Below are 72,089 nucleotides of genomic sequence, written 5' to 3'. Positions count from 1 at the left end.
CCTAAGTCTTGTCTGACTCTTTGTGACCCCGCAGATTGTAGCGTGCCTCACTCCTCTGTCCTCCACTATCTCCTGGAACTTGCTCAAATTCATGTCCCTTAATTTAAATGGTTTAAATTCAGAGACATTCACATATCCCTTGATTTCTTCTTGACTAACCAAGAGAGGGTTTATGCCAGAACAAATATACCATGATGCACATACATAAATGCTACAATAGACCCAACGAGATTTTTAAGCACATTTTTGAGACTTGGGTTTAGTCATCTAGACCCTTTGATGAATAGTCTATAACAAACTGATTGAAAAAATTTCTGATAATTGCCTGAATTGCAGTTGATCAGTGTATCCTGTCTAGTCTTAAATGAAACTATATAGCACTTTAATATCAGACGATTCAAAAATTCATTCTACAACAGAAGATCAGGAGGGACCAACCCTTGTCCAACTTAAAGGTAACATTCCCCAAGCAATCTAACCAGAAGAATTCTGACAGTGTGGAAAGTTCTGAATGTCAAAGATTAACATTCCATGAAAGCCTGGCGTGCTGCCATTCATGGGGTCACAAAGACTCAGACACGACTGAGCAACTGAACAACAGCAGCAGCAGCCTGACTTTGTTGGTCTTTGTCCAAAAGTAGGGAATGAAAAAAGAAAAAAACAAAAACCAGCCCTCTACCTATCAGTTGCGAGCTGGCCTTATTTCTACTGCTAGGCAATACTGCTCTCCTACTAAGTCTAAATGATTTCAGATTATCAAAATCAAATAAGGACTCTTCATGGAATAAGAAGAAACTAAGTTCATCACATGATTGTGCCTGAGAAGAGACGCTAGAGCTGAATGCTGAAGAATTGATTCTTTCCCACTGTGGTGTTAGAGAAGACTCTTGAGTCCTTTGTACTGCAAGGAGATCAAACCAGTCAGTCCTCAAGGGAATCAACCCTGAATATTCATTGGAAGAACTGATACTGAAGCTGAAGTTCCAATCCTTTGGCCACCTGATGCAAAGAACTGACTCATTGGAAAAGAACATGAGGCTGGGGAAGATTGAGGGAAGGGGGCAAAAGAGGATGAGATGGTTGGATGGCATCAGCAACTCAATGGTCATGAGTTTGAGCAAACTCCTAGAGATAATGAAGGAAGGGAAGCCTGTCATGCTGTAGTCCATGGGGTCACGAAGTTGAACATGACTTAGCAACCAAACAATAACAAGAGTCATTAGGCAATCACAAAATCTACCAAATATCCCACCTTCAGCTAGTGAGCAACTCCTACTTTTTTCCCAGTGGCAGCTTTAGCCACATTCTGTTCCTTCTGCTTCCTAGATAAAAATTGTTAAAGTACCCAGTCACTATACTGCCTTTATGAAGGTGCACGCACGCTCGCATGCACATACACACCTGCATCCTCAAGCCTGCCCCCCCAAATTACCTAGCAGATGCCCAGTTCCTACAATGAGCCCTTTCTAATATACCCTGTGCTTCGCCGCAGATTGCAAGTCTTGCCACAGGAAGCTTATGATGCTGACTTCATTTGTCTACAGATATTTTCCTAGTGATCCTTGACCAATAGCACCACTAAATAATTAGTACATGGGACCATGTAAAGCACTGACTGACTTTCGCTGGGCTTCCCTGGTGGCTCAGCTGGTAAAGAATCCGCCTGCAATGCAGGAGACCTGGGTTCAGTCCCTGGGTTGGGAAGATCCCTCAGAGAAGGGAACGGCTAGCCACTTCAGAATTCTGGCCTGGAGAATTCCATGGATGGTATAGTCCACAGGGTCGCAAAGAGTCAGACCCAACTGAGCTACTTTCAAAGCACCTGACATATCATATACACAAGATATTTTTATTACCGTTTTTGTTGTAAAAATGATTATTGATATTAGCTATCCAGGAAACAGATAAACTTTTATCTTTGATCTGATCAAATGCAAGGATTTTTCTATAACAGACTACAATGATAATAATAGTTTCTAGTTCACATTATAAGCATCATATATACATATATATATATATATATATATATATATATATATGAAGGTCTGAATTTATTTTCATTTAATTAAGACTTGTTTGAGATAGTCATTTCCCAGGTATATTTAAAATACTTCTTTGTGGCTGATTGATTTTAACTGATGAATTTGATTGAATTAGTCATTCAGTTCAGTTTAGTCCCTCTGTCCTGTCTGACTCTCTTCGACCCAATGGACTGCAGCACACTAGGCTTCACTGTTCATCACCAACCCCCAGAGCTTGTTCAAATTCATATCCATTAAGTTGGTGATGCCATCCAAACATATAATCCTCTCATACCCTTATCCTCCTGCCTTCAATATTTCCTAGCATCAGGGTCTTTTCCAATGAGTCAGTTCTTTGCATCAGGTGGCCAAAGGATTGGAGTTTCAGCTTCAGCATTGGTTCTTCCAATTAATACTCATGACTGATTTCATTTAGGATGGACTGGTTGGATATCCTTGCTGTCCAAGGGACTCTCAAGAATCCTTTCCAACACCACAGTTCAAAAGCCTCACTTCTTCGGCACTCGGCTTTCTTTATAGTCCAACTCTCACATCCATATATGACTACTGGAAAAACCATAGCTTTGACTAGATGGACCTTTGTTGGCAAAGTAATGTCTCTGCTTTTTAATATGCTGTCTAGATTGGTCATAACTTTTTTTCCAAGGAGCAAGCATCATTTAATTTCATGGCTGTAGTCACCATATGCATTGATTTTGGAGCCCAAGAAAATAAAGTCTGTCACTGTTTCCATTGTTTCCCCATATATTTGCCATGAAGTGATGGGACAAGATACCATGTTTGAGTGTTTGAATGTTGAGTTTTAAGCCAACTTTTTCACTCTCCTCTTTCCCTTTCATCAAGAGGCTCTTTAGTTCCTCTTCACTTTCTGCCATAAGAGTGGTGTTATCTGCATATCTGAGGTTATTGATATTTCTCCTGGCAATCTTGGTTCCAGCTTGTGCTTCATCCAGCCCAGCATTTCGCATGATGTACTCGATATACAAGTTAAATAAGCAGGGTGACAATATACAGCCTTGACATACTCCTTTCCCAATTTGGAACCAGTCTGTTGTTCCATGTCTGGTTCTAACTGTTGCTTCTTGACTCGCATACAGATTTCTCAGGAGGCAGTTAAGGTGCCTCTGGTATTCCCATCTCTTGAAGAATTTTCCACAGTTTGTTGTGATCCACATAGTCAAAAGCTTTAGCATAGTTCATGAAGCAGAAGTTGATTTTTTGGGGGAATTCTCTCACTTTATCTATGATCCTATGGACGTTGGCAGTTTGATCTCTGGTTCCTCTGCCTTTTCTAAATCCAGCTTCAACATCTGGAAGTTCTCAGTTCATGTACTCTTGAAGCCTGACTTACAGAATTTTGAGCATTACTTTGTTAGCATGTGTGATGAGTGCAATTGTGTGGCAGTTTAAACATTCTGTGGTTTTGCCTTTCCTTGGGATTGGGATGAAAACTGACATTTTCCAGTCCTGTGGCCACTGCTGAGTTTTCCAAATTAGCTGGCATACATGAACATAGCACTTTCACAACATCATCTTTTAGGATGAAATAGCTCAACTGAAATTCCATCACCTCCACTAGCTTTATTCATAGTGATGTTTCCCAAGGCTCACCTGACCTCACATTCCAGAATTCCTGGCTTCAGGTGAATGATCACACCATTGTGGCTACCTGGGTCATTGAGACCTTTTTGGTGTAGTTAGTTCTTCTGTGTATTCTTGCCACCTCTTCTTAACATCTTCTGCTTCTGTTAGGTCCTTGCCATTTCTGTCCTTTATTGAGCCTGTCTTTACATGAAATGTTCCCTTGGTATCTCTAATTTTCTGGAAGAGATCTCTAGTCTTTCTCATTCTATTGTTTTCTTCTATTTCTTTGCATTGATCAGTTCTGAAGGCTTTCTTCTCTCTCCTTGCTATTCTTTGGAACTCTGCATGTAGGAGGGTATATCTTTCCTTTTCTCCTTTGCCTTTCACTTCTCTTCTTTTCTCAGCTCTTTGACTGGTTTAATCTCCTTGCAGTCCAAGGGACTCAAGAGTCTTCTCCAACACCACAGTTCAAAAGCATCAATTCTTCAGCATTCAGCTTTCTTTATAGTCCAACTCTCACATCCATACATGACTACCAGAAAAAAACCAAAGCTTTGACTAGATGGACCTTTGTCAGCAAAGTAATGTCTCTGCTTTTTAATATGCTGCCTAAATTTGTCATAGATTTTCTTCTGAGGAGCAAGAATCTTTTAATTTCATGGCTGCAGTCACCACATGCATTGATTTTGGAGTCCAAGAAAATGAAGTCTGTCACTGTTTCCATTCTTTCCCCATCTATTTGCCATGAAGTGATGGGACCCGGATGCCATGATCTTAGTTTTTTTGAATGTTGAGTTTTAGGTCAACTTTTTCACTCTCCTCTTTCCCTTTCATCAAGAGGCTCTTTAGTTCCTCTTCACTTTCTGCCATAAGGGTGGTGTCATCTGCATATCTGAGGTTATTGATATTTCTCCTGATTCCAGCTTGTGCTTCATCCAGCCCAGCATTTCACATGATGTACTCTACATATAAGTTAGATAAGCAGGGTGACAATATACAGCCTTGACATACTCCTTTCCCAATTTGGAACCAGTCTGTTGTTCCATGTCTGGTTCTAACTGTTGCTTCTTGACCCACATACAGATTTCTCAGGAGGCAGTTAAGGTGCCTCTGGTATCCCAATCTCTTGAGGAATTTTCCTCAGTTTGTTGTGATCCACATAGTCAAAAGCTTTAGCATAGCTCATGAAGCAGAAGTGGATTTTTTTTTTTTTTTTTGGAATTCTCTTGCTTTATCTATGATCCTATGGATGTTGGCAGTTTGATCTCTGGTTCCTCTGCCTTTTCTAAATCCAGCTTCAACATCTGGAAGTTCTCAGTTCACGTACTGTTGAAGCCTGGCTTAGAGAATTTTGAGCATTACTTTGCTAGCGTGTGTGAGATGAGTGCAATTGTGTTGCAGTTTAAACATTCTGTGGTATTGCCTTTCTTTGGGATTGGGATGAAAACTGACGTTTTCCAGTCCTGTGGCCACTGCTGAGTTTTCCAAATTAGCTGGCATACATGAACATAGCACTTTCACAACATCATCTTTCAGGATGAAATAGCTCAACTGAAATTCCATCACCTCCACTAGCTTTATTCATAGTGATGTTTCCCAAAGCACACCTAACCTCACACTCCAGGACTCCTGGCTTCAGGTGAATGATCACACCATTGTGGTTACCTGGATCATTAAGAACTTTTTGGTATAGTTCTTCTGTGTATTCTTGCCACCTCTTCTTAACATCTTCTGCTTCTGTTAGGTCCATGCCATTTCTGTCCTTTTTGAGCCCATCTTTGCATGAAATATTCCTTTGGTATCTCTAATTTTCTTGAAGAGATCTCTAGTCTTTCTCATTCTATTGTTTTCTTCTATTTCTTTGCATTGATCAGTTCTGAAGGCTTTCTTCTCTCTCCTTGCTATTCTTTGGAACTCTGCATGTAGGAGAGTATATCTTTCTTTTTCTCCTTCGCCTTTCACTTCTCTTCTTTTCTCAGCTCTTTGTAAGGCCTCCTCAGACAATCATTTTGCCTTTTTGCATTTGTTTTTCTTGGGGATGGTCTTGATTACTCCCTCCTCTACAATGTGACAGACCTTTGTCCATAGTTCTTCAGGCACTCTTTCTGTCAGGTAAGTTAGTCATTAGCACACGGTCTTTAAAAGATCTTCTGAGGCTGATTGATTCTGTCAACAGTACAGTTCCATTAGGGTTACTGGAGGGCATTAGATAAAAGCGTGAGCTCTGGAGTCAGACTGACAATTCTTCCTGTTATTCAGTAGTTTTTGACAAGTAAATCATGTTGATCTCAAGACCCTTCCTATACAAATATCACCAACTGCATTAGTTTCTGTAGGTGGCCATTATAGATTACCACAAACTGAGTAGCTTAAAACAAAATAAATTTATTTGTTGACAATTCTGGAGTCTGAAAGTCCAAAACTAAGATTTCCGCGGGCCTGTACTCCCTCTGAAGGCAGGCTCTAGATAGAAACCCTTTTCTTCTTAATGAAAGTCACTTAGTTGTGTCCAAGTCTTGCGACCCCATGGACTGCAGCCCACCACGCTCCTCTGTCCATGGGATTCTCCAGGCAAGAATACTAGAGTCAGTTGCCATTTCCTTCTCCAGGGGATCTTATCTACCCAAGAATCAAACCCGAGTCTCCTGCATTGCAGGCAGATTCTTAACTGACTGAGCTATGAGGGAGGCTTGCCAACAATCTGTGGTGATCTTTGACTTGTAGATACACACTCCAATCCCTGCCCCATCAATACGCGACATTCTTCCTCAAGTGTCTGCATCTGTTTTCTTATAACTTCAGTCATTGGATTATAGTTCAGTCTAATCCATTATGCCTTTATCTCTCTCTCTTTTTTTTGTTTTACTTTTTAAAAAATTATAGTTAACTTACACTGTTGTGTTAGCTTCAGTATACAGCAAAGTGATTCAGTTTCATATATATATATGGACATATATATTTGATCATAGAATATTATAAGACATTGAATATAGTCCTCTGTGCTATACTGTGCTATACAGCAAGTACTTGTTTTTTATCTATTTTTACACAGAGTAGTGCTGTGTACATTAATCCTCAACTCCTAATTTGTCTCCTCCCATCCCACTATCCCCTCTGGTAACCAGAAGTTTGTTTTGTATATCTGTAAGTCTATACTCTGTATTGTAAATAAAATCTATTTCTATATTCTGTTTTGTAAATTAGTTATTTTATATCATTATGACTAAACTAATTATATCTGCAAAAGTTCTATTTCCAAATAAGATCACACACTGAGGGCTTGGGTGAGCATGAGCTTTTGGGGGATTCTGTACAACTCAGGACATACATCACATAAAACTGTGAAAATTAAATAATGAGAAAACCCATGTAAAGGGCATAGTAAATACTCAAAAATAATCCATTATTGTAATCAATAAAATTATTCATGAATTTATATCAGCAAAGTAATAATTCACAAATAGTTCTTTTACTGAATGAAAATGAGTTATTTTAAATTAGGTCAGTTTATTTTGAAAGTGTTGATATATAAAGAGTAACTTCAGCCATTTCTCACAAGAAAAGCAATCCAATATGTAAATCACATCAATTTAGTCAACACGTGCAATAAATTAAAAATTAATTTTAGGAATAGGTGAGGGTTCTCGCTCTAGGTAAAATGAAGTAAGCATATTCTATCTGACTCTCCCACTGAATACAGCTTTCAAACATGAAATAGTAATGTGAGGAAGTTATTTCAGGTCTCTGAAGAGTAAATAGTAGCAGGTATAAGGCATGACTGAGCGACTGAACTGAAGAAATGAGTTATCAAGCTATGAAAAGACATGGGGCGGGGGTGTGGGGGAGATGTAGAACACTCTTATATGTGTTCAGTTCAGTTCAGTCGCTCAGTTGTGTCTGACTCTTTGTGACCCCATGAATCGCAGCACACCAGGCCTCCCTGTCCATCACCAAGTCCTGGAGTTCACTCAGACTCACGTCCATCAAGTCGGTGATGCCATCCAGCCATCTCATCCTCTGTCGTTCCCTTCTCTTCCTGCCCCCAATCCCTCCCAGCATCAGAGTCTTTTCCAATGAGTCAACTCTTCGCATGAGGTGGCCAAAGTATTGGAGTTTCAGCTTTAGCATCAGTTCTTACAATGAACACCTAGGACTGATCTCCTTTAGAATGGACTGGTTGGATCTCCTTGCAGTCCAAGGGACTCTCAAGAGTCTTCTCCAACACCACAGTTCAAAAGCATCAATTCTTCGGTGCTCAGCTTTCTTCACAGTCCAACTGTCACATCCATACAGGACCACTGGAAAAACCATAGCCTTGACTAGACAGACCTTTGTTGGCAAAGTAATGTCTCTGCTTTTTAATATGCTATCTAGGTTGGTCATAACTTTCCTTCCAAGGAGTAAGCATCTTTTAATTTCATGGCTGCAATCGCCATCTGCAGTGATTTTATTTTGGAGCCCCCAAAAGTAAAGTCTGACACTGTTTTCCATCTATTTGCCATGAAGTGATGGGACCAGATGCCATGATCTTAGTTTTCTAAATGTTGAGCTTTAAGCCATTACTAAATAAAAGAAGCCAAATCTGAAAATCTGTATGATTCCAACTATAAGACATTTTGGAAAAGCAAAAACTTTAGAAACAGTAAAAAGATCAGTGGTGGCCAGGGACTAGGAAGGAGGTCGGGGTGAGTAAGCAAACCACAGGGGATTCCTAGGGCAATGAAACAATTCTGTATGATATTGTAATGATGAGCACATAATATTATATATTTTTCAAAACCCATAGAATGTACAACACCAAGAGTCAACCGTGATGTAAACCATGGACTTCAGTGGATAATGATGTGTCAAAACAGATTCACTGATTGTAACAAAGGCACCACTCTGGCGTGGGGGAAGGGTGTTGATAGAAGGAGAAGCATAAAACTCTTGTACTTTCTGCTCAATTCTGCTGTGAACCTACGACTTCTCTAAAAAAGAAAGTCTACTTAAGAAAAAAAGAACTCAGTGGATGAGTTCAGTGGCAGAATGGAGTAGATGACAGAGGAAAGATAAAGTGAACTTGAAAAACAGAAGTAATCCAATCTCAAACAGATAAATAAAAAAGATTTTTAAAAAATGAATAGACAAAAATACCACAGTAATGCTGTCCCTTTACAAAAAAAAAAAAAAGCTGACGAGCTGGTAAAAGCTGTCAGGATCATTTTTTTTTTTTTTTTTTTGCAGAACTCTGCTGTCTAGTAAAAATTTACAACCAGGGGAAAGCTTGATAAGGAAAGAAGCTGTTGCTTTGCAGTAAGATACAGCTATGGTGAGTCAAATTGCTACCTACCATGCCCTGTACCCCATGTGTGGTGCCAGTTGTGAGGATTGTACCCACATTCCTGGTACAGGATGCTAGTGGCCAGAGGGAGCAATGCAGAATTTCTCAAAGAATTTTCTAGGAATTTTGGCTGTTGAGTTTCAGCCTGTCTAGTGGCTCCCTGAAGGGCTTGTCTTTATTTTGCTTGATTCAAAGCATTTCTAGTGATAAGGTGGCTAATCAGGAGGCTTTTGCTATGTGCATTTCAAGGCAGAAATATTGGCTGTAGCAGCCATGGGCTAGGGATAATAGTAACAAACAATTAACAATTAATGTCTCATCCACAGGGGAAAATAAAGAAATTAATAGACCCTGTCCATGAGGACACCTAGGCATTTAGACTTACTAGGTATAGACATGGAGAAGGCAATGGCAACCCACTCCAGTACTCTTGCCTGGAAAATCCCATGGACAGAGGAGCCTGGTAGGCTGAAGTCCATGGGGTCGAGAAGAGTCGGACACGACTGGGCCACTTCACTTTCACTTTTCACTTTCATGCTTTGGAGAAGGAAATGGCAACCCACTCCAGTATTCTTACCTGGAGAATCCCAGGGACAGGGGAGCCTGGTGGGCTGCTGTCAACGGGGTTGCACAGAGTCGGACACGACTGAAGCGACTTAGCAGCAGCAGCAGCAGCAGCAGGTATAGACATTAAACCAACTCTCTTCAATAGGCTCAAAGAGCTAAAGGGACAAGCAACAAACAAACCAAGAAGCCAAGGAAACAACAGATTGGGAAAAATGATATTTAGGGGTAAGGGAATTTTTAAAGGCTCCTGTGCATACCACGGAATCAGATATACATAGTGTCAATACTCCGTATGTGCTAAAGATAAAAAAGGCCTGAAAAGACTCCAGGCTTTCATCTCTGATTGGCCTTCAGGCTCTGAGCAAGCTTTGAGTGAAGGTTGAGGCAAAATTGTAAGCAACCTGGCTAAGAACTGAAGGAGTGCTGCAACACAGAACTAATCTGCAAAGACTAAGAGAGTATTTTTTTATCTTTTCTTTTTCTTCCAAACATTGAAAGAAACACTGTTAAAACAACAGGTGACCCCAAAGTTAATGGAACACAGATTTCTTCACATAACAAATAATACAAACTTCACCAAAATTGTCTGGGAAGTCACAAAACAAGCAAACAGCAACAGCCAACAAGTAGCAGCAAAAACAAACCCTTGGGAGGAGGAAAATCTCATTTCCAGAGTTGCCACATGTTAATATTAAAAATCTCCAGATCTAAACAAACCAAAAGAATTCAAAACATGTGACTAAACATGGAAGCATGGCTCATCTACAGGGGAGAAAAAAGAAATTAATAGACTGTCCATGAGGACACATAGGTATTTAGATTCACTAGACATAGACATTAAATCAACTCTCTTAAATCTGCTCAAACCAAAGGAAATCATGGAGAAAGAACTATAGGAGCCAGGAGACTGTGTCTCACCAAATACAGAATATTAGTAGAAATTATAGAAATGAAAAAAATAGAAATTTTAAAGATTAAAAGTACAGGTAGATCAATTGACATCCAGTTTAAGAAGTCAAAGTGTTAGTCACCGAGTTGTGTTCAATTCTTTGTGATCCCCATGGACTGTAGCCCGCCAGGCTCCTCTGTCCATGGGATTCTCCAGGCAATAATACTGGAGTGGGTTGCCATTCTGTTCTCTAGTGGATCTTCCCAACTGAGGGATCAAACCCAGGTCTCCTGCACTGCAGGCAGATTCTTTACCATCGGAGCCACCAGGGAGAGTCAAATTGTCAAATCCCCAAGACAAAGAGAGAATCTAGAAAGCAGCAAGATAAAGTGACTCATCACATACAGGAAACATTGTGTGCAATTCATAGCCCATTTTTCTGTGGAAACTGGAAGCCAGAAGGCAGTTGGATGACATATTTACCTTTTTTTTTTTTTTTTTGCCATACCAGGTGGCATGTGGGATCTGAATTCCCAGGCCAGGAATTGAACCTGCAGCCTGCAGTGCCAGGGTGAAATATTTAATGGGCTGAAAGAAAAGAATTTCACCAATAATTCTATGTCTAGCAAAACCATCCTTTAAAAAAAGAAATTAGCACATTGCCAGATAAAGACAGAGGGAGCTTATTACTAGTAGACCTGCACTATAAGTCATGCTGAAGGGAGTCCTCCAGGCTACAAGATAAAGGGATACTCGAAACCATATGAAGAAATAAACAACACAACAGTAAATGTATCTACATAATAAACAGATAAATATAAAAACCAGTAGAATTGCATGTTTTGTTTATAACTTCTCTTTTTTTCTACATGACTGTAAGATAATTAAAACATAATTATATATGCCATGTTAATTGATCCCTGGTGTATAAAGATGTAAAAATAACATCATAAAGGGAGGAGATGGAGTTGTAAAGGATTGGAGTTTTTATATACTATTGAGAGTAGCTTGGTAATAATTCAAACTTGATTCTTACAAGTTGTTTTTTTTTTTTTAACTTAATTCTTACAATTTAAGATACTAACTGTAACCCCAGAATAACTATTATTATGGACTGAATTGTGTGTCCCCAAAATTCATATGTTGAAGCCTTAACTCCCAATGTGATTGGCATTTGGAGATGGGATCTTTGGAAGGTAATTAGATTAGGTCATGGGGCTGAGGTCTTCTTGATGAGGTTTATATCCTTATAAGAAGAGACCAGAGTGTGCTCCTTCTCCCCTCCTCTCTCTCTGTCTCTCTCTTTTTCCCACCATGTGAAGAAAGAACTAGAAGCCGGCCATCTGCAAGCCAGGAACAGAACTCTCATCAGGAACTCATTGCCAGTATCTTCACCTTGACATTGTGCTTTTCAGTCTCTGTAACTGTGAAAAATAAATGGCTGTTGTTTAAGCCACATAGTCTATGAGATTTTGTTACAGCACCTCAATCAGACTAAAAGGTATCAAAAATAAATAAATAAAAACAAACACCTTTTAAAGTATACAGAAAAAGAAACAAGATGGGAATCAGAACAGTAAACTAGGAAAAAAATCACCCACAGAGCAAGGCAGTAGTGAAGTAACTGAGGAATAAAAAGACAATAAGACAGAAAACAAGCAGCAAAATTGCAGAAATAAATATTTTCTTATCAATAATTACATGAACTGTAAATGGATTGAACCCTCCAGGGAAAGAGAAGAGATTAGTGGACTTTCCTCGTGGTCCAGTAGTTATGAATCCATCTGCCAATGCAGGGAATATGGGTTCTATCCCTGATCCATGAAGATTCCACGTGTCTCCAGGCAACTGAGCCTGAGAACCCCAACTACTGAAGGGCCTGCATCCAGGCCTGTGCTCAACAAGAGAAACCGCTGTGTTGCAACTAAGCAGCTGGAGTAGCTGGAGTAGCTTCAGCTTGCAACCACTGGAGAAAGCCCCAATACAGCAGCAAAGACATAGCACAGCCAAAAATAAAGATAAATAAATCAATACATTTAAAAAAGAGAGAGATTGGAAGAATAGGGAGGAGCTAAGATGGCAGAGGAATAGGACAGGGAGACCACTTTCTCCGCCACAAATTCATCAAAAGAACATTTAAACGCCAAGTAAATTCCACAAAACAACTTCTGAAAGCCGGCAGAGGACATCAGGCACCCAGAAAAGCAGCCCATTGTCTTCGAAAGGAGGTAGGAAAAAATATAAAAGACAAAAAATGAGACAAAAGAGGGAGGGACACGGAGCTCCGTCCCGGGAAGGGAGTCTTAAAAAGAGAGAAATTTCCAAACACCAGGAAACACTCTCACTGCCGAGTCTGTGCCGAGCCTTAGAAGCACAGAGGGCAACATAACAGGGAGGAAAAATAAATAAACAATTAAACCCCACAGATTACGAGCCCAGCGGTAACTCCCCCAGCGGAGAAGCAGCGCAGATGCCTGCACCTGCCACTAGCAAGCGGGGGCTGGGCAGAGAGGCGCGGCGCGGGCTGCATCGCTTAGAGTAAGGATCTGGCCTGAATGCCCCGAGAATAGATATTTTAAAATGATCTAAATATATGTTGCTAAAAAGAAGCTCACTTTAAATCCAAGGACACAAGTAGACTGAAAATAGAAGTAAATTCTATGCAATGCAAAAAATGCCAAAAGAAAACTGGGGTGGCTATACTAATATCAGGCAACATAGACTTGAAGACAATAATTGTTACAGGACAAAGAAAGGCATTATCAATACATGTTGACAAAAAGATCAACATGTCAAGATATACTAATTATAAACATATGCCTCTAACAAAAGAACCACAAAATATATGAAGCAAAAACTGATGTAATTGAAAGAAGAAATGGTTTTACAGTAACAGTTGGAAACTTCAATACCCCATTCCAAAGAAGAGATAAAACAACTAGACAGAAGATCAGTTTAAAAACAGAAGATTTGAATGATGCTGTGAACCAACTATGTCTAAAAGACATCTGCTGCTGCTGCTGCTGCTAAGTCGCTTCAGTCGTGTCGGACTCTGTGTGACCCCATAGACAGCAGCCCACCAGGCTCCCCCATCCCGGGATTCTCCAGGCAAGAACACTGGAGTGGGTTGCCAATTCCTTCTCCAATGCTACAGAAGACCAAAACAGCAGATTACATATTTTTCTCAAGTGCATATGGAATATTCTTCATGATAGTATATCAGGCAACAAAAACAAATTCAAGTCTCAATAAACTCAAAATGATTGAACTCGTAAAAATTAATCCTATTTCTATGTATTACCAATGTACAGTTGGAAACAGGATTTTAAAATTCCATGTACAATAGCTCTAAAAAATAAGTATTTATACCTATAGTTAGATATAAATCTAACAAACAAATATAGGATGTGTGTTCAAAATGGTGATGACCAAAAGAAATAGAAAGAAATACTGTCTTCACGGATTCAAAGACTCAGTGTAGTAAATAATAAGAAATTGATCTACAGATTTAACTCAATTAAAAAAAAACTTTAGCAGGACATTTAAAGACAAAGAAAAGCTGATTCTAACATTTATGGTAACATTTATTCTAACATTTATGGTAGGAATTAAATAAATAAGAATAACTAAGGCACTTTTGGAAAAGAATAAGGTTGGAGAAATTACACCATATGATTTTAAGGCCTTTATAAAGTTAAAAGTATCTAGACAATGTAGTGTCAGTGAAGGAAAAGATACATAAATCAATGAAACAAAGTAGAAAGTCCAAAGTAGATTTACCCAAATATGACCCTTGATTTTTAACAGTAGTGCAAAAGAAATTCAGTGGAGAGAGCATAATATTTTCAACTAATGGGATTGGAGCAATAGGATTCCCTTATATAAAACAAAATACTTCCACTTAAATATGCTGAATTATACAACAATTTACTCAAAATGGATTATTGGTCTAAATGGAGAAGATGAAACTAAAACTTTTAGGGATAAAATAGAATAAAACTTTTGTGATCTAGAATTCAAAGAGTTCTTTTATGTGAAATTCAAAATACACTGTAAAAATACTGAACGTTATCAAATTAAAATCTTTTGCTACATGAAAGGCACAGTCAAGAGAATGAAGACAAGCTACATACTGAGAAAAAATATATTTGTAAGCCATGTATTCAGTAAAGAACATGTTTTAAGACTTTACCAAGAAATCTTAAAACTCAAGACTACAAGGACAAACAACTTCATTAAAAAAATGGGCACTGAACCCGCGTTTGAACAGGCACTTCACTACGAGGATATGTAGATGGCAAATAAGTATACAAAAAAAGTGTTCAACATCATTAACAATGAGATACCATGACAAAGCTATCAGTTTTGTCAGGTTAAAGTTTTAAAACACTGACAATCTTAAATGCTATGAAAGATATGGAAAAATAGCAATTCTTATGCATTGCTAATGGGGATGCAAGATGATACAGTTGTTCTGAAAATCAGTTTGGCAGCTTCCTACATAATTAAACATACCACATGACCCAGCAATTCCACTCCTGAGTATTTAGCCAAGAGAAATGAAAACTAGTGTTCATACAAAAGTCTGTACCACTAAGTCAGTCATAGGGGTGGTACAGTGGATAAGAATCGCCTGCCAATGCAGGGGACATGAGTTCGATCCCTGGTCCAGGAAGACTCCACATGCTTCGAAGCAATTAAGCCCATATGCCACCACTACTGAGCCCTGGTACCTAGAGCCTGTGCTCCGCAACAAGAGAAGCCACCACAATGAGAAGATCTTGCACTGCAACAAAGAGTAGCCCCCATTCACTGCAAGTAGAGAAACCCTGCATGCAGCAACGAAGACCCAGCACAACCAAAAATAAAATAAACTATTTTCACAAAAGAAACATATATATAGTCAACATCTCAGCACACAAAGGTGCACCATAAATGTTTGTTGGATTTAATTACAAACAATTATTGAAGACCACTACTCCCCATATTCCACCCTGCCCCAACCTAGTTGAAATTACTGTCTGCTGGCTGATCATGAATCCCATGGATGGAGGAGCCTGGTGGGCTGCAGTCCATGGAGTCGCTAGGAGTCAGACGCGACTGGCCGACTTCACTTTCACTTTCATGCATTGGAGAAGGAAATGGCAACCCACTCCCGTGTTCTTGCCTGGAGAATCCCAGGGACGGGGGAGCCTGGTGGGCTGCCCTCTATGGGGTCGCACAGAGTCGGACACGACTGAAGCGACTTAACAGCAGCAGCAGCAGCAGAGAGAGAGAGACAAGATAGTTAGAGACAAACTTCAAGCTACTTAACTAATATGGACACAGTTATCTTTAAGATCACCAGGTCCAGACTCACACACAGCACAATCCTTTGGAGGAAGACTGTAATAAACTTGTGTTAATTGTTTTGCTAACTGCTACTTCTTCCCATTTTTAACAGTCTTCAGAATCTCCCCAAGTGGGATTAAGCCCAACTCCAAATTTAGAAATGACTTCTATTTATTTAAAGCAATCAGTCTTTTATTTTCTCTGACCTCTATGATTGACTTAGTGGTTGATTCCGTGAACTAAAAGAGTCAACTGAGGCCAACTGGACCCTATTTCTGGATTACCACATGAGCTATGATGTAAAGTCCTTTTTTTCGTTAGGTTTGAACTTGGAATCACATCAAACTAAGGACTGGCTACCATCTTTCAGTGATGAGGGGAAAGTCTGCTGAGAGAATAAGGAGACAGAGATATGAATTGGAGAATGAGAATTTGGTTCCTGGTCAAATCATTTTCTCCTCCAGTCCAGTTTCCCACTTAACTTCCTTCCTTGTATATGTGCTCAGTTATGGCCAACTCTGCGACCCCATGGACTGTAGCCTTCCAGGCTGGCTCCTCTGTCCATGGAATTTCCCAGGCAAGAGTACTGGAGTGGGTTGCCACTTCGAGCTCCAGGGGATCTTCCCTACCCAGGGACAAAACTCATATCTCTTGGGTCTTCCTTACCATTGAGTCACCTGGGAAGCCCTCCTCAACTAGGTAATAAAGTTTCCAAACCCTTTCCCAGTCCTGCCAGCTTGAATCTCTAGGGAAGTCCTAGAAAACTTACTCTAGTCTCACCTGGTGGAGAAGGCAATGGCAACCCACTCCAGTACTCTTGCCTGGAAAATCCCATGGACGGAGGAGCCTGGTAGGTTGCAGTCCATGGGGTCACACAGAGTCGGACATGACTGAGAGACTTCACTTTCACTTTTCACTTTCCTGCATTGGAGAAGGAAATGGCAACCCACTCCAGTGTTCTTGCCTGGAGAATCCCAGGGACAGGGGAGCCCGGTGAGCTGCCGTCTATGGGGTTGCACAGAGTTGGACACGACTGAAGCAACTTAGCACCAGCAGCAGTCTCACCTGAAGCTAGCCTTAAGGCTCATAAATTTTTTAAAAAGAATTTGCGATAGATCTGTTAATTGCCGACAAAAGCATCCTGTCAGACGTCAGATTGCTTCCTTTCATCTTTAAAATCAATTATTTGTAGAGACGTAAGCATAAGATCTCAGTGGGTTATTATCTACATGCCTTGCATAAGTTCAAAGGACAACCTCAGTTAGGATTTCCAGAACAACCTGAAAAAAAAAAAAAAAAAAACTAAACAAGTTGAGAAATCTCTTCCCTCCCACTGCTCCTCCCTCCGGCTCTCCTTTCTTTGATTAAATAGGCATTAGCACACCTTCTCAAGAAGACTGCTCTGTGGTGTTCACTATCATCTCTGCACATTTGAAACCTCAGACTCTCCCAGATGCACCTCAGCGCTGTGTATCACCGCATACCTCTAAGCGATGGGAACAGCATTCCTATCATCGGACTTGGTACCTACTCGGAACCTAAATCGGTAAGCTTGTCTCTCCCTCTTTTTTTTTAAATGAATGCTTTCCTAAAGGATAATCTGTCATTCATTTTGAATGGACTTCACTGATTTAATTTTTGTAGTAATGAATGGAACCTTGAAGGACAGCTATTTGGCTGAATGAGTACTGAGCCAAAGGTTGAATCGGTTTACAATTTAAAAGTATCTTGACTTAACGAATGGGACCTTTCTGCTTCTTTTACTAAAATTCAGCCTGAATACTGATTATTAGATTGAACTGAAGCACATAAAATTTCTGAGTTTCTGGTTTATGATTTTCTTTAAGTTCGTATTTGAGAATTTTAAGTTCCGTCTGACAAAACTTTTAGTGAAAACCTACCATATATGAAGCACTAGGGGCTTCTCAGGTGGCACAGTGGTAAAGAACCCACCTGCCAATACAGGAGACATAAGAGAAGCAGGTTTGATCCCTGGATTGGGAAGGTCCCGTGGAGAAGGAAATAACTACCTATTTCAGTATTCTTGCCTGGAAAATCCCATGGACAGAGGAGCCTGGCAGGCTACAACCCATGGGATCACAAAGAGTTGGACAGGATGAGCAACTGAACAGAACTGAACCAGAATAAAGAGCAGTATGTCTAGGAATGCTACTGAAATTTGAATGATCCTGAGTGAATGAACTCTGTTAAGCTAAGTTAAGCAGAGTTGAGGCAGGACATTGTAGACAGAGAGGGAAGCATAGAAGCACAAAGTTAACAATCTAATTATGTCATGCCTCTGCTTAATTTCTCAATGTCCGTGCGTGTGTGCATGCATGCATGCTCAGTCACTCAGTATGGCTCCCTATCAATTATAGGGTGGAGGACACACTCCTTATTCACACCTTGGACTTTATGATTCAGTCAAGACCTGTCAGTTCAGCAGCACCTACCACCACTCTTCCACCTCTCTCCACGTGTGAAACACAGCTCCTCGAATAACGCACCGAACTCCATGACCTTGAACATGCTGCTTTCCACCTGGAACATCCTTTCTCCTGAGCTGGTTAATTTTTAGTAAACCTGCAAGACTCAGCTGAAGGATTCCTCTCCTTAGAAACCCACCTCCTAGCCACCACAGCTTGCCCCTCCTGTGTGTTCAGGAACCTCTTTGTGCTCAACTCTACTGAAGCAGTTATCACACGACATTGTAACCATTGTTTCTCTGCAATCTTCCCCACAAGGTGTAAAATCCATTAGGAAAGAGACCATTTCTTGTTCAGCTCTATACTCCCAGTATAGTGTTTGGCATGTGCTGGGTGTTCAGCTAATGCTTGTTAAGTGAATGAATTTGTGAAAGGAAATGCATAATACATATATATATAGCTTCCCAGGTGGCACAGTGGTGAAGAATCCGCCTACAATGTAGGAGACTCGAGTTTGATCTCTGAGTCGGGAAGATCCCTTGGAGAAGGAAATGGCAACCCGCTCCAGTATCCTTGCCTGGAAAATTCCATGGACAGAGGAGCCTGGCAGGCTACAAGTCCAAGAGGTTACAGAGTTGGACACAGAGTTGGACACAGCTGAGTACGCATGCACACCTCTGTGTGTGTGTGTGCATCGGAGGCCATGGAGATGTAAAGGCTTACAATAATAATAGCTTAAATTTCCTTAATACCTAACCATGTGCCAGGAACTAGTACTTTATAGTACATGCATTTTCTGACTTAATCCTCACAACATTATGAAATACTATTTTATCCTGTTTTACAGATGAGAAAACAGAGGCATTGAGATATAAAATAAAATCCCCCAAACCTAAAGAAGAGAACTGGAATGTGAGCCTATGTAGTTTGGTCCCAGATTGTACCTTCTGAATCTCTATACTATATTGCCTGTTATAACTATCTGTTATGTCAATAAGGCTGCATATTTTTATGACTTTCTATGTGTATTTCTATATATGAAAGTATATAGGTCTATATATCCAGAAAGTACTTAGGATGAATACATGGATAGATAGATAGTTAGGTAGCTGGGTAGAATGATAGATCTAGGATATGAATCTGATTATTTCGCTCCTCTGTTTAATTATTTCAATGACCCCCTACCAATTATATGACTTCTTACTTGTGCATCTATCATTCTATCTTTCTACCTATCTCCTGAAACTCAGTGGGGCTCCAAGTGTTGCATTTACCAATAAAAATTATTAAGTGCCTACTATGTGTCTAGTAATGCTACAGGTTAGAGACATTCTAACCTGTATGTTATGAATGTTAGAGACATTCGAAAGTAGTTGTGTGTCATCCCAAAAAAGGTTGTAACTCATTTCGGAAGATAAGACATAGTGCAATTAGAGAAGATGGCATTAGTGGCATCCTGCACTGTGGATGCGCCAGCCACATTTGTGATCAGAAATACAGAGCTAAGCCAATGCCTCACAAAATTCATAGGTGAAGAACACAACCCACCACGGAAGATTTGGGGGAGGAGGAGACAGGGAGCAGGGTATCTCTTAGCCAGAGCACTCCTTACATTCTGTTCAAAGCCACACAACTGACAATTCCCTCACCACTGACCCAGGACCGATGAGGCAGACAATAGGGGTACCTGTGCCCAAGTCAGTCGCTGGGAAATCAAAGTATCGTATTAGATTTAATGTCAGACTCTTTGTCTGAGGGCTGCAATCTGAGGCCCAGATTCAGTCTTCTCCCCTTAGTGGGCCTGAGGTTCTTTACACAACCTTTCATCTCTCAAGAGATGGAAGGAGAATGACAGGCTGAAGTAACTGAAATCCTTTACAGTTTGTGTATATATAATCAAGTCAGTCAATATTTGTCCTGGGATCCTGTTCCATTTTGATACAGAAGTTAGAGAGCAGCAGGCGCCAGGGAAAGGTCTAGGCTTATCTTGAGGGAAGGCTGGGTGGGCGCAGAGGTGAAAGGCAGAGATAAATAAGATTTAACAGCAAGCTCTTCTCCAGCATCCACCCAGCTGGGACTCCACTGTTGCACAGGCAGCAGGAACTGTAGCGCGGCAGTCCAGAGGAACGTTACCACGCAGCTGTGTGAGGCCAACCAGCCTTCTGATTTACAAAGACTTTTTTTCTCTCTCTCTTACTATGCCCAACTTTCTTATAAAGATTGTTCATACCTGTAGAGTCAGAGAATTTGAGACAGAACGAACATTTAGTGGCACCAAGCTCTCTGTGCATGTCCTCGGTGGATGATCACTAATGAAAACTGGAATGTACATATCATCTCTGTACCGTTTCCCTAAGACAGCCTCCCAGAATGGTTTCATACACGGATGAGATCAACCATAATAGCCTCCCAAAAGATCACTCTTCTTCCTCTCTCTCTCTCTCTATCTCCGTTGGAGAAAGTCTGATAGGCAAGAGTTTTGAATCCTGTTCTTTTTCCTGCTTTGATAGAAATTAATTTGATTTTCTAATGCATATCAGCCCATGAATTAATAACCAATATTTTTCAAAACTTCAAATAAAACTCAAGAATGTTACAAAGTGTGTAAATGACACAAATCTAGGACCAACTGCAAGTATTTTGGAAAATGGGCAATTCAGTAAATATTTTTGTGTGCCTAACCATGTACGAGTGGGTCCCCAGGTGGCTTAGTGGTGAAGAATCCTCCTGCCAAACAGGAGACACAGGTTTGATCCCTGGGTTGGGAAGATCCCATGGAGAATGAAATGGCAACCCACTCCAGTATTCTTGCCTGGGGAATCCCATGGACAGAGGAGCCTAGTGGGCTACAGTCCATAGGATCACAAACAGTTGGACACAACTTAGTGAAAGTCCCTCAGTCGTGTCTGACTCTTTGTGACCCCATGGACTATACAGCCCATTGAATTCTCCAGGCCAGAATAGTGGAGTGGGTAGACTTTCCCTTCTCCATGGGATCTTCCCAACCCAGGGATCAAACTCAGGTCTCCCACATTAAAGGGAGAGTCTTTATCAGCTGAGCCACAAGGGAAGCCCAAGAATACTGGAGTGGGTAGCCTACCCCTTCTTCAGTGGATCTTCCCAACCCAGGAATCGAACTGGGGTCTCCTGCATTGCAGGTGGATTCTTTATGAACTGACTTAGTGACTAAGCAACAAATGTACGAGGCATTTTTCTAAGTAACACAGGGATGAAAACTATGGGTTAGAAACAGGGATTTAAAATCTGTGGGTGATTTAAGGCAGAAAAAGTAAATACACATAAAAATAAAACATAAGGAAAAGCTGAAGTGCTTTAAGAGAGACAGCACTTGTTTGAAGATGAAAGTAACAACAGTTACAGGATTATAACTGAGGCAGTACCCTTTCCTGGGTGGCCCTGGTTAAGATTTCTATCGCTATCCATAATTTTCACACTCTGAAGAGTGAGTCAAAGGCTTTGTACATGGGGCAGAGACCGGGAAGTCCAAGTCCTTAAGTACCAACCAAGGAGGAGCCTAAAACATCAAGGGGACGCTGTGATGGAATTCTGCAGTGAGGAAGAGAGATTGGTGTCAACGCTGAATACATGGGCAAGTGAGAATTTATAACCAAGGAGTAGGGTCTGGGTCTATGAGTACAAAATTACTAAAAGGAAACTTTGGGAATAAGGGACTGCTGCTGCTGCTGCTGCTAAGTCGCTTCAGTTGTATCCGACTCTGTGCGACTCCATAGACGGCAGCCCACCAGGCTCCGCCATCCCTGGGATTCTCCAGGCAAAAACACTGGAGTGGGTTGCCATTTCCTTCTCCAGGAGATAAGGAACAATTCTTGCTAAAGCAACTTAACAGGATTCTTGCTGAAAAGAGGGAGTGACTAGACATCTCCTGGGACACAGTTCAGTTGAGTTCAGTTCAGTCACTCAGTTGTGTCCGACTCTTTGGAACCCCATGAACTGCAGCACGTCAGGCCTCCCTGTCCATCAACTCCCAGAGTCCACCAAAACCCATGTCCATTGAATCGGTGATGCCATCCAACCATCTCATCCTCTGTCGTCCCCTTTTCCTCCTGCCCTCAATCTTTCCCAGCATCAGGGTCTTTTCAAATGAGTCAGTTCTTTGCATCAGGTGGCCAAAGTATTGGAGCTTCAGCTTCAACATCAGTCCTACTGTAAATGAACCCCCAGGACTGATTTCTTTTAGGATGGACTGGTTGAATCTCTTTGCTGTCCAAGGGACTCTCAAGAGTCTTCTCTAACACCACAGCTCAAAAGCATTCATTCTTTAGCACTCAGCTTTCTTTATAGTCCAACTCTCACATCCATACATGACCACTGGAAAAACCATAACCTTGACTAGATGGACCTTTGTTGGCAAAGTAATGTCTCTGCTTTTTAACATGCTGTCTGGATTGGTCATAACTTTCCTTCCAAGGAGTAAGCAAGCGTCTTTTAATTTCATGGCTGCAGTCACCATCTGCAGTGATTTTGGAGCCCAGAAAAATAAAGTCTGACACTGTTTCCACTGTTTCCCCATCTATTTGCTATGAAGTGATGGGACCGGATGCCATGATCTTAGTTTTCTGAATGTTGAGCTTTAAGTCAACTTTTTCACTCTCCTCTTTCACTTTCATCAAGAGGTTCTTTAGTTTTTCTTCACTTTCTGCCATAAGGGTGGTGTTATCTGAATATCTGAGGTTATTAATATTTCTCCCAGCAATCTTGATTCCAGCTTGTGCTTCCTCCAGCCCAGTGTTTCTGATGATGTACTCTGCATATAAGTTAAATAAGCAGGGTGACAATATACAGCCTTGACGTACTCCTTTTCCTATTTGGAACCAGTCTGTTGTTCCATGTCCAGCTCTAACTGTTGCTTCCTGACCTGCATACAGGTTTCTCAAGAGGCAGATCAGGTGGTCTGCTATTCCCATCTCTTTCAGAATTTTCCACAGTTTATTGTGATCCATACAGTCAAAGGCTTTGGCATAGTCAATAAAGCAGAAATAGATGTTTTTCTGGAACTCTCTTGCTTTTTCTATGATCCAGCGGATGTTGGCAATTTGATCTCTGGTTCCTCTGCCTTTTCTAAAACCAGCTTGAACATCTGGAAGTTCATGGTTCGCGTATTGCTGAAGCCTGGCTTGGAGAATTTTAAGCATTACTTTACTAGCGTGTGAGATGAGTGCAATTGTGTGGTAGTTTGAGCATTCTTTGGCATTACCTTTCTTTGGGATTGGAATGAAAACCGACCTTTTCCAGTCCTGTGGCCATGGCTGAGTGTTCCAAATTTGCTGGCATATTGAGTTCAGCACTTTCACAGCATCATCTTTCAGGATTTGAAATAGCTCAATTGGAATTCCATCACCTCCACTAGCTTTGTTCGTAGTGATGCTTCCTAAGGCCCACTTGACTTCACATTCCAGGATGTCTGGCTCTAGGTGAGTGATCACACCATCGTGATTATCTGGGTTGTGAAGATCTTTTTTGTACAGTTCTTCTGCGTATTCTTGCCAACTCTTCTTAACATATTCTGCTTCTGTTAGGTCCCTATCATTTCTGTCCTTTATTGAGCCCATCTTTGCATGAAATATTCCCTTGGTATCTCTAATTTTCTTGAAGAGATCTCTAGTCTTTCCCATTCTATTGTTTTTCTCTATCTCTTTGCATTGATTGCCGAGGAAGGCTTTCTTATCTCTCCTTGCTATTCTTTGGAACTCTGCATTCAAATGGGTATATCTTTCCTTTTCTCCTTGCTTTTTGCTTCTCTTCTTTTCACAGTTTTTTGTAAGGCCTCCTCAGACAGCCTTTTTGCTTTTTTGCATCTTTTCCTTGGGGATGTTGATTCCTGTCTCCTGTACAATGTCATGAACCTCCGTCCATAGTTTATCCGGCACTCTGTCTATCAGATCTGGTCCCTTAAATCTATTTCTCACTTCCACTGTATAGTCATAAGGGATTTGATTTAGGTCATACCTGAATGGTCTAATGGTTTTCTCCACTTTCTTCAATTTAAGCCTGAATTTGGCAATAAGGAGTTCATGATCTGAGCCACAGTCAGCTCCTGGTCTTGTTTTTGCAGACTGTATAGAGCTTCTTCTACATTGGCTGCAAAGAATATAATCAATCTGATTTTTATGTTGACCATCTTGTGATGTCCATGTGTTGTTGGAAGAGGGTGTTTGCTATGACCAGTGTGTTCTCTTGGCAAAACTCTATTAGCCTTTGCCCTGCTTCATTCTGTATTCCAAGGCCAAATTTGCCTGTTACTCCAGGTGTTTCTTGGGGCACAGTGGAGTATGAGAAACATGATTTCATATCAAAAGTGAACAGATATGGAGGGTGAGAGGGTGTGCTTAAACTGATGTAGCAGAATTCTTGCTATACTTGGACAGAGCAGAAATAAGTATGAAAGTCCATGTTGGAAAAGAGTTCAAAGGAGCCTGATTAGAGGTTGGTCCATGAAAGAATCCTTGGCAGGGTTAAGGCTGTTTTCACAATCTCTGCCTAAAGGGACCAGGGACAAGGCAGGAACCATAAGTCAATGGTCCTGGAGAGCCAAGTCTGCTTCTCAGCCTTGTTGTGCTTGCCCATTTTGATAATAGATATGAGCGCTGCTGCTGCTGCTAAGTCGCTTCAGTTGTGTCTGACTCTGTGTGACTCCATAGACTCAGCCCAGCAGGCTCCTCCGTCCCTGGGATTCTCCAGGCAAGAACACTGGAGTGGGTTGCCATTTCCTTCTCCAATGCCTGAAAGTGAAAAGTGAAAGTGAAGTCGCTCAGTCGTGTCCGACTCTTCACGACCCCATAGACTCAGCCCACCAGGCTCCTCCGTCCATGGGATTTTCCAGGCAAGAGTACTGGAGTCGGGTGCCATCGCCTTCACAGTGGTAAAGAATCTGTTTGCCAACGCAGGAGATGCAGGAGTTAGGAAGCTCCCCTGGAGAAGGACATGGCAACCCACTTCCGTATTCTTGCCTGGAGAATCCCATAGACAAAGGAGCCTGGTGGGCTACAGTCCAGGGTGTTGCAAAGATTCGGACACGATTGCGCATGCACACGTATATGTGTGAGTGCAAGAAATGCTTTCTTCTTCACTACAATACAAAACCAAAACACACAAAAAACTAACAAAAACACATGCATGTAACACTCAGGAGACCACTGCTGGTACAGACACAGTAAAGTCCCAGGGATTTCATGCACTGTTCTAAACGAACATGGCAATTTCTCCACTACAGCCAGTTGTCATTCATAAACAAAAGTTCAGTGTGGCCTGATCTTCTCACATTTTTCAGAGAATTTTGTAAAGTAATTAACATTTTTTAAGTAATGGCAGCTCGTTTATATTACTGTAAAACACTGTGTGGGCTAGTATTTTAAGGGTCAAAGAAAGTAATTCAGCTGGGGTTTGTTTTTACTTTTAGTAGAGTGAATATCCTGAGTTCCATTCAGCACTTGTGACACCTTCACACTCACTCCCATTACAGAAACCCTGGCTCTTAGAAATCAAATACCAAGAACTGACTTGTACATTTTATGTCATTCCTCTCCAGAGGCAATGAATACTGTGCATCAACCTGCAAAAAAAAAAAAAAAAAGCTTGATAGTTGAGGTAGATGGTAATAAAAAAAGAATACCAGGGAGAAAAACGTAGATTCATATTTCAAAGCCATTAACCTGCCAACGTTAAAATGGATTAAAATGAGCAGAGATGAAATATACAGAGATGAAGTGAGATGGCTTCCATAATAAATCAGGCAAAAAGTAATAAGAACTTGAACTTGGTTGGTGGCTGTGAGGAATATAATTTGGCTGGAGCCTAGAAAAGAAATAACCTGGCTGAAGGATACAAATCATGGAGTAGATTCTACAAAGCTCCAGCTACCAACTGGGTCCAAACAAAGGAGAATGGAGAGTAGGTCCAAGGACAAAAATGGATGTTCCATGGCCAGGTTACTACATTCTTTGGATCTAAGGTTTTGAGTTTATCTGAGACTTACCTTTTATTTTTGACCTACTTCCTCATTTTTTTTAACATTTAAAAACCTGAAATATGCAGAGGGGTGAGTATATCTTCATTCTTATTTATTTTTATTGAAGTATAGTTGTTTTACAATGTTGTCAATTTCTGTTGTAAGCAAAGTGATTTGGTTATACATGTATATACATTCTTTTAAATATTTTTTTTTCCATTATGGTGTATCATAGGGTATTTTTAAAATAGGGGAATACTTTTAAAGCCAACATCTGAGTAACCACCACACAGATCCAAAATTAGATATACCCACCCACAGAAACCCTCTGTGTGCCCTTTCCAGTCCAGAGCCCTCCTTTCCTCAAGAGGTAATTGGTCTTATAACTCTAATGGCAACTATTTTTTTGCTTTTTTCTAAAGGTCATTCAACTTTTTTCAGGTAGATTGCCTGGTTCCTCTTCATTTAGTTGTTCTTGTGGGTTGTCATCTTGTTCCTTCACTTGCAACATATTTATTTGTCATCTTGTTTTGTCTAACGTCCTGTGTTTCTGGTCTCCTTTCCATAGGCTGCAGGATCTTAGTTCCTCTTGCTTCTGTCCCACTGCCCACTGGTACAGCAGGTTGGTCTAGGGGCTTGTGCAGGCTTCCTGGTAGAAGGGCCAGGTGCCTGCCCTCTAGTGGTGGAGCTGGGTCTTGTCCTTCTGATGGGCAGAGCCATGTCAATGGGTGTGTTTTGAGGTGGCTCTGAGCTCAGTACTCAAAAGACAGTACAGCCTGTCTTCTAATGGGTGGAGCTGTGTTTCTACCTTGTTGGTTGTTTGGCTTGAGGCTTTCCAGCCCTGGAGCATGCAGGTTGATGGACGGGGCTGTCTTGGTGCTGAAATGTAGACGTTTCAGGAGAGCTCACTCCAATCAGTATTCCCTGAGGCTTCTGTTACCAGTGTCCTTGCCCCAACAGTGAGTTATAGTCTACATTTATCTCCCCAAAAGACCCTCCAAGACCGCTGTGTATGTCTAGCCCAGGTTCTCATGGGGGTGCTCCTTTGTACTGGGTCCCAGTGCACCTGAGACCTTGTGTGTACCCTCCAAGAGTTGCTATTGTTCAGTTACTGACTGTTTGCGACCCCATGGACTGCAGCATGCCAGGCTTCCATGTCCTTCACCACACCCCAGAGCTTGCTCAAACTCATGTCCATCCAGTCGGTGATGCTGTCCAACCATCTCATCCTCTGTCGTCCCCTTCTCTTCCTGCCTTCAATCTTTCCCAGCATCAGGGTCTTTTCAAATGAGTCAAATCTTCGCATCAGGTGGCCAAAGTATTGGAGTTTCAGCCTCAGCACCGGACCTTCCAATTGAATATTCAGGATTGATTTCCTTTAGGATTGATTGGTTTGATCTCCTTGCTGTCCAAGGGACTCTCAAGAGTCTTTTCCAACACCACAGCTCAAAAGCATCAATTCTTTGGCTCTCAGCCTTCCTTATGGGCCAACTTTCACATCCAGACATGACTATTGGAAAAATTATAGCTTTTACTATTTGGACTTAAGTCAATAAAGTAATGTCTCCGATTTTTGATATACTGTCTAGGTTGGTCATAACTTTCTTTCCAAGGAGCAAGCGTCTTTTAATTTCATGGCTGCAGTCACCATCTGCAGTGATTTTGGAGCCCAAGAAAATAAAATCTGTCACTGTTTCTTGCCCTCCAAGAGTGGAGTTTCTGTTTCCCTAGCCCTGTGGAGCTCTTGCATTCAAGTATCACTGGCCTTCACAGCTAAACGCTCTTGGGGTTCTTCCTCCTAATACTAAACTGTCTGACTATCACGGAGGGCCATTTTTATGCAGCAGCATCCCTGTGCAGCCTGCCTGGGTTTAATATTTTTTGGTGCGAGGGTTGTTTTTAGTATAGATATCTGTGTGTGGCTGATGCGGTGGTGACCAGAGCTATACTGGATATTGATCAAGGCCTCCCCTTAGCTCTGTGGTTGTCCCTGCTCTGTCAAGGTGGGGTCTGCTCCCTAGTTGTTGTAGTCGAGGCCGCCCCCCCCGCCCAAATCTGTTTCTTGGTTGTATTTCTGATCTGCGGTGTGAGGGAGGCAGAAGTGGAGCACTCCCACTGGGAGGGAAGCCACTGAGTATTCCTCCTCTGGAGCTGGTCACCTATGGGTGTCCTCTGTTGTGTCACCTTTCAACTGTTGTGCAAGCTCTCAGATTACACACTTCGCACTGCTTTCAGCCCCACCTTAACCATGGGCATGCCAGCAGTTGGCCTTGTGTCTCTCAGATGTTGATTTCACCAGGCCACCAGCCCAGATCCGCTGAAGTCAGTGCCCAGGTTGCAGTAATCATGGATTTGGCCCTCTGTGGGCACTATGGAGGCAGCTCAGACTCTGGCCTGGCCCAACCCCCCTGTTTAAGTGCCCACAAAGTCTACAGCTGCTAAAGCTAGGCCTTTCTTGGACATAGGAGCCCTCGTTGTCTGTTTAGAAGTTCTGCAGACACTGAACGTCCAAAGCTGGTCTCAGGGGTGTCAATTTGCAGTTTTTGCAGTTGTGAGAAGAGATTTCAGCTTTTCTTCCTTAGTTTCATGGCCCTTGGGGCTCAGCTATAGTTTGAGCACCATCCCCACATGTGGACCACCCGAAGGGTCTGCTCCCAAGGCTGTCCTGGTGCACATAAGTCAGCCTTAGTGAGGAGGGGAGTGCGGATGCAGTAGTGGCCAGGGTCACAAGAAGGAAGCCTTTCCTAGTGCCCAGGGAGGCAAGGGCCACGTGTGGGGAGAGAGGCTTCAGTGGTGGTCCCACCTCTTGTGTGTCACTTAACAATGGTGTTTCACTTCTATAGTGGTCTACATTTCCTCCACAAGCATTCTCAGCTGCATTTTTCCCCACTCCCATTCCCTTAGGCTGTCTCCTCATAGCCAAGAGCAGTGCTCTCCCCAGGTCTGCTCACCAAACCCCTTGTTTAGCACCCAGCCCTCATGTGCACTGGCAACACACCTCTCAGGCTGGGGCACGCAGGGTTGTGGCACAGACCATCTGCAGGTCTCAGTCTGTCCTGCCTCAGTCAGTTCAGTCGCTCAGTCGTGTCCGACTCTTTGCAACCCCATGGACAGCAGCATGCCAGGCTTCTCTGTCCATCACTAACTCCCGGAGTTTACTCAAACTCATGTCCATCGTGTTGGTGATGCCATCAACCATATCATCCTCTGTTGGTCCCTTCTCTTCCCGCCTTCAATCTTTCCCAGCATCAGGGTCTTTTCAAATGAGTCAGTTCTTTGCATCAGGTGGCCAAAGTATTGGAGTTTCAGCTTCAGCATCAGACTTTCCAATGAATATTTAGGATTAGTTTCCTTTGGGATGGACTGGTTGGATCTCCTTGCTGTCCAAGGGACTTTCAAGAGTCTTCTTCAACACCACAGTTCAAAAGCATCAATTCTTCAGTGCTCAGCCTTCTTCACAGTCCAACTCTCACATCCATACATGACCACTGGAAAAACCATAGCCTTGACCAGACGGACCTTTGTTGGTAAAGTAATGTCTGCCACAGATCATTTGTGCTGTCCTCTGATAGCCCCCAAAGCTCCCCTTCCATCCCAACTGATCTCCCCACCAGTGAGGGGGCTTCTTTAGATGTGGGAACTTCTCCTCTCCTTCAGCTCCCTCCAGGGGTGCAGCTTCCCATCCCATCTCCTCTCCTTTTCCTTTTCCCTTCTTTCTTTCATCCTACCTGGTTATGCAGGGATCTTTCTTGTCACTTTAGATGTCTGAGGTCCTCTGCTAGTGTTCAGCAGGTGCTCTGTGAGGACTGTTCAATTTGTAGATGTATTCTTGATGCACTTGTAGGGAGAGATGAACTCTACGTCCTCCTACTCCTCTGCCATCTTGACTCTCTCTAAAGGTCATACAAGAGAAAAAAAATTTTTTTTAATTGAAATACAGTTGATTTGGAATGTTGCATTAGTTTCAAGTGTAAAGTTTATGTACAGATATACATTCTTTTTCCCATTCTTTTCTCATATAGCTTATATATAAGATATTGAGTATGGCTTCCTGTGCTATACACCAGGTCCTTTTTGGTTATCTGTTTTATACAGCTACTACTGTACGTTAATCTCAAACTCCTAGTTTATCCCACCTCCCCTTTCCCCTTTGGTAACCATAATTTTGTTTTCTATGTATGTGAGTCTATTTTTGTTTTGTAAATAAGTTCATTTTTTTTTAGATTCTACATCTACATGATATTATTCGATATTTGTCTCTGTCTGACTTACTTCACTTAGTATGTAATCTCTGGATCCACCCATGTTGCTGCAAATGGCATTATTTCATTCCTTGTTTATGACTGAGTAATAGTCCATTGTACATATATATTTCCACATCTTTATCCATTCCTCTGTTGATGGGCACTTAAGTTGTTTCCATATCTTGGCTATTGTAACAAATGCTGTGATGAACATAGGGGTGCATATATCTTTTCAAATTTTGACAGTTGTTGGATGTCTTATAAATGGAAACATACTGAATGCACTATTTTTTGATTTGCCTCTGTTTCCTAATATTATGCTGTAAGAGTCACCGTGTTATTGCTGATCAGCCACTTTTATTGCTGTATAACATTGAATTCAAAGAATATATCAGTATCTGCATTCTATTGGTGGGCATTTGTATCGCTCCCCATTTGGGCTTTCACAGACAGTATTGCTACAAAGAGTCTTACACACATCTTGTTGCACAAGCACATGAGTTTCTCTAAGACATGCACTGTATGAGTATCAGTATCTTCAGTTTTAGTAGATGATATCCATATAGACAATTTCCAAAGTAGTTATGTAGTTTACATTCCCTCTAAGAATTCATGGGTGAACTTCTTGCTCCACACTATCACCAATACTTGGTGTCTTTTTAATTTATGCAACTTTAGTAAGAGTAAAATCATCTTTCATTGTGGTTTTAACTTGCATCTTCTTTACCCTACATAAAAATGGTCAATTTTCATATTTTTTCATATTTTATTAGCCAGTTGTATGTTTTTTGCAAAATGGCTTTGCCTTCTATGCATTATTCTTTATTGGATTTTTCTCTTTTTATTTATATGGTGAATTTTAAAAATATCTGGATATGAGTTCTTTATCAATTATGTCATGTAAAACTACCTCTTTTGAATTGCCTTTTCCAATAGTGTCTTTTGATGATCAGACGTCCATGCAATGCGGGACACCTGGGTTTGATCCCTGGGTCAGGAAGATACCCTGGAGAAGGAAATGACAACCCACTCCAGTACTCTTGCCTGGAAAATTCCATGGACAGATGATCCATGGGATTGCAAAGAGTTGCACACGACTGAGCAACTTCACTTCTGACTTTGATGATCAGGGTTTCTCAATTTTAATACTGTCACATTTACCACTCTTCTAATTTATAATTAGCACTTTCTTTAGCTTGTTTAAGAAATCCTCCTTTACCCAAGTGTCTTAGTTTGGGTACTCTGGGAAACAGCCTCTGGGAGAAGGAAATTTGCATGCAGGAAGCTTACTGGGGCGTAGTCTCAGGAACCAGACCTGCAAGGGGGTGAGAAAAGCAGGTCTGTGAAGAAGGGAGGGTTGAACTGTGATACAGCAGTTCATCAACCCCACAGAGAGCTTGTTGTACTAAGTCAAGGGGACAAGGCTTTTACACACTTGCACCGTCCATAGAGGGAATCAGTATGTATAATTAGCAGCCAGCACTACTGACAGCTGAGGAAATGAGTGCCTCTGTTTTGGGGGCTACCCCATGCCAACTACTAGTCTACCCCTGGTGCCAACTAGACCTACTGGCTTTGTGTGCTAAGTTCTTCCCTGGGAAAAACCCTTCAATAATTATTTGGATTCTTTCCTAGAAAAAGTTTTAAAGAGGTAGGTTATCAGTTGAATACAACTCCTGCCACTAAGGCTGTCTTAAGAACTTGCCTGGTGGTCCAGTGGTTAAGAATCCACCTGCCAATGCAGGGACACGGGTTCAATCTGTGGGTCAGGAAGATCCCACGTGCCATGGGGCAACTAAGCCCGTGCACCACAAAAGACCCAGCGCAGCTAAAAAATAAATAAATATTAAAGCTGTCTTCAAGCTGCAATTGATACTTATTGTCTCCCTCTGAGACTCCCAATTCTAGATTTCTGCACCCTTAGCCTATACCTCTGCTGGTCTGGGTGGCTTATGTGGTATTATGACCCAGATTCTCATCTCTGAACTGTGTGAGTCTCTTGCCAACTTATCCTTCTCAGATCATTTACTCAGGTCATTGTCCATTAACTATCGAAATTGGGAAAGGGTATATCATTGACCTGGGTGCTAAACACTTTCCTCCCTGTCCCACTGGGTAAATATGGAGGAGCTCTACTGCCTTCGATTTTAAAACTCACTCATCCCTGCCAGAATGGCAGCTTTTCACCTTGAATGCTAAACTCTAGAAATAAGGAGCCTGGTTTGCCCCTGGAAACTAGGATCCATGGAGCCCAAAACTCAGGGATGGGAATCACACATTTTCTAAATGGCGTCAAAGGGAGTGATGCTAAGTCTGTTGGGTTTTCAGACTCCTGTATTCTACTTGTGGGTCACACAACACTGGATGGTGGAAGTTGACCTAGGGTATGTCACACCTCATCCTTACTGGATTCCCCACTTTCTTAAGTCGATAAAAGGTGCTGCTGTCCATTTCAGAAAACAGACTTCTTATTTTACTAAAAGTGTTCTTATGTATGGAGTCAGTTTTTTTGTATTTTAGATTCTCTGATCTTATCACTTATTTGAGTCTACAAACATGGTATTCTATTTGAGCTTTCTTATTTTTCCCTAAAATTAATTTCCCCCAGAGAATCTGTCTTAATTTACATAGAACTCTCTTATGCTACATTTAAGACCTACAGAGAAGTATTAATACTTTTCTCACATCCACATTTCCAAATAGTTCCTCCATGTTGATTAGAATTAAGTCCCAAATAGTAATTCACCTCACTGCTGCTTCTGCCATCTAACAAAATATTTTTAGCAAGTAAAGATTGTTTAGAAAAGGCTCTTTAATGATACCTGAATAATCAAACTTTTCACTACTATAACCTGCTGCTGTGCCATAATCTTTACTTAAAAAAGCACCAGCCATATATTGCTCAGGCTGAATCAGTACCACACTCCTACCTTAGCCCTTGTTGTTTACCCTTTCTTTGTACTAAATGTTTCTTTTCTTGGGTTAACCTTTGAAAATACAATTATATAGTGACTTCCCTGGTGGTTCAGTGGCTAAGATTCTGTGCTCCCAATGCAGGGGGCCTGGGTTCAGTACCTGGTCAGGGAACTAGGTCCCCTATGCTGCAACTAAGGGTCTGCATGCTGCAACTGAGCATCCTGCAACCGAGCATCCCACAACTGAGCATCCCGCATGCCACAATGAAGATCTAAGACCACACATGTTGTGACTAAGGCCTAGCACAGCCAAATAAATTTTAAAAAATTTTTAAGAAAATACAATCATATATTTCAATATGCATTGTTTTGGGCTTTTCCCCTTGTATTAAATTTACTTTAGCTGTATACTTGGTGGCTCAGTGGTAAAGAATCTGCCTGCCAATCCAGGAAACTCGGGTTCAATCCCTGGGCTGGGAAGATGCCCTGGAGAAGGGAATGGAAACCTACTCCAGTATTCTTGCCTGGAGAATTCCATTGACAGAGGAGCCTGGAGGGCTACAGTCCATGGGGTCACATAGGGTCAGCCATAACTGAGCGACTAACACTTTTCACTTTCCCTTTTCATACTTAAACTATCAGCTCCAACCCACAGAATCTCAGTGATATGTCTGAGATATATTTACTATCTCATATTGAACTTTATTGCTTTTTGTTAGTACTACGTATACACCCAAGAAAGAAAGCAGTATTTTCACCTTTTCCCCAGTAAATTTCTGATTCTACCCGAACCCTCCTCTTCCCACTGTGCTTTTATTGTCACAGTTGTCATCCATAACACCTCGTTTTACAGCTTGGGGGGTTTGGGCTTAATTTCTGTTCGAGCTTTATTGATCATGTTGTTAAGTCACCCAAGATGTGTTTCTAACATTCCTGAAAAGTGTGTCTCCCTTTCCCAACTATTTTACATTTGTGACTATGAATTCTTTTTTTCTAATACCATCTGTGTAGCCAACTGGTTCATTTTTCCTATCCTCTTAACATTAGTAGTAATGACTTTTAACTGAAATAGGGGAAGAAAAGAGTTTATGCTCCCAACACTTTCTGTTTCCAGCCCAGAACTATAAAGTCACTAGATATACAAGAGATTCCTGGTCTCATTCATTCCGCAACAAATCACCACTTGTCTGATATGACATTATCAAGCATTTGATTAGAATACTGAAAATACAGACACAAGCACAAGTAGTTTTCAACATTTGTGAATGAGATGGGAATGATCATCATCTGAATATAAGGTCTATAAATCTACAAATAGCATTAAGCCTCTCCCCTATAGAAAACCTAAAATAGGACTTGGAATTTTAATTTGATGAGATTAGTTGTTTGTCTTAAGGAAAGTCTCCATCAAGTCCTTCACTTCTCATTAAGAAAAAATGTAAATGAAGCACACTTTTGCATATTTAAATGTCTTCATAACTAAAGATCAGTAATTTATATGTGATTTGAAAAATGAATAACTTACACCTCAAGTGCTAAGAATTTGTCAGGTTTGGGGGTCCTGAATACCCTCAGTCTTATGCTTCATGCGGTTTTATGAAACAAACAAAGCTCTGGCTGCCAAATTTGATAAAAATGCATCTTGAAAAATGTAACACACCCCTGACAATCTTTTTATCCCAGCTCTACTGAGGTATAATTGACATATAATAAACCACATGTATTTAAAGTGTACAGTTTGATGAGTTTGACACATGTATATATTTGTGAAGCCATCATCATAATTAAGACAGTAAACGTATCATCACTGCAAGCTTGTTTGAACTCCCTTGTTTTCCCTCCCTATGATTCATGCCCACAGACCCTACCTACTACCACAGGCGATTGCTGATCTGTGACTGTAACTATAGGTTAGTTTTCATTTTCTAGTATTTTAATAAATAGAATCAGAAAGTATTTATTCTTTTTTTATCTGACTTCTGGTATAATTATTTTGATATTAATCCATGTTGTTGTGTGTAACAATAGTTCATTCCTTCTTATTACTGAGTGGTATTCCAGTCTGTGGATGTATCTCAGTTTTTTTTTTTAACCCATGACTTTACCTTATAATTGAGCCTTCTTCAATGAACTTGTGCCCTCCTATAACAGGACTGGGCTTCCCTGGTGGCTCGAATGGTTAATGCAGGCGACCCAGGTTTGATCCCTGGGTTAGGAAGATTTCTTGGAGAAGGAAATGGCAAACTACTCCAGTATTCTTGCCTGGAGAATCCCATGGACAAGAGGAGCCTGGTGGGCTACAGTCCATGGGTTTCAAAGAGTCAGACACAACTTAGCAACTAATACACACTCACAACAGGGCTATCGTGAAATCTCTTGTCTTTGGGAACAATTGGTCAAATTACATTTCTGAAGCTGCAAAGCTAAGGACAGCCCTGAGATGAATGAATCTTCCATTAAGGGTTAGAAGCAATCTGATAGGTCAATTTCTCCAGTTTTCAGACTCCATCTTCCAGTCACAACAGCATAGAATTAGCAATTTGTCATGTTTGCTATAAAACAATGTATGTGCCAAGTGTCCTGATTCAGTTAAGTTCAGTTCAGTAGCTCAGTCATGTCCGACTCTGTGACTCCATGAACTGCAGCACGCCAGGCCTCCCTGTCCATCACCAACTCCCAGAGTTTACTCAAATTCATGTCCACTGAGTTGGTGATGCCATCCAACCATCTCATCCTCTGTCGTCCCCTTCTCCTGCCTTCGATCTTTCCAAGCATCAGGGTCTTTTCCAGTCAGCTCTTCTCATCAGGTGGCCAAAGTTTTGGAGTTTCAGCTTCAGCATCAGTCCTTCCAGTGAATATTCAGGACTGATTTCCTTTAGGATTGACTGATTGGATCTCCTTGCAGTCCAAGCGACTCTCAAAGAGTTTTCTCCAACACCACAGTTCAAAAACATCAATTCTTCGGCACTCAGCTTTCTTTATAGTCCAACTCTCACATCCATCCATGACTACTGGAAAAACCATAGCTTTGACTAGACAGACCTTTGATGGCAAAGTAATGTCTCTGCTTTTTAATATGCTGTCTAGGTTGGTCATAACTTTCTTCCAAGGAGCAAGATTAAGAACGATTAAACTAAACGAAAGACGTATTTCTCTTCTCCCCCTCCCAATCCCCTATCATTTTAGACTCCTAAGGGGACCTGTGCAACATCAGTGAAGATTGCCATTGACACGGGGTACCGGCACATTGATGGGGCCTACCTCTACCAGAATGAGCATGAAGTGGGGGAGGCCATCAGAGAGAAGATAGCAGAAGGAAAGGTGCAGAGGGAGGATATCTTCTACTGTGGAAAGGTGAGTCTTCCCTTCACCTACACGGTGGGCCTGATGTCACTTTTCCTGCTGAAGAAACTCACCAAGCCACCAGCTTGTGGGATCTAGGTTTCCCACACCCCCTGCAATGGAAGTACAGAGTCCTAACCACTGGACCATCAGGGGTGTCCCAAAGAGTGAGTTCTGAACTGGCAAATTCCTCAATCTTGCCAAGAATTTAGGGACTAAATAGCCCCTTGAAGTTAGGGCAAAGTTTTTTCTTCACACTTGGGCATTGATTTAAGACAATATGGAAGAGCCACACCTACAACAAAAGTAGATTTGAGGAGTAAAGGGACATGAGGAAGTGGTTCATATTACTTGTCACAACTTTTTTCTTTAGAATAGGTAGTCTTTTTTCTTCTGTATATGCCAGTTTGTCCATAGATCACTAATTTTTTGAGATATAATTCATGTACCCTAAAGCTCACCGTGTAAAATCAGTGCTTTTTAGTATATTCACAGAGTCATACAACCATGACCAATACCTTTTCCAGAATATTTTTATCACTCCAAAAAGAAACCCCTCACCTACTAGTAATCACTTCCCATTTATCCCTCTCCGCTAGCCACTGATAAACACTGATCTACTTTATTTCTCTCTAGTTCTCCTATTCTGGACATTTCTTACAAAAGGATTCATGCAATATGTATTCTTTTCTGTGTAGCTTCTTTCTCTTATTATGTTTTCTACTTTCATTTACGTTGTAACACTTATCAGAATTTCATTTCTTTTTATAGCCAAATAATATTCCATTGAACGGATATACCACATTTTGTTTACATCTTTTGAGAAATTGAAATCTCCAACTGATGACAGTTAGAAATCACTATCCATTGAAAAGTAATCAGAAATATAAAGTATCATGATAAGATGAGAGCCAGTGGAAATATGGAATACATATTTACAGGCAGCCTTGAAGGAATGAAACTTAATAACTTTAGAGAACTTGTAATCCAATTCTCCTAAGTTTTCTAAAGAGAACAGAATGGTGCTTCAGACTTCACTCACTGCCCCTTCTCCCAACTCCTTTCCAAGCTCTTTGGGGGCCTGCAGTTCCCCAAGTCACCAGCCACTTATGGGCTATGATTTCAAGGGGCCATGTAGAACCACTGTCCCAAAACACCAGCCTGAAGCTTGTCACTTCATTACAGCTTTGCAGTCTGATTCCTAAAGATTTTGTTTTTACAGAGTCTTTCAGGAGAACTCACCAAGAGTTTCTGGGGAAGAATAAGCTTGAACTCATATCCTGAGGCCGTGAGCCAAAGATGGAAATATTTTTGAAGTTACAAATGAAAAACAAAAAAAACTTTCCTTTTTATCTCCCTGGTAAACAGTTAAAGTTGTTGCAATACCTATCACACTGAAAAAGAACTGAATTGCCCATTTCATAAGGTTGCCAAGTTAACATTTAAAAGCACTTAAAGAGAACCTAAAACTGTTGAATAAAGATAGATTAAAATATATAAAACAGAATTTTCAATTAGATGGGATGTCAATAATATACAAAAAAGACCCACATTAAAAGCAAAAACACATTTTTCACTACTCTTGCATTGTTTTCTCTTTTCTGTGCTTTGACGGCAAGAAAAAAATTATTGTTCAACATAGGAAAAAAAATTTACCAGTTTTGCTTGCCCTTACTTGTGGCAAAATGTGTATGGAAATTCAAAGGTTTTTTTTTATCCAAAAAAATATGTGAGCAAATTTGATGCTCCAAGAAAATATCCTCATTTATCCTGAGGCTCTGACTACCCCTCAGTACCCTAAGTTTCACAGACCTCAAGGGTACACATGCTCCATTCTGAGAACCCAAGGCTGAATTTTTCATTACTTAGCACTTTAGTGACTGAGTAATTTATTTTTCTTTTTTCTTATATATGTTAAACTGTCTACTTGCCTTTTATTTACCTTTTTGGCTTTATTGAAATATAACTGATGTATGACACTATATAAGTGTAAGTGTATAACACATTGATTTGATACAATTATATACTGCAAAATGGTTACCACCATTGTAAATTAGCTAACACCTCCATCACATTACATAATTACCATTATTTTTTGTGATGAAAACATTGAAGATTTATTCTCTTAGCAACAGTATTACTAACTACAATCACCATGCAATTCATTAGATTCCCAGAACTCACTCATAACGGAGTTGGCATCCTGTGACCAACATTTTTATTGGTTTTTAATTCATGAATAGCTGTTTAACTGATGATCATTTTGGAGGACAAAGATCTCCAACAAAGGAGTCTCCCATGCCATCATTTTGGTGACATCACCAGTTCAGATTGAGTACTTTCTTGTTAGGGATTGGCAGAATTTTCCTGGGGAAATGAGGAAGTGGACCAAATGGGAACAAAGGAGCTATCAAAAGGGATCTAAACCTTTACAATAATTTAAAATTTCACCAGCATCTACACCACCCATCACAATGTGAAACATTGGTGAAGTCACGTACACAACCATGTTTCATACTCAGATGAGTCACACCTTCTATCAGTGAAATAAAAATAAAGCACCAGGCCAGGGCAGCACCACTAGTTGGATACGTGTTCCCTAATTACACAATGAGGAAAAATGAAAGTGCTAAGGGTGGATTCGGCAATTAGCACCGGGAAGAGGAAGACTTTATTGCTGATTAGGTTCTCTGTGGTTCAGGTGGATCTTTAAATCTCTGGTACTATATTTGGATCACATTATACTCTGGGCATCAAGACTTATATCAGTTCAACCTATACTCAGATGACACTGCAGTTTAAACATATCTCTGTGAAATTAAATGAGTGAATACAATGTATATGAGTGTAAAGGCAACTGGGGTGGAGAATTCCCTGGCTGTCCTATAGTTAGAACTCCATGCTTCAACTGCAGGGAGCATGGATTCCATTCCTGGTCAGGGAACTGAGATCCTGTGTGCTGTGCAATGCAGTTAAAAAAAAAAAAAAGTTAAAAATATTTTAAAAGGGTGCATTATTATTTTTAAAAATACCATGGATATTAACTATCCCCTTTTTTTCTTTCAGCTGTGGGCTACAAATCTTGACCCAGAGTTGGTCCGCCCAACTCTGGAGAGGACACTCAAGGACCTCCAGCTAGATTATGTGGATCTTTACATCATTGAAATACCCATGGCTTTTAAGGTAGGTTCAGATACCTAAAGGTTATGCTTCACTCTTTGGCAACCATGAGCAAAAAGCTCTGTGCAGGAAGCTCATTCATTACTTAGAACCATAAAATAAAATGATGTTTTGTTACCATAAATAAGATAGTACTGACCAGGCCCAACAAATGCCAAGAACAATCCTGTGTATCCATCTCAGGCCTGGATCCCAGGTTTCTTGATTCATAATCCAATACATGTTCTATCATGTCTTTACAGTAATACTTTGAACTTTCTTTGTTAAACCAACATGTAATCTACTAACTGTAGTCCATACTGTAGTTGCCCAGCATCCAGCACACCCTTCTTCCCATTCACACAGTCACAAAAACATCTCTGCACAACATAATGTAAAGTAATAGATACAACTGAAAACTTACACTCCACCCTTCAGGTTTTCTTCCTTTGGAGAGAATAGTCAGGTTTTTGAAGCCAGCTCCAAGATCAGGACTTTTGTGTGATATATGTTCCTTTAGTTCAAATCACTCCTTCCTTGAACTTTCTCAATCTATGGGCTCACTGTTAATTTAACCATCACCAAAACACCCACTATACACTTCTGAAGATCAGCAACATTTTTAAAATTTCACTGATGGAAGGAAAGACTGAAAAACAAAGTTGACCACTTATCCATGAGGTATGTGAGGTCCTGCTGGACAGGAAAAACAAGAGCTCTCTGCCATTGCAGTGACCAGAATTTCTTTACACAGCCAATTTGGCTGCCCCTGCTCTGTTCTCTAGAAGCACCTTCCTTATTGACCTTCCTCTGTGGTCATATCCAAGATGTGACCTAGTGGTGGTGGTTTAGTTGCTAAGTTGTGTTTAGCTCTTGTGACTCCATGGACTATAGCCTGTCAGGCTCCTCTGTCTATGGGATTCTCCAGGCAAAAATACTGGAGTGGGTTGCCATTTCCTTCTCCAGAGGATCTTCCCAACCCAGGGATCGAACCTGGGTCTCCTGCATTGCAGGTGGATTCTTTAGTGACTGAGCCACCTTAGCAATTATATATCCCAATAACCTCATTTCACCAAAGAGAAAACTTAGACCACAAGTAATGAACTACTCAGTCAGGCTTAAAGTCCATCAGAACTGGGACCAGATCCTGGTCCCTTAATGCCAATCCCAATCTTGTTCCCTTATATTACCCTATCTCTTATCCTCATGAGCTTAATGATCCCAATGTCCTGTGGACTACAGTGATGTTTTGAATTCAGGCTCTTTGGATTTTGACCTCAACCCTTCTCTTCACTCAGCTAACTTTGATTCTTTTTCGAATGGCAGAGTTCTTACAGATTTGGAAAGAAGCTACATTTAAAAGTGAGAAAATGAAATTTACTTCTCTGTAGCTGACTAATGACTTGTAAAATCTTTTGGAGAAGGTAAATAGAGAAATTCTATTTCTATTTTTAAATAGGATCAGAGCTCAAGGACACAGAGAAGGTAAAACTTTTAACAGTGACAAATTTCACAATACAGTGACATTACCTCCCAACTGAACCTGTACTTCTTGTAATTGAGAAATCAATCTTTGAAGTCAAAATATCACATGCTTTTTGAATCTCATGATTTTTAAAAAACAAATACCTTTCTTGCTAAAATGTTTTAGCACTTTGTTATTTTTTAATGTCAAGTTAACAAGCAGACACAATTTCAGAACAAAATACAAAGTACAAAAAAGCATAAGACATTTTAAAAGGACAAAGTTATTGCTAAATAGGAATGAGAATGGACAGGGTGGATTTTTAGAAGGTTGAATTATTCTTCTAATAATGCTTTATAGTCAGGAGCAGGAAAGGAGGAAAAAGACAATGGGCTTGTCCAGATGAAGGGATTAGTAAAGTTAGCACAGTGGAAGCTTAAGGAGACATCATAGAAATATCTAAGATGGGTTCAGACATGATAAAGAATTAAATTTTGGGAGAGTAAAAACTATTAATATTAACAGAGTTCATGATGGAGGCATAAAGCCATTTCAGATCAGAAGTAAAATTAGGAAATGCTAAAGATAAGAAACATGGAGGTAGAATAGAGTGGAAATAAGCATCATAAGGTCCGTCTAGTCAAGGCTATGGTTTTTCCAGTGGTCATGTATGGATGTGAGAGTTGGACTGTGAAGAAAGCTGAGTGCTGAAGAATTGATGCTTCTGAACTGTGGTATTGGAGAAGACTCTTGAGAGTCCCTTGGACTGCAAGGAGATCCAACCAGTCCATCCTAAAGGAGATCAGTCCTGGGTGTTCATTGGAAGCACTGATGCTGAAGCTCAAACTCCAATACTCTGGCCACCTGATGCGAAGAGTTGACTCATTGGAAAAGACCCTGATTCTGGGAGGGATTGGGGGCAGGAGGAGAAGGGGATGACAGAGGATGAGATGGCTGGATGGCATCACTGACTCGATGGACATGAGTTTGAGTAAACTCCAGGAGTTGGTGATGGACAAGGAGGCCTGGTGTGCTGCGATTCATGGGGTTGCAAAGATTCAGACACGACTGAGCAACTGAACTGAACTGAACTGAAGCATCATAAGTGTTAAGGAGGTCAAAGGGCTTAGAAATCAGAGATATACAGGGTAGTTAATATGAAAGATTACATGGCTTTGATGAGAAAGGAGTCCTTTTCCTACTTTCAGTGTAACAGAAGAAAATTTAGATGAAAATTTTAGATGAAATTTAGATGCCCCCTTTATTAAAGAGGGCATGGAGAAAGTGTGATCACCAGGTAAAAGTTTCATTCAGGTTAGATGGCAGAGGGGAAAATTCAGGAAATTTTTTTTTTAATATGATGGATTTTATCCAATTCCTTGCTCCTTTTTAATAGCAAAAAAAATTCCTATTATCAAGATCTACAAAGACTTCTATGCCACCAACCAAATCCAATATACAGTTTGTCCTCATATTTTATTTAACCTCTTTCAATGCAATTGATCACTGCCTCTTTCTTTGTACATTTTCACCTTGTGGCTTTGATGATGTCATCCTCTGATGATTCTTTGGCAGCTCCTTCCCCACTAAACTCCAAATGCTTTGCCCAGTGCTCTTTCTTCAATATTTTTGCCTGACTGAGCCACTCTCTTTCTGTAGGTGATTTCACCCAATTGCATGGATTGAATATCATTTAATATGCTGAGGAACTCCCACATTTTACCTGTGCCCACAGTCTCTGAGCCACCATCTGAGACCTCTCTGCTCTCTTCAAATATCCACTTGAATGTCTAACAGTCATTTCAAACTCAAAATGTCCAAAACAAAACTCTCAATTCATTGTCCAGCCTCAGGAAACGGTTACCATCATCCACTCAAGGAATCCATAAATCATCTTTTATTTCTCTCTATCCCATTTCCAAACCCATATGAGATGGGTCCCATGTTTACATATAGGAAAAAAAGGAGAAATATGAAAGACAATTTCCACACCATAGTCAATAGATAAACCTACACAGTGTATTAAAAAGCAGAGACATCACTTTGCCAACACAGGTCCATAGAGTAAAAGCTATGGTTTTTCCTGTAGTCATATATGGATGCGGGAGTTGGACCATGAAGAAGGCTGAGAGCTAAACAATTGATGCTTTTGAACTGTGGTGTTAGAGAACACTCTTGAGGGTCCCTTGGGCAGCAAAGAGACAAAACCAGTCAATCCTAAAGAAAATCAACCCTGAATATTCATTAGAAGGACTGATGCTGAAGCTCCCATACTTTGGCCAACTGATGCGAAAAACTGACTCATTGGAAAAGACCCTGATGCTGGGAAGGATTGAGGGCAGGAGGAGAAGGGGACGACAGAGGATGAGATGGTTGGATGGCATCACCGACTCAATGGACATGAGTTTGATCACACTCTGGGAGATGGTGATGGATAGGGAAGCTCGGCATGCTGCAGTATGGGGTTGCAAAGAGTTGGACACTACTTAGCGACTGAACAACAACAGTCAATCTTCATTGAAAAAGTGTCACCAAAAAGCTAGAAAAGGAGGTTCAACAGTTAGTGTGTGAGGTAGAAAAAATGATGCTGAACTCCTAGAGGCAGCTAAACAGGGAAAGAAAGGAACCACAAGGCGATTAGCCAGACCTGAGAATTAATGAGCTGTCCATTTCTCTTATACTTAAGGAGCATTCCATTCATGAACTATGTTTTTCTTAGCTGAAGAATTCCTTCTCAGCCTTAGTGATGACATTTGGTTTCTCATAAGAATAAGAAATTTGCTGCCCTCAACTTTGGCAAGGATATACTATCCAAACACTGAGTCTAAACGTCCTAATTCTCAACTTTTACGTTTTTCTAATGAGAAATGTTATCATTAAGAGAGAACTTCATGACTTAACAACAATAATCTGTCAATAAATAAAGGAAAAATAAATGCCAGGGTGAGAGAATAAGATGAACGTGTTATATATATTGGACAAGTGAATTTCTGGATAGCTCCACAAAGGGGAGAAGACAAATTTATATGTATATCTTAAATTGGTTTCCCAGAGTCAGGGTATATTGAAATATAGACAACTCAAATTCCATCATTTTAATCCTCAGATATACTTACCTTTTTTTTTTTTTTTAACAGCCTGGAGATGATTTTTATCCTAGGGATGAAAATGGCAAATGGTTATATCACAAGTCAAACCTATGTGCCACTTGGGAGGTAAGTTAAAATGAGCTTCTTAACCTTAAAAGATTACATTTTTAAATTGTGATGTGGTTATTCCTGTTAGCTTTATGGAGAGTTGCAACCTTTACTCCCGATGAAGAGTAATAGTCAGGTATTTCTAACCATGAGCAAAGATGCATAAAATCTCCATTTCTGGGCACTGAAAAGTGTTTGATTTTACTTTGATCAAAGAGAAGAATGCCAAAGATAAGGAGGAGAGACAAATGAGAGGCAAAAAGAAAGTAAAGGAAATAAGCTTTACTATAACAGTAAATAAAAATATATAAATGAGATAAACTCATAATTCTTTTGCTTCTCAAACTGAATTTTTAAAAATCAGTAATATGATGTTTAAAAGAAACAAATGTAAAATAATAAATGAAAAACTGAAAAATAATTCTGGTTCCATTTCTGAGCAATCTGCTGGTTCCTTCCCCAAGATTATAAGAGTGAAAAAGTAGGGGGAAATAATGAGAAAACCCTTATGGACTTATGTGTTGGGGGGAGGCAGGTACAGATATTATGAACTGGTTTGTTATGTGGTAACATGGCAGCTTCTACCCAGAGTAAGAGGCAGTGCAGCAACCAGTAAGATAATTTAGGAGAGGAGCTACTGGGGTTATTTTTACTCTTATGTCTCTCTTGCTATAGCCTTGGGATAAATAAAAGCAAAAATAATGCCAATAGTTCCTCTCTTATATTCTCTTTCTGGATGCTGGGCTGCATTTTACTCTGGGTAAAAGGGCCCATGTTAGCCTCAGGAGGGGCTTCCCTGGTGGCTCAGCAGTAAAGAATCCACCTGCAATGCAGGAGGCCCAAGTTTGATCCCTGGGTCAGGAAGATCCCCGGGAGAAGGGAATGGCAACCCACTCCAGTGTTCTTGCCTGGAAAATCCCACGGACAGAGAAGCCTGGAGGGCTCTAGTCCATGGGTCGCCAAAGAGTCAGACATGACTTAGCAACTGTAAAACAACATAGCCTTGTTCACTCCACACATGTAGACACTTAGGACTCATGTTCAGACATCTTCAGGAATCAAATCAGAGCAGAACTGAAATCTTGCCCTTGTGGGAAGCTAGGGAAAACCTAAGTCTCTGCCTGACCTCTGGCAGATGTTTTCCTGCCTCTTCCAATTCAAACTCCAAAGGCTGGAAATTATAATCTAACAATTATCTCATTCAAAGAGTTGAACACGGCTGAGCATGCATGCATGCAATAGACTTCCCCCTCATGTATAATTTCCTCCAAAGGCTGGAAATTATAATCGAATGATTATCTCTTTCTATTAGACTTCCCCACATGTCGGTAACAGCTTAAAGCTCTGAACTGTGGATTGTTTTTAGGGTTGAGGAGGCACTGACTATGTTTTCTGCCGTCTGGGCCTCTCCACCTGAAAAACCATTTACTCAATCCATATGCTACCAATGCACAATTGAAAGCAGATTTACTCCTTTAAATTTTTTTTATTAATTTTTAATTGAAGGATAATTGCTTTACAGTATCACATTGTTTTCTACCAAACATCAACATGAATCAGCCATAGGTTTACCCATGTCCCTTCCCACTTGAACATGTCTCCCACCTCCCTCCCCATCCCACCCCTCTAGGTTGTTACCAAGTCCTGGTTTGAGTTCCCTGAGTCATACAGCAAATTCCCATTGGCTGTTTATTTTACATATGGTAATATATCTTCCATGTTACTCTCTCCATACCTCCTACCGTCTCCTTCTTCCTTCCACCCAAGCAATGTCCATAAATCTGTTCTCAATGTCTGTGTCTCCATTGCTGCTCTCCAAATAGGTTCATCAGTATCATCTTTCTAGATTCCATAAATGTGTTAGTATATGATGATTATTTTCTCTTTCTGACTTATTTCACTTTGTATAATAGGCTCTAGGTTCATCCATCTCATCAGCACTGACTCAAATGTGTTCCTTTTTTGTGGCTGAGTAATATTCCATTGTATATATGTACCACAGGAAAGTGGAATTTGTAAAAAAACAATATTAAATATTTAGAGATAAATTTAACACAATCTATGCAAGACTTATACAGTTAAAATTACAGTATTTTACTGAGAAGATTTTTAAAATCTAAATAAAAGGAGAGCTATATCATGTTCTTTGACAGAAAGACTGAATACAGATAAGTTGTTAATTCTCTCCAAATTCATGGATAGATTCAATGCAATCCCAATAAAAATCCCAAAAGAAATTGAAAAGCTGACTCTAAAATATATAGGGAGGTACTTCCCTGGTGGTCCAGTGACTAAGACCCAGCACCCCCTGGATTTGATTGTTATCAAATCCAGCATGCAGCAACTGAAGAGGTAACATGCCTCCAGCTGAAAAAAATCCCACATGCTTCAGGGAAGACCAAAGAGGCTATGTGCCACAATTAAGACCTGGTGCAGCCAAAAAAAAAAAAAGTATAGGGAAGTGCAAAAACCATAATGATAAAGATTTAATTTTCTAGGAAGATATACAATTTTAAACACATACATATCAAATAAAATATATTCAAAATATAAACAGCAAAAACTGATAGAATACAGAAAGACATTGGTAAATGCACTGTTACAATGGGAGATTTCTGATATATTCCTTTAAATTATTGAAAAGACAGGAAAAGCTTGACTTTTAACCTTCTAAATAATGTATGTATGTGAAAGAGACAAGCAAGACCTGTATCCAAAAATAGGAGAAAATACATCTTCCACACATACCAGATACATAAAATTTTCAGGTACTATACCAAAAAGAAAACCTCAACAGATTTTAAGAAATAAGATCATTATTATTGTGCTGGTATATGTTATAAAGGGCTTCCCTGGTGGCTTAGATGGTAAAGAATCTGCCTGCAGTGCAGGAGACCTGGGTTTGATCCCTGAGTTGGGAAGATCCCCTGGAGAAGGAATGGCAACCCACTCCAGCATTCTTGCCTAGAGAATTCCAGGAACAATGGAGCCTGGTGAGCTACAGTCCACGGGGTCACGAAGAGTCAGATACTGAGAAACTATCACTTTCACATTTATACATTATGAAAATACAAGGGGAGGGTATGATAAACAATTCCCTCAAATCATTCATTTACAGAATTCCTATTTCCTCCACTTTTCTTTAGTTCACATAATGCTTATTAACATACCCAGGGACTTTCCTTTTTAAAGAATTCACAGTCACCCTTATAAATGTTTATTCTTGCTTGTGTTGAGGCTTTTTTTCTTGACCCACTGGCTTTTATCCTACAGGCTTTGGAAGCTTGCAAAGATGCTGGCTTGGTGAAGTCCCTTGGAGTATCCAATTTTAACCGTAGGCAGCTGGAACTCATTCTGAACAAACCAGGGCTTAAGTATAAGCCAGTCAGCAACCAGGTATGGCACTGACAAGGGAAGGGAGGTGAGGGGGGTGTAGGGGTTGGGAATGTGAAAGAATCCATTACTTAACAGAGGAATCCTGGATTAGGAGTCAGAAAGCCTTGAGGTCACTTTACATACATATCTCATCATTACGTCCTGGGCAAGTCAGTTTATGTCTCTTAAGAAGCAAGATTAGAAACTTCAAATCCAGGGAAAAGTAACCCAAAATTTTCTGAAGAAAACTATTGAGTGGGAAAAAAACCTACCAGATATTGACATCCACAGTATTTAAAATAATGTAAGATTAGCACAAATGGCACAGTGGTAAAGAATCCACTGCCAATGCAAGAGATTTGGGTTTGATCCCTGGGTGAGGAAGATCCCTGGGAGAAGTGATTGGCAACCCACTCCAGTGTTCTTACCTGGAAAGTTTTCATGGACAAAGGAGCCTGGTGGACTATGGTCCATTGAGTTGCAAAGAGTTGGACATGACTGAGCAACTGAGTATGCACACATGCAAGATTAACCCAAGGAAAACCTACAGATAAATAGAAAATAAGAGATATTGGGCTTCCCTGGTTGTTCAGTGGTTAACAATCCACCTGCCAATGCAGGATTCATGGGTTTAATCCCTGGTCTGGGAAGATTCCACATGCCTTGGAACAACTAAGCCTATGCCCCCCAACTACTGAATCCCTCACACCTAGGGCCCCTGCTCTGCAACAAGAGAAGCCACTGCAATGAGAAGCCTGTGCACCGCAACAAAGAGTAGCTCCCATTCACCCCAAATAGGGAAAGTCTGTGCAGCAATGGAGACCTAGAACAGTCAAAAATAAAATAAATAAGAAATATCTTAGATACAATCTCAAATAAAATAAAAGCCTAATGTAAACTAATGAAAAGGAATTTATTTTTCAGTAAATAGTGTGGGGAAAATTGATAGTTGTACAATAACAAATATAGATCTTTGCTTCATGTTATACTTCAAAGTGTCTCTTTGAGCAGGAGCTAGAGACAAAGTAAGAAATTATTTGTGAATACTATGAAAGAATTTTAGTTATCTGGAGCTATGGATAGAAAGGGAAGTCATGGGGAAATTATAAAGAATACTAATACATGTAATAGTATAAAAGTGTTAAATCCTAAAAATATTAAAAGCAAAGAGCAAAGAAAATTAGATGATTATATTTTAAAAATATAATAAGGATTCTTCAACATATGTAAATCAATGTGATACACTATATTAACAAACTAAAAGATAAAAACCATATGGTAATCTCAATAGATGCAGAAAAAGCCTTTGACAAAATTCAGTACCCATTTATGATTAAAACTCTTCAAAAAAATGGGCACAGAGGAACCTACTTCAACATAGTAAAGGCCATATATGATAAGCCCACAGCAAACATTATTCTCAATGGTGAAAAATTAAGATCAGGAACAAGGCAAAGGTGTCCACTCTCACCACTATTATTCAACATAGTTTTGGAAGTCCTAGTTATAGCAATCAGAGAAGAAAAAGAAATAAAAGGAATACAGATCAAAAAAGAAGTAAAGCTTTCACTGTTTGCAGATGACATGATACTATACATAGAAAACCCTAAAGATACTATCAGAAAATTACTAAAGCTAATCAATGAATTTAGCAAACTCGCAGGATACAAAATCAATACACTGAAATCACTTGCATTCCCATATACTAACAATGAAAAACCAGAAAGAAAAATTGAGTAAACAATCCCATTCACCATTGCAACAAAAAGAACAAAATCTAGGAATAAACCTAAGGAGACAAAAGAACTGTATACAGAAAACTATAAGACACTGATGAAAGAAATCAAAGATGACATAAACGGGTGGAGATATAGTCCATGTTCTTGGGTAGGAAGAATCAATATTGTGAAAATGAGTATACTATCAAGTGCAATCTACAGATTCAATGCGATCCCTATCAAATTGCCAATAGCATTTTTCAGAGAACTAGAATAAAAAAATTCACAATTCATGTGGAAACACAAAAGACCCCGAATAGCCAAAGTAGTCTTGAGAAAGAATAATGGAGCTGGAGGAATCAACCTTCCTGATTTCAGATTATACTACAAAGCTACAGTCATCAAGACAGTATGGTACAGACACAAAAACAGAAATATAGACCAATGGAACAAGATAGAAAGCCCAGAAATAAGCCAACACACCTATGGGTACCTTATTTTTTTACAAAGGAGGCAAAAATATACAATGGGGAAACAATGTACAAAAACAGCCTCTTCAATAAGTGGTGCTGGGAAAACTGGACAGCTACATGTAAAAGAATGAAATTAGGAACACTTCTCAACACCATACACAAAGATAAACTCAACATGGACTGAAGACCTAAATATAAGACCAGAAACTATAAAGCTCTTAGAGGAAAACATAGGCAGAACATTGGAGGACATAAATCAAAGCAAGATCCTCTATGACCCATATCCTAGAGTAATGGAAATAAAAACAAAAGTAAACAAGTGGAATCTGATTAAACTTAAAAGCTTTTGCACAGCAAAGGAAACTATAAGCAAGGTGAAAAGACAATGCACAGAATGGAAGAAAATAATAGCAAATGAAACAACTGACAAAGGATGAATTTTCAAAATATACAAGCAGTTCATACACAACTCAATACTAGAAAAACAAATAACCTAATCAAAAAGTGGGGGAAAGACCTAAACATACATTTCTCCAAAGAAGACATACAGATGGCTAACAAACCCATGAAAAGATGCTCAACATCGATCATTATTAGAGAAATGCAAATCAAAACTACAAGAGCTATCAACTGCCACCAGTCAGAATGGCCATCATCAAGAAGTCTACAAACAATAAATGCTGGAGAGGGTGTGGAGAAAAGGGAATGCTCTTGCACTATTGGTGGGAATGTAAATTGATATAGCCACTATGGAAGATGGTATGGAGAATCTTTAAAAAATTAGGAATAAAACCACCATATGACCCAACAATCTCACTCCAAGGCATATATCCTGAGGAAACCAAAATTGAAAAAGATACGTGTACCCCAGTGTTCATTGCAGCACTGTTTACAATAGCTAGAACATGGAAGCAACCTAGATGTCCATTGACAGATGAATGGATAAGGAAGTTGTGGTACATATACACAATGGAATATTAGCCATAAAAAAGAATGCATTTGAGTCAGTTCTAAAGAGGTGGATGAACCTAGAGCCTATTATACAGAGTGAAGTGAGTCAAAAAAGAGAAAGATAAATATCATATACTAATGCATATATACAGAAACTAGAAAGATGGTACCAAAGAATTTATTTGCAGGGCAGCAATAGAGAAACAGACATAGAGAACAGACTTACAGACACAGGAAGAGGGAAGGAGAGGGTGAGATGTATGGAGAGAGTAACATGGAAACTTACATTACCATATGTAAAATAGATAGCCAATGAGAATTTGCTGTATGATTCAGGAAACTCAAACAGGGGCTCTGTATCAATCTGGAGGTGTGGGATGGGGAAGAAGATGGGAGAGAGTTTCAACAGGGAGGGGATATATGTATACCTATGCCTGATTCATGTTAAGGTTTGACAGAAAACAACAAAATTCTATAAAGCAATTGTCCTTCAATTAAAAAATTATTTTTTTAAGTATTCTTGCTGAAAATTAATTGCTTGAGAACTGAAAAAAATATATAATAGTAAGAGGAGGTCATATCCATATGAGTTAAAAACCTAAAAAATATCAATGAAAAAAATCAATGAGAAAAAATACTATGGCTCAAAAGAAATGAACAGAAATTCACAGGTGACAATTTGCAAGACTGGTAAACATATGAAAAATGTTTAGCTGCACTAGTAATTACAGAAATTTAAATTTAAGTGAAATTTTGTATTATGTATCAAATTCACAAAGTTTTTGTTTTATTTTTTAGTATTATGTTCCATGTAAGCAAGTGATGGAATACTGGTAAACTGATTCAACTTTACTGAAAAGAAATTTTGCAAGAAGTAGCAGGAGCCTTAAAAAAATGTTCAGTTTTCAAGTTCTAGGAATCTATCCCTGTGTGTGGGGGAGGGCGGGGGGGGCGGGAATCAGAACACCCATGTGTCTGTTTATCACAGCACTGTTTATCATGGCAAAAAAAAAAAAAGGAAACAACATAAATAAGAAAAATTCAGGGAATGTTTAAATAAATTTTAGAGCATTCGTAATACGTAAGCTCTCAACAAAAGATGTTGTTGAATCACTTTTGAGGAAAAGAGACATGGCCATGATACTAAGTGGAAAGACCAGGATGCAAAATGTATCACAGTATGAAGGTGATTATATTATTTAAAAAGTACAAATATTGGAAAGAAATATATTCAAATGCTAACTGTGGCTATCTCTGGCTGTGAATTTTACAAGTAAATTCTGTTCTCCTCTTTATACTTTTCTGTATTTTCAAGTCTTCTGCAGTGAGTGTATATTACTCTTATAATCACAACAAAATACTATAATCTACTTTATTAAATGGGGAAATGATATCCTCTTCCCTCTACTTCATAAAACCTTGAGAAGCTGCACTGAAAAATGTTCTTGAATATGGTAAATATTCACATGTTGGGATGATGGTGGACTTGTTGGTTGAATTCATTGTTTTTAGAAACTCAAAATAGTTCATAACAGAAAAATGAATTATCACCTACATCATGACAGTAACCCACAGCTAAATAGAAGTCTTGCCATATTTAGAAGTAGCACTGTCAAACTGACACTTCAGCTAGTGCTGACCTGAAGCTGTCAGGAACAGAGAGCAACAAACTTTGTCTCCCTCACTGATCTCAATCCAATCCTTTATTTCTAACCAATCCCCTCTGCAGCATATACTTCCTGCATCCCTAAGAACAATATTTTGTTATAAAAATGTTGAAATGACAAGCAGCTTTCTTCTTACAAATGCACGGAGACAGGTGGTGACTTTTGACCTGAGAATGGAAAAGAATGAAAATTTGACAGTGTGTTTCCTCATGCCAAGCAGGAAATACATTGATCTGTCAGCATGAGACTGTTGATTAACTTCACAAATGTTTCCTGAAAGAGAAGCAAGGTGTGTAGGAAGATCATGCTGCTGCTGCTACTGCTGCTAAGTCGCTTCAGTCGTGTCTGACTCTGTGCGACCCCATAGACGGCAGCCCACCAGGCTCCCCCATCCCTGGGATTCTCCTGGCAAGAACACCGGAGTGGGTTAGGAAGATCATAGCCTGAACCTATTCACGTGTTCTGTGCTGTTTGAATATGTCAAATATTAGCACAGAACATATGAATAGAGCTGGCACAAATCAGAATGCAGGTCCCCTGGCCCCCAGCATCAACCTGTGCCCTGGTAGAACTGTCTCTTCTCCAGAGATACAAAATGAGCAGCTTTCAACCCAGGAATACAATGTGCATAATGCAGGCCTTGGGCTTCCCAGATGGCTCAGTGGTAAAGAATCTTCCTATCAATGCAGAGCTATAGGAGACACGAGTTTGATCCCTGGGTTGGGAAGACCCCTTAGAGAAGGAATCTTCTCTAAGAAGATTAAGAGAAATGGCAATGCACTCCAGTATTCTTGCCTGGAAAACTCCATAGACAGAGGAGCCTGATGGGCTATAGTCCATGGGGACAGAGTGGACACATTTCATATACAAGGGATACATATCCGAAGGTCTTGCATAATTCAAAATTAACATATTTCATAACTAACTTTCCCGATACTGTTATTGTTGAGTCGCTGAGTTGCCTCCAACTCTTTTGAGACCCCAAGGACTGTAGCCTGCCAGGCTCCTCTATCCATGGGATTATCCCAGCAAGAATACTGGAATCTGTTGCTATTTCCTGCTCCAGAGAATTTTCCCACCAGTCCAAATCTAACATAAAGTTTGCAAATATTTGTACTTTTCATTGACTTCATGAACAAACTGACACAAAATATAAGCTCACTCAGTACTCATTCTCAGAGCCTGAGCAATCCAAGTTTCCTTAGTACTCACTGTGGCATTCATCTGGAGTAACATCCCTCTGGGCTCTGCCCCTGGCTTAGACAGTCTGAAAGTCTTCCTAGGGTCAAGCAGTGCTCTCCCAGTCCAATTCAAAGAGAACTGTGGATCTCTCTCAAGCGGTTTCATTTCATACACAGTTCCAAAACATAACTCTAGGAACAAAGGAAAGAAGGGAGGTAAGGAAGGATGGAGGGAAGGAAGGGAGAAAGGAAGTAGTAAGGAAAATTTCCAAATTCTTCCATTTTTCCTGATCTTATTCACTGTGCCTAAGTCACAAATGTCCTGACACAGAAATTAATAAATATTTGTTGAGTGTCTTCCACAATGAAGAGAAAATTCAGTGCAGTTTTTCATGGAAAGACAGAAGAGGTTGGGGTTAATTAATGAAAGGACTTTTGCTATTTTCCTTCATGGATTCTGTCCAGCTTCTTATCTTTACCTTGCAAGATTCTGATATCTATCTAAAACTACAGAATTTCCAAAGACTGTTGTAAATACATATGCTATATACACATGTGAATATACTTATTTAGGCCAAAGACAGGTAACAGGACTCCAACCTGATTAGAAAGGAGTCTCTATGGGGAAAACTAAATGTGTTTGGAACAATCAGGCAGGGATGAAATTAAGGAATTCATACTTAGTCTTTGAGCAATGGAGTGACATGATTTAAAATGTGTTTGGAAACATTAGTGTGACAATAAGATGAAAAATGGGAAAGATATTAAAGGGGGAGAGTGATGCTAGGAGTGGAAGAGGATAAGGGAAGGAAACAGACCACCCTTCATATCCCTGGGTGCAAATATGGAGGACCCACTGTAGTACACCATTTCACAGAATGGACTTGAGCATCTGAGGATTTTGGTGTTTGCTGAGGGGTGTTCTGGAACCAATCCTACATAGATACCTAGGGTCTACTGTACTATGGACACTATGTGTCACTTTTTAGAATGAAAAAATGTTCCCAAAGAGTGTCTTAGGGAAAAGGAGAGGTCAAGATAATGAGGGGGCAAACTCAACATTAGTAAAAACCAAGGTCATGCAATCCAATCCCATCACTTCCTGACAAATAGAAGGGTAAAAATTTGAAGCAGTTTTCTTGGGCTCCAAAGTCACTGTGGACAGTGACTACAGCCATGAAATTAAAAGAAGCTTCCTTCTTGAAGAGAAAGTTATGATAAACTTAGATAGCATATTTAAAAGCAGAGACATCACTACTGATAAAGATCTGTATAGTCAAAGCTATGGTTTTTCCAGTAGTTGTGTATGGATGTGAGAGTTGGACCATAAAGATGGCAAGTGCCAAAGAATTGATTATTTTGAATTGTGGTGCTGGAGAAGATTCTTGAGAGTCCTGACAACAGCAAAGAGATCAAACCAGCCAATCCTAGAGGAAATCAACCCTGAATAGTCATTGGAAGGACTGATGCTGAAGATGAAAGTCCAATACTTTGGCCACCCAATGGGAAGAGCCAACTCATTGGAAAAGACCCTGATTCTGGGAAAGATTAAGAGCAGGAGGAGAAGAGTGCAACAGAGGATGAGATGGTTAGACAGCATCACCGATTCAATGGACATGAATTTGAGCAAACTCTGGGAGATAGTGAAGGACAGGGAAGCTTGGCATGCTGCAGTCCATGGGGTCTGCACAAAGAGTTGGACACAACTTAGTGACTGAACAACAACAAAGGGGAAAGAGAAGAAATAGGAGAAACTGATAGGGAGTAAAAAAAAAGGTTGTCAAATTAGATAAAGGAAAAAAGACTCACCTCTAAGACCTCTGGTTTACCTTTCTACTTTATCAACAGCACTTTCTTGTGCCTTCTAGAAATGTAACTTGTCAAGTATTTAATATTCCAGGTAGTGAAAATCATAATTATATACTTAAAATTTTTAATTAAGCCTTGGTTGATTTTAATTAAAAAGAAAAGAAATTAATAGGTCAAAAGCTACCATAGTGTTTAAGAAGAAGCTTAGAGAACAACTTTTGTTGACACAAGTGTTTTTAGTGCAGGAATGTTGTCAATAAGATACAGGAAATGAAAGTAGGTCTACATTTAGTGCTGTAAAGAACTCTCCACCAAGAAGACAAAATGCATCTCTAAATTTACTTTATACACACTCTACTCTTGTGAAAATATTCTTAAATGATAGTGAGGGATAGAGGGCTTTTGCAACATGTCACTTCTATTTACCAAGACTGTAATGTGAACTTGAGACTATGTGTCTGTTATGGAAAATTGTATTTGCTAGAATATTTACTATAAGGAACCAAGTCCATTCACTTATAGCTTTAAAGAATGATAGCTGTAAAAATTGAATTTGTTTCCCAGTTATTTTAGGATTAACCCATAGATAGTGACCTCACTAATCTTGTCTTCCTTCACCTCACTCATATATAAACAATGTAAACTTCTTTTTTGGGAAAAATATTTAAGATTTGCCTCACTATCCATACTACTTTGCAACCGATTTTGTTGAATTATTAAAATCTATATAAAATTGCATTCATCCACAAGTCCTTAATTTTGTGCTCTGCTCTCCAACCACATAGGTTGAATGCCATCCATATTTCACCCAGCCAAAACTCTTGAAATTTTGCCAACAACATGACATTGTCATTGTTGCATACAGCCCTTTGGGAACCTGTAGAAATCCATCCTGGTAAGTTGTTGTGGTCCTTTAATGGACTGGAACCTGGTGGTCCGGAGTCGATGATAAGAAAGGAAAAGAGAGAGAGAAAGAGGCTGATAGTCCTTGGTTTATGCAGAAAACCAATAAAGCCCTTTGACACAGGGCTTGCGTCACTCACGAAGGCACCTGACACCCTCTCGAGCGGGGTGAAGGCACAGTGCGCCTTCTCAAGAGGGTCTTAGAAGCCTGGGCAGGAGAATGAGCATGATGCATCTCTGCACTCCAAAGGATTAGCCTGAGAGAGACAGAGAGAGAAAGCAAGACACGGGGACCAAAGCTCTGATGGAACAAAGGTGTTTTAATCAACATGGTGTGGGCATATACACTGTCTTACAAGGTAATTATTCTCAACAAAGATAAAGATTAAAATTCCAGACTTACAAAACATAGGCAATCCACATTAAAGAGAGAGAGAGAGAGAGAGTTGTAAACAATCACTTTCACTGTATGGTTCATAAGAAGGAAGAGGGTACTTATCACCGTATTGAAAAACTAACAAAGGAAATGCCTGGATTCCTCAGCCCCAGGAGAGGCTTGCCTCTCCTCTTAATTAATAAGGAACAGAGGATTCCTGACAGATCCAAAACAATACACAGGAAGCCTCCTGTTAAATGCTTCCTGACAGTAAGTAATGCAGTCTGTCTCCTCAGTAAGTATATTTCCTTTGGAGTATTAGGCTAATGTAAATTGCTTGACTGAAATGACTATTCATCTGTGTGATCTTAAGGAAGTAACAATCTCTTCAAGTCATTCTTCACATATACAAATTACAGCTAACAAAACCTTCCTCATTGAAGTGTAATAATCACTTAGACTCTACCTATGAAATTGCCTACCAGTACCTTGATTATTACCTGCCAGAGTAATATTCAGCCATATTCTGAAATTTTTGAATTTTTTGAATCTCTGTATTCAGTGGCAATACTTCTACTGTGATCTCTTCCACAGACTTAAGTAGGAAAATTTCCACTCTGATTTTTTTTTCCCTTTTTTTTTTTTTTCCCACTCTGATTTTAAGAGTTGTGCCTCTGCTTCTCCTTCAGTTTTCTTGCCTTTCCCTGTGTGCCTACTTCCAACTCCATTCTCTCTATAAGATCCGCCAAAGAAATATTAGTATTAGTTACCCTCTGGAAGAGTGGGATACCCAGGTGGTGCTAGTAATAAAGAACTGCCTGCCAATGCAGAAGATGCATGAGATGTGGATTCAGTCCTTGGGTCAGGAAGATCCCCTGGAGGAGGAAATGGCAACCTACTCCAGTATTCCTGCCTGGGAAATTCCATGGACAGAGGAGCCTGGTAGGCTACAGTCTAAGGGGCCTCAAAAAGTTGAACATGACTGAGCACTCTGAAAGAGGCAGGTCTATGAATCTGCCTGTCTTGATCTTCCCATACTAAGCACTAGTCTTCTGAATACTCTGCATTCAGAGAACTTGGTTACAGGTGACCTGAGTGTTTTGGATAGGTTACCAGGTGAAGGTGGGGGGATTGTCAGAGGAGGAGGGTGATTGGTTAACCACGGGTTCTCATTCAGTTCAGTTCAATTCAGTCATTCAGTTGTGTCTGACTCTTTGCGACCCCATGAACCGCAGCATGCCAGGCCTCCCTGTCCATCACCAACTCCCGGAGTCCACCCAAACTCAACGTCCATTGAGTCAGTGATGCCATCTCATCCTCTGTTGTCTCCTTCTCCTCCTGCCTTCAGTCATTCCCAACATCAGGGTCTTTTAAAATGAGTCAACTCTTCGCATCAGGTGGCCAAAGTATTGGAGTTTCAGCTTCAACATCAGTCCTTCCAGTGAACACCCACGACTGATCTCCTTTAGCATGGACTGGTTGGATCTCCTTGCAGTCCAAGGGACTCTCAAGAGTCTTCTCCAACACCCCATTTTGAAAGCATCAATTATTCTGCACTCAGCTTTCTTTATAGTCCAACTCTCACATCCATACATGACTACTAGAAAAACCAGTCTTAACTAGATGGATCTTTGTTGACAAAGTGATGTCTCTGCTTTTTAATATGCTGTCTAGGTTGGTCATAACTTTCCTTCCAAGGAGTAAGCATCTTTTAATTTCATTACTCAGCCTAAATATGATACATGTCTTGAATTCTTTTTTTTAAGGGTGAATGTCTCTTCCCCACCTTTGCTAAAGGATCCATTTCTAAATGCACTGGGGAAAAAGTACAATAAAACAGCAGCTCAAGTTGTTCTGCGTTTCAACATCCAGCGAGGAGTGGTTGTCATTCCTAAAAGCTTTAACCCTGAAAGGATCAAAGAAAACTTTCAAGTAAGAGAATTGCTTCTGGAAGTGTAAAAACCAGTGTTTTGTATTGTTTTGTTTTTTTAAAAGAGAATTTTCTGTTCAGATCAATAAGAAAGCTGCAATGACTTCATATGTTATTTTATACTAACTCCTCAACCCATTCCACCCATGTCTGGATTTAATTTTAGCTGAAATTGTAACAGTTCCTAGTAACTCAGGGATTGCTTTGCTGCTTCTATGCAGTCTAGCTCCTTTATTTCTTGTTTCCTTACCTATTGACTCTGGACACAACCTTCTCCCTTCTCTGCCAGCACAGCAGGAATAGAAGGTATAAAATTTGAAATTCATAGTAGTCAACTTTCCACCTTCTTAATAGCTCTAGAAAAAATTGGGGACAAATTTGAAAATTATTGAAGATGATCATTTAGACATTATGAATGCCAGTTCAGTTCAGTTCAGACTCTGTTGTGTCTGACTCTTTGCAACCCCATGAACCACAGCACGCCAGGCCTCCCTGTCCATCACCAACTCATGGAGTCCACCCAAACCCATGTCCATTGAGTCGGTGTTGCCATCCAACCATCTCATCCTCTGTCGTCCCCTTCTCCTCATGTCCTCAATCGTTCCCAGCATCAGGGTCTTTTCAAAGGAGTCAGCTCTTCCCATAAGGTGGCCAAAGTATTGGAGTTTTAGCTTCAACATCAGTCCTTCCAATGAACACCCAGGACTGATCTCCTTTAACATGGACTGGTTGGATCTCCTTGCAGTCCAAGGGACTCTCAAGAGTCTTCTCCAACACCACAGTTCAAAAGCATTCATTCTTTAGCACTCAGCTTTCTTTATAGTCCAACTCTCACATCCATACATGACCACTGGAAAAACCATAGCATTGACTAGACAGACCTTTGTTGACAAAGTGATGTCTCTGCTTTTTAATATGCTGTCTAGGTTGGTCATAACTTTCCTTCCAAGGAGTAAGTGTCTTTTAATTTCAAGGCTGAAATCACCATCTGCAGTGATTCTGGAGCCCAGAAAAATAAAGTCAGCCACTGTTTCCCCATATATTTGCCATGACGTGATGGGACCAATGCCATGATCTTAGTTTTCTGAATGTTGAGCTTTAAGTCAACTTTTTCACTCTCCTCTTTCACTTTCATCAAGAGGCCTTTTAGTTCGTCTTCACTTTCTGTCATAAGGGTGGTGTCATCTGCATATCTGAGGTTATTGATATCTGTCCCAACAATTTTGATTCCAGCTTGTGCTTCCTCCAGCCCAGCATTTCTCATGATGTACTCTGCATATAAGTTAAATAAGCAGGGTGACAATATACAGCCTTGACATACTCCTTTTCCGATTTGGAACCAGTCTGTTGTTCCATGTCCAGTTCTAACTGTTGCTTCTTAACCTGCGTACAGATATCTCAGGAGGCAGGTAGGATAGTCTGGCATTCCCATCTCTTTCAGAATTTTCCACAGTTTATTGTGATCCACACAGTCAGAGGCTTTGGCATAGTCAATAAAGCAGAAATAGATGTTTTTCTGGAACTCTCTTGCTTTTTCGATGATCCAGCAGATGTTGGCAATTTGATCTCGGGTTCCTCTGCCTTTTCTTTTCTTTTTTTTTTTTAATATTTGTCATAGTTATTTTTTTATTGAAGTATAATTGATTTACAGTGTTGTGTTAGTTACTGCTATACAGAAAAGTGATTCAGTTATATATACACTCTATTTTATTTTTTTATTATTATTTTTTTAAATTTTATTTTATTTTTAAACTTTACAATATTGTATTAGTTTTGCCAAATATCGAAATGAATCTGCCATAGGTATACCCATGTTCCCCATCCTGAACCCTCCTCCCTCCTCCCTCCCCTACCCTCCCTCTGGGTCGTCCCAGTGCACCAGCCCCAAGCATCCAGTACCGTGCATAGAACCTGGACTGGCAACTTGTTTCATACATGATATTATACATGTTTCAATGCTATTCTCCCAAATCTCCCCACCCTCTCCCTCTCCCACAGAGTCCATAAGACTGATCTATACATTGGTGTCTCTTTTGCAGTCTCGTACACAGGGTTATTGTTACCATCTTTCTAAATTCCATATACATGCATTAGTATACTGTATTGGTGTTTTTCTTTCTGGCTTACTTCACCTCTGCCTTTTCTAAAACCAGCTTGAACATCTGGAAGTTCACGGTTCACATATTGCTGAAGCCTGGCTTGGAGAATTTTGAGCATTACTTTACTAGCGTGTGTGATGAGTGCAATTGTGCGGTAGTTTGAGCATTCTTTGGCATTGCCTTTCTTTGGGATTGGAATGAACACTGACCTTTTCCAGTCCTGTAGCCACTGCTGAGTTTTCCAAATTTGCTGGCATATTGAGTGCAGCACTTTCACAGCATCATCTTTCAGGATTTGAAATAGCTCAACTGGAATTCCATCACCTCCACTAGCTTTGTTCATGGTGATGTTTCCCGAGGCCCACTTGACTTCACATTCCAGGATGTCTGGCTCTAGGTGAGTGATCACACCATCGTGATTATCTGGGTCATGAAGATCTTTTTTGTACAGTTCTTCTGGGTATTCTTGCCACCTCTTCTTAATATCTTCTGCTTCTGTTAGGTCCATACCATTTCTTTCCTTTATTGAGCCCATCTTTGCATGAAATGTTCCCTTGGTATTTCTTATTTTCTTGAAGAGATCTCTAGTCTTTCCCATTCTATTGTTTTCCTCTATTTCTTTGCACTAATCGCTGAGGAAGGCTTTCTTATCTCTCCTTGCTATTCTTTGGAACTCTGCATTCAGATGCTTATATCTTTCCTCTTCTCCTTTGCTTTTCACTTCTCTTCTTTTCACAGCTATTTGTAATGCCTCCTCAGACAGCCATTTTGCTTTTTTGCATTTCTTTTTCTTGGGGATGGTCTTGATTCCTATCTCCTGTACAATGTCACGAACCTCTGTCCATAGTTCACCAGGCACTCTATCAGATCTAGTCCCTTAAATCTATTTCTCACTTCCACTGTATAGTTATAAGGGATTTGATTTAGGTCATACCTGAATGATCTAGTGGTTTTCCGCACTTTCTTCAATATAAGTCTGAATTTGGCAAGAAGGAGTTCATGATCTGAGCCACAATCAGCTCCCGGTCTTGTTTTTGCTGACTGTATAGAGCTTCTTCATCCTTGGCTGCAAAGAATATAATCAATCTGATTTTGGTGTTGACCATATGGTAATGTCCACATGTAGATTCTTCTCTTGTGTTGCTGGAAGAGGGTGTTTGCTATGACCAGTGCGTTCTCTTGGCAGAACTCTATTAGCCTTTGCCCTGCTTCATTCTGTACTCCAAGGACAAATTTACCTGTTACTCCAGATGTTTCTTGATTTCCTACTTTTGCGGTCCAGTCTCCTATAATGAAAAGGACATCTTTTTTGGGTGTTAGTTCTAGAAGATCTTGCTTCCAGGTTGCTCAGAGGTTAAAGTGTCTGCCTGCAATGCAGGAGACTTGGGTTCATTCCCTGAGTTGGGAAGTTCCCCTGGAGAAGGAAATGGCAACCCAGTCCAGTATTCTTGCCTGGAGAATCCCATAGAGAGAGGAGCCTGGTAGGCTACAGTCCGAGGGGTCGCAAAGAGTTGGACAGGACTGAGCGACTTCATTTTCACTTTCACTTTCTAGAAGGTCTTGTAGGTCTTCATAGAACCGTTCACCTTCAGCTTCTTCAGTGTTACTGGTCGGGGCATAGATTTGGGTTATCGTGATATTGAATAGTTTGCCCTGGAAATGAACAGAGATCATTCTGTCGTTTTTGAGACTGCATCCAAGTACTGCATTTTGGACTCTTTTGTTGACTATGATGGCTATTCCATTTCTTCTAAGAGATTCCTGACCAGAGTAGTTGATATAATGGTCATCTGAGTTAAATTCACCCATTCCAGTACATCTTAGTTCGCTGATTCCTAGAATGTTGATGTTCACTCTTGCCATGAATGCCAACCTCCTTTATTTCCTCTATAAGTAATCTGTAACCAGCATTATAAATTATTGATTAGAAAACATGTCACTAGAGAATGGAGTAATTAGTTTATCATGCTTCTTCCAAAGAATAACTGCTAGGTATTAATAAATGCAGCTATAGGAAAGTACCATGTAAAGTTAATCATTACCCATCAGTTGATAATTAAAATCTCAAAAGTAAGTTGTTTTTTGTCTTACTCATAAAGATAAAAATGGGACAGTATTTACCCCCTCAGATAGGGAAATAATCAGAATGCTGAAAATATGTGGGAAAACAGGCAGTTTCATATAATGCTGTCAGAAATACTAATTGATGTAAGATTTGGAGAAAGATCTTTTTCCAGCTCCATCAAATTTCAAATATATATATCTATATATCTATATATATATATCTATATCTCCACTGACCTGACAATCTTTTCCTATAGATGCATTTGCATGTTTATGTGCATGTATACAGATGTTTATTACAGCATACTTTATCAGCTAAAAAAAAAAAAACTGGAAACAATTTTCAGTAGGATCTTAAAAAACAAATTATTATTTATTTGTACAATGAAAGATTATATAGCCATTTTTATGTACTTTTCTTTTTTAAAGAACTCTATTGAGGTTAAATTGAAATGCAATGAGCTGAACATAAAGCGTAACATTGGAAAAGTTTTGACATATGTACACACCATGAAACCACCACAATCAGTGGAATAAAGATCTCTAGTATCTCCAACAGTCTCTTTAGGCCCCTTTAGAATCTATCCCTCCTGGTCCCCAAGCCCAAGCCAAGTACTGATTTGCTTTCTATCCCTAAAGACTAGTTTGCATTTCTTAGAATGTCATATAAATGAATTTACATAGTATGTGTGTTTTTATATCCATTTTTAAATACTGAAGTGAAAATATAAATACCAATGTGGGAAGACATCCATATCAGATAATTATCTTCAGGGCTTTTTTGCTACCACATGAAGGAATGCAATTCAAACTTACCAAAGAAAAAAAAGATACAATTTACTGATTCTCATAACTGGAAAATTCATGGATAGATCAGACATGACTGGACACATCTATTCAAATGATTTATAAAGGGACTGAGTTCTCCCCACCCCCTTTCTCCATATGGTAGCACACACAGTCCAGGTTAATCTATTACTCATGTTTAGTAAGGACAATCACAGAGAAAGGCTTCTATCTCTATCAATCCCTGCTTGTCCCTTTATGGGTCATTGCTACCCTCATAATAATCAGTGTCCAATGAACAAGATACCTTGATTGGTCCCCTGAGCGCCATCCCTTTTCCTGTGCTAAAGGAGGTGATGTCATGTGACAGATAGCCACTCTCAGTGGGGGAAGGTGTTAAGAAGAAAGGAAGCTTGTAAGGATTTATTTTTTAAGTGATTTCTTCATGACTGTTTTATGTTATAATAAAATTCCTTATACAATATCATAAACTCTAATACTTGGATAATAAATAATCAAAGGAAAGAATGCTCTGAAAAGACCACTTGGAAATGATCCTTGGGGAAGTGATGAAGTAAATCATACACATCTATATGATGGATGCAGTGGCCAGATAGTCAGTCTGTATATTTTGGCAGAAGAAATCACCAAGACATATTATGCGAATGAGATAAAGCTGCAGAATGATAAAAATATGATACAATTATTGCATTTTGCTCTTGGTGTGCTGAATGTTTGGAAGGAATCTGTAGGAAGGAGACTAGGACTGATGTGGTGGATATCAAGGCACTTTTGGTTTTTTTACTCCATAAATGTCAATGTACTTCTATAGTCTTTCATTTACAAAGAAGTCTTTCATTTCTTTACATATATTTATGTATTACATAATTAAAATTTATTAATGTAAATTACTAAAATAAAAGCTTTTTAGAAAGATACAAAAGTAATAGAAGATAGATTGTAAACAGATAAACCAAGTGTTAAAAATAAAAATAAGCTAAAACAAACTATTAAAATGTTCATAATGGACCATCATAAAACCAAGGTATAAAGTCTATAAGCTAAAAAGAAAATAAAACAATGAAAATGTAATTAGAATTAAAAGGTAGATGAAGAGACATTAAAAGTGATGAAAGGATTAACAGGATGAAATAAAGCAAATTAAAAGTTAAAAAAAATACATAAGCAAATTTAGAGACCAGGGAATATTTTTGTAAAAAAAAGTGTATGAAGATCACTGTCCAGAATCAAAAGCTCAGCATCTTATACCAAAGTAGTAAGAATTCCTTACTTCTAGAATTTCAGGAAATGTTCTAAATGCATATTGTTTCAGAACACCTTAAATTTATTGCAAGATGTCCCCAGCAGGATTGTCTTAAAGACCAAGGGCAAGAAGAATTCCAGCTCCCCATAGGTGGGGTGGCCTCCCAGCATCTGCCTAGTTCCTTTAGGACATTTGCAGAGATGTCCATAATCTTTGAAGGGCTCTCACTGCTGGCCCCTCTCCCTGATCCCAAGCTTGACTCATCTTCTACTATTCCAAATGTCTGTTTTTTTGTTTCTGTTATTTCAGATCTTTGACTTTTCTTTCACTGAAGAAGAAATGAAGGACATTGAAGCCTTAAATAAAAACATCCGCTTTGTGGAAATGCTCATGTGAGTTCTGGGGATCATGAATCAGTTTCTGCCCAGTGGTGCTGGGTTGTCAAGAGTCAACCAACAGGCTCTTAGAAATCAGGCCCATGTCCATAGAAGGAACAAGGGTAAAGGTCGGTGGGCAGCATGTATTGGATTAGGAACTTCGTACAAACCTGCATTTTTATTTAAAAGAAGACTTCTGGCATTTAGGACATTTCCATTGGTTACGTTAAGGCATAACAGGCTAAAGACAGTGAGGAGAAATAAGTCACTGTGTTCATATGTTAATACAATGGTGGCATATTCAAACAACGTATTTATTTCTTCCTTAAAAATCAAAGTGGGCACAAATTAGAGCAAAGCTGTCAGCAAGAACAATTTTTGGGAAAGAGGCATGAGAGTGTAGGAGAAACAGCACCAAGTTGGGAAACAAGAAACTTGAGTTTTAGACAAATGTTTGCCTATAAGAGTTGGAGTATTTGGTTTACCTATTGCCTGACTTTAAAGAAAGTGAAAGTGAAGTTGCTCGGTCATGCCCAACACTTTGCGACCCCATGGACTGTAGCCCACCAGGCTCCTCCATCTATGGAATTTTCCAGGTAAGAGTGCTGGAGTGGGTTGCCATTTCCTTCTCCAGGGGATCTTCCCAACCCAGGGATGGAACCCAGATCTCCTGCATTGTGGGCAGACGCTTTACCGTCTGAGCCACCAGGGAAATTGCCTGACTTCCAACAGAAAAATTCCTTCAAAGTGTAGCCAAGTTCACCTATCAACAGAAATAACCCTTTAATCTCTGAATATTACAGAGCCTTAAAAATTAAAAATGAATATAGTTCATGCATATATACATGTATATATTTGTATACACACATACCTTTTTTGCTTAATCATTATTCATTAGTATTTCCAGTTCTTAAAATCATATGGATACTAATCTTTTTACAATCTTCTCTTCAAGTGAGTATTTTTAAAATGCTAATTAAGATGGTTCATATAGTTTGGGCACTTACTTATTGGTCTCACTATTTTTCATAAGTCAGAAACTGCTGACTATGCTGATACTGAATTTCTAAATCAATTTCTGAATTAATAAAACAGCTTTCTAATGTGACTTTTCCAGGGGAAGAAATTAATTGACATCAAAAAGCACCTCCTAGCCTCAAGAACAAAAAAGTAAACACAAACATGTAACTAACAAACATTTATAGGTTAACTAACAGATCTCAAAGATAAACTATTTCTATGTAATAAATATCTAAATTAAAAAGAGATAGTAAGAGAAGCAAATCCACCAATGTGCTGCTATTTTTACAGTTGGTTGGTGACATTAATTGGTTTGACATTTGACATTTTTAATACCTAGTTCTAACAACACTGCGAAAATAACTCATTGCACCAGGAAATAACTAGAAAAATCAGCAAGGAGAAACAAAGATTGATTTAAAAAATATATCATTTAGAAATGCTGGGCCACTGTTCTATTTTTCATCTGGGTGAGCTTTGAGAGCCTTTTTGGTTTTGTTTAATATTTTATTGACAATTTAAAGCACATAATACTTATAGAGAACTAAATCTTAGGTGTTTCAGGACAGGCGCACACACTGCAGTCCTTTTATAGACTGTTTCACCATTATTCTTGCCTGAAGAATCTCATGGACAGAGGAGCCTGGTGGGCTACAGTCCAAAGAGATGCAAAGATTTGGACATGACTGAGCACACATGCACACACAGCCTTCCTCTACCCACCCCCTACTCCACACACACACCTACACCAGAGTGCTATCTGGGGCTTCAGTAAAAGGCACTGGCTTGAGAGGAACCATGGGCAGAAGCTGGGCACAAAATATAAATGTAATGAGTAAGAGAAAAGAGGGAATGGTTGGCGAAATTATCAAAAGATGCTAGTAATACACACAGACGTGCAACTTTAGAAGTGAACTTTTTCCCTTTGGGGGAATTGTTTTGGCAGGTGGTGTGACCATCCCGAATACCCATTCCATGATGAATACTGACTTCAGAGAACTCCACAGCAGATATTTTCCCTTCTACATGTGCTAGGACTTTGGGTTGGTGGTTGCTCCAGCCATGGAAATGGCTTACTATCCTCAGATCAAGTGGTGATAGAGATATTTAACTTGTGTGTAGTGTTAGCGACTTTGATTTAACTATGTGGGGCTGGGAGGAGGTTTAAATCTATTGAAATAACTGTTGGAAATTATCAGCTAATGTTTTATTAAATCAATGTCTTCTGGGTTTCAGACAGAAAAACATTAGGCTTTAGAGAAGACTTCAGAAGTAACATATGAGGATAATAACTCATGAATTTGGATACTGTTGTCGTGGATAGTCTGAGTTCTTCAGCTGTTAACAGGGCAAGAAGAGGATAGAGAGCTAGACCATGCCAGTGTGCTGGCAGTGGGCTTGATGATTTGAGCCACTGACTGTAATATAGACACAGTCAAGTTAAGATCCACACATGCACTATTAACAAGGACGTGCTTCACCTTATCTTGAGTAGGGAGAGAGGGCTAAGTATAGTAAAATCTTTAAAAAAAGAGAGAGAGAGCTAATTTAACACCAGAGCAGTTAACAAAGCCATACTGATTTGGTTGTTGTCTGTTTCCATCCAGTGTGTTTGTGTAGCTTTTATCCAGCTTGAGAGATGGATAATTGGTGGTTCTCTCTTGCATGCTTTAAAGGACCTGAGCTTCAACAAGCTAGTGATTTATGATACCACTGCCTATCACTCTTGCCCCCATTCATTATACAACCGCCATTATGCAAAGTGACTTGAGACAACCAATAGAAATAAAACTCTGTTTTATAAAGTAGTCCACAGACTATTATTTCAAAATAAGACATATAAAAAGAAAGTGTTAGGAAATGTATTGAAAGAAGAGGCTTTGTAAATTCATTAAACTTAAGACTTTGAAAGTTATTGGGATAACTGAATTTTGAGAAAGTAGCAAGTTCAAAAGAATACTGATAATTTTATTGTATGTAAATTTTTAAGTGAATAAAAAGATTATTAGAATTCCATAGTAGAGATGTACCTATTTTCAATCCACCCAGAGGAATCTATTTTATTCATATTAAGTCATTCTCACAGGGCAAAAGAGCTCTTTAAAACTTCAAGACAAACTTATGTTTGTCCAAGACCAATTGCTTATAGGTAATCTTCTATGACCTGAAGACATACATTTCTGAGGAATTATCACTTTAAAAAATTGATCTTTACTTATGGTTTCCACTAATTCTAAAATTAATACTTACAATGCTGTTCTGTGGGAAATAGCTTGTTCATAAGAAATAATAAAAATGATGATTTATTCTAGGACATGAATCTCTATTTTGTTGCTTGAGGTGGGTGGGGAGAATCATTTGAATTCATTTAAATTAAAGGCCTTTGACTGAATTCCTACTATACATTTAGCACTGGGAAGATAGGGAAGAAAAGGGAATACTATAAGGAAAGAACAGAAACTCAATTCCTGATCCCTATTGTCAAAATTCTTCAAAATACTTTAGGGGACTGGTGTGGAAGAAGAACCACACCTATCACACCACTTTTAAAAGATAGGCACTGGAAAAGAGCCCCATTATTTGTCTGGGGAAATGTATTGGGTTGTCCAAAAATTTCATTAATATTTTCCCATAACATCTAATGGAAATATCCAAATGAACTTTTTGGACAACCCAATGTTTCTAGATTGAAAGAGGGAATACCCTCTTAGTCTAAATAGAAATAGAGGAAAAAAGAGTTGGAGACAGAAAAGAGATCAGGAAAGAGTGATGGTCTACATGAGTTTCTGCATGTCATTTCTCCATTCACTTGACTCCTTCCCATCTATTTTGGAATAAATTGTATCCCCCCAGAATTTATATGAAGTCCTAGCCTTCAGTACCACAGAATGTGACCTTATTTGGAAATAGGATCATTACATATGTGATTAGGTAAGATGAGGTGATACTGGAGTAGGGAAGTCCCTAATCCAATATGACTGGTGTCCCATAAAAAGGGGAAATTTGGAAACAGACAGCACACAGGGATAGCACCATCTACAGATAGAGGCAGGGATCAGGGTGATGTTTTTACAAAGATTTCCAGCAAACCACCAGAAGCTAGGTGAGAGGCTTGGGCCAGATTCTCCCTCAGAGCCCTCAGAAGGAACCAGCTCTGCCAACACCTTGATCTTGAAGGTGAAGTTCTGGCCTCTAGAACTGTGAGACAATAAATTTCTATTAGATGTCTCTGGTTTGTGGCACTTTGTTCAAGCAGCCATAGCAAACAAATATACCATCTCTCTATCAAGTTTTCCAACCTCTCAAGCTGACAGCAGCAATAAAAATGGCCTTAGTCAATGCTTAACTGAGCTCAAATATTGATGACCAATGCTTTTTACCTTCTTGGGGACCTTTGCAACCCCAGAGATGTTTGTTAATCCAAATCAATCTCTGTGCTAATCAGAGATCTCTAATGGAATATGGAGTAAGATAAATCAATAGTTACATAACCTGACTGGAAAAGGAGAGGAGGCCAAGACCATGTCCACTGATCCATAAAAACACATGGACGGGAACAGCAAGGACACTCTGCCCCGGCCTGCTAAAAGTTTTTTGTTTGCCCATGACTAACTGTTCTCCCTGGAGGACCTCCCCCAGGCACTGTCTTCCATAGATAATGATACAGAGGTTAGTGGAAAAACACACGAGTGGCACATAGGCACCTACCCCATGTGCCTATGGGGTAGGTGCCTATAGGCAGGCTTCAGCACTGTGACGAATTGCACAATTCATGACCACAGTTGTGGAAATTCAAAGGTTGAGCTACATTATATTTCCCAGATTCCAAATTTCCCTGAAACTCCCTTAAAATTTTCAGCTTTCATTGGGTACTTCAATTTCTGACCATTGCAGACTAGTAACTAAATCACGGTACCTTGTAGATCTCTGGTCTTGAATGTGAACCCTTCCTGAATCTGAGCTGTACCCATCATGTTTCTACTTCCAGATACCAAATCCCCAAGTTTGCACGTCTCTTGAAGGGGTAGGGGGTGCGGAGGAGTAATTGATAATCACAATCTCTTCTGGACATGGGCATTTTAGCTGGTTTGAGAGCTGAGATGCAGAATATGGTAGAAGGGAATAGACATAGTCTTGACAAAAGTACATGAACTTTGTAGAGCCTCCATTAAATCTGGCTATTGGTAAATTTTTCTACAAATACTATGTGGCATCCTTAGGAGCATGAGGGCACCTTTAATCCTGTCTTGGGGGTTGTCAGGAAGAGATAAAATTGCCAAAGGAATTGGAGCTGGGTAATCCTCACTTTAAGTCCTGCTGAGGTTGGTCGCATGTTGGTCAGAGAGGAGCAACTAGTGGAAATGACTGAACATATGCTTTTAAACTGTGTTGCTATTTGATATGTACTGTCATCTCACACTCTAGTAAAGTAATGCTCAAAATTCTCCAAGCCAGGCTTCAGCAATACATGAACCATGAACTTCCGATGTTCAAGCTGGTTTTAGAAAAAGAGGAACCAGAGATCAAATTGCCAACATCCGCTGGATCATCAAAAAAGCAAGAGAGTTCCAGAAAAATATCTATTTCTGCTTTACTGACTATGCCAAAGCCTTTGTGTGGATCACAATAAACTGTGGAAAATTCTGAAAGAGATAGGAATACCAGACCACCTGACCTGCCTCTTGAGAAACCTGTATGCAGGTCAGGAAGCAACAGTTAGAACTGGACATGGAACAACAGACTGGTTCTAAATCGGAAAAGGAGTCCATCAAGGCTGTATATTGTCACTCTGCTTATTTAACTTATGTGCAGAGTACATCATGAGAAACGCTGGGCTGGAAGAAACACAAGCTGGAATCAAGATTGCCAGGAGAAATATCAATAACCTCAGATATGCAGATGACACCACCCTTATGGCAGAAAGTGAAGAGGAACAAAAAGCCTCTTGATGAAAGTGAAAGAGGAGAGAGAAAAAGTTGGCTTAAAGCTCAATGTTCAGAAAACTAAGATCATGGCATCCGGTCCCATCACTTCATGAGAAACAGATGGGGAAACAATGGAAACAGTGGCAGACTTTATTTTTCTGGGCTCCAAAATCACTGCAGATGGGGATTGCAGCCATGAAATTAAAAGATGCTTACTCCTTGGAAGGAAAGTTAGGACCAACCTAGATAGTATATTGAAAAGCAGAGATATTACTTTGCCAACAAAGGTCAGTCTAGTCAAGGCTATGGTTTTTCCAGTGGTCATGTATGGATGTGCGAGTTGGACTGTAAGAAAGCTGAGCGCCAAAGAATTGATGCTTTTGAATTATGGTGTTGGAGAAGACTCTTGAGAGTCCCTTGGACTGCAAGGAGATCCAACCAGTCCATCCTAAAGGAGATCAGTCCTAGGTGTTCATTGGAAGGACTGATGCTGAAGCTGAATCTCCAATATTTTGGCCACCTCATGTGAAGAGTTGACTCATTGGAAAAGACCCTGATGCTAGGAGGGATTGGGGGCAGGAGGAGAAGGGGACGACAGAGGATGAGATGCCTGGATGGCATCACCGACTCGATGGACATGAGTTTGAGTGAACTCCGGGAGTTGATGATGGACAGGGAGGCCTGGCGTGCTGTGTTTTAT

At 39.8% G+C, this 72,089-nt stretch overlaps 1 protein-coding gene across 1 annotated transcript; it reads left to right on the top strand.

Moving 5' to 3' along the window:
* Positions 1-17,090: 17,090 nt before the first annotated feature.
* On the top strand, positions 17,091-68,778 carry AKR1D1 (aldo-keto reductase family 1 member D1). The gene is made up of 9 exons (XM_027538892.1): positions 17,091-17,282; positions 36,495-36,662; positions 39,717-39,833; positions 44,412-44,489; positions 47,745-47,867; positions 56,431-56,540; positions 58,691-58,856; positions 65,377-65,459; positions 67,411-68,778. The coding sequence occupies exons 1-9, from the start codon at positions 17,190-17,192 to the stop codon at positions 67,451-67,453; spliced, it is 981 nt and encodes a 326-aa protein (XP_027394693.1). The 5' UTR covers positions 17,091-17,189; the 3' UTR covers positions 67,454-68,778.
* The last annotated feature ends 3,311 nt before the right edge of the window (positions 68,779-72,089 follow it).

Source organism: Bos indicus x Bos taurus, chromosome 4, assembly GCF_003369695.1.
Source record: "Bos indicus x Bos taurus breed Angus x Brahman F1 hybrid chromosome 4, Bos_hybrid_MaternalHap_v2.0, whole genome shotgun sequence".
Classification (NCBI taxonomy): domain Eukaryota; kingdom Metazoa; phylum Chordata; class Mammalia; order Artiodactyla; family Bovidae; genus Bos; species Bos indicus x Bos taurus.
The sequence above is the reverse complement of the archived record's forward strand: the minus strand, read 5'-3'. Positions and strand labels throughout refer to the sequence as shown.

Coding starts and splice junctions, on each gene's coding strand:
- AKR1D1 (XM_027538892.1), top strand. CDS start 17,190: ATGCACCTCAGCGCTGTGTATCACCGCATACCTCTAAGCGATGGGAAC. Junction 47,868..56,430: donor ATAAGCCAGTCAGCAACCAG/GTATGGCACTGA, acceptor CCAACCACATAG/GTTGAATGCCATCCATATTT. Junction 65,460..67,410: donor CGCTTTGTGGAAATGCTCAT/GTGAGTTCTGGG, acceptor TTGTTTTGGCAG/GTGGTGTGACCATCCCGAAT.